Source organism: Sciurus vulgaris (assembly GCF_902686455.1).
Source record: "Sciurus vulgaris genome assembly, chromosome: 12".
NCBI lineage: Eukaryota > Metazoa > Chordata > Mammalia > Rodentia > Sciuridae > Sciurus > Sciurus vulgaris.
Window position 1 is genome coordinate 45,092,495 of NC_136473.1, and position 72,089 is coordinate 45,164,583.

The 72,089-nt window shown below is 37.9% G+C and overlaps 1 long non-coding RNA gene across 1 annotated transcript; it reads right to left on the reverse strand.

Annotated features, from left to right (window-relative positions):
- Window positions 1-6,888: 6,888 nt before the first annotated feature.
- Window positions 6,889-33,327, reverse strand: LOC306641601. The gene is made up of 3 exons (XR_013758209.1): window positions 32,894-33,327; window positions 21,389-21,518; window positions 6,889-7,451 (listed from the first exon to the last, which is right to left on the reverse strand). It is a non-coding gene; the product is annotated as an uncharacterized lncRNA (long non-coding RNA).
- Between the last annotated feature and the right edge of the window lie 38,762 nt (window positions 33,328-72,089).

The following is a 72,089-nucleotide window of genomic DNA, read 5'->3' on the forward strand; positions in this document are numbered from 1 at the left end:
ACAACAGTGAACTACCTTCCCAGTCCTTTTTTATTTTTTATTTTAAGACAAGACCTCATTAAATTTCCCAGGCTGGTCTCTAACCTGTGATCCTGCCCCAACCTCCCAAGTGACTGGAATTAGAGGTATGCCACCACTACACCCAGTTTATCAAGTAGTTTTAACAAAGGATAATTCCATAAAATTATCCAACATCAAAATATAGCATCTACTTTAGTTAAACCCATTCATATATGGGAGCTAGCTGAAATACAACCACTTCAAATCTTTTGTAAAATACATTTAGAATAAATAGTTGGACAGATCCAGTTTAAAAAGCTGCAGAAAGGGTCTAAGACATCTTCCATAAGAAATATAACAGAGTAAAAGAAGCTCTGGTCTTCACTAGTATGCTTGAGCAAGGTACATACATTTTTTTTTTTTTTTTTTTTTTGCTTTACTTCATTCTATAAAAGACACAAAGTTTCCTGCCTCACAAAGTTGTAAAACTGCAGTGAGATAATGCAAAAGACCTTCGAACAAGCACTTTACAAACCTGTTATTAATATATAGGTTTTATTTAATATGGACATGGTCCAGATTAATCCAAGTTATTTGTGATTATATATCAATAGAAGGAATGTATTTGTGAGGTTAAAGAATGCTATATGCTTGGGCTGGGGATACAGCTCAGTTGGTAGAGTGCTTGCCTTGCAAGCACAAGGCCCTGGGTTCGGTCCCCAGTACTGCAACAAAAAAAAAAAAATGTTATATGCTTTAGCACACAGACTTCTTAGTGATTTAAAACAACAAAGACTTATTCCTCTATCTCAACGTAATGCAGTGTGTCAAGAGGATATCCGTGGTGGCTCTTCTTCAATTCTGGGACCTGAGATGCCTACAACTTACAATTTTGTCATCGTAAAGTTCTTTGTGGAACTGGGGTTGTAGCTTAGTGGTAGAGCCCTTGCCTAGCACATGTGAGGCACTGGATTCAATCCTCAGCACCACATAAAGATAAATAAATAAAGGAAAGGTATTGTGTCCATCTACAACTATAAAACTTTTTTTTTAAAGTTCTTTATTTCAGCCCTGCAGATGGGAAAGAGAAAACAGAGGAACGTACATCTGCCCTCTACTATCTTTTACTGAGGGTATCATATATCCTTCCCCTCACCAGTCCTCTGGTCAGAACTACTTCAATAGTCCAACTCAATTACAGGGTAATAGAGGGTATTTGTGAACACTGCCTCTTACACCAGCCACTTAAATGGAAGTCACCTAATTTAAAGCAGGAGTTCTTAAGTTGAATTCCATGAAATTGCTTCGAGATATCTGGGACTCCCATATAATTTTATTCTAAAATTTGGACTTCTTTTGTGATGTTTATTTTTCTAGGGAGAAGGACTATAGCCTTCTTGATCCTCAAGGGGTGCTGAGAAAAAATAAAAGTTAAGAACTACTGATTTAAGGCAAGAGGAAAACTAAAACCTATAAGATTGGGTGTTATCCTTCCTCTTTTTAAAAAAAAGAATTTCTAGTTTCAGTTGGACACAATATCTTTATTTATTTAATGTGGTGCTAAGAATCGAACCCAGTGCCTCACACATGCCAGGCAAGCTCTCTACCACTGAGCCACGATCTCAGCCCCTGTTATCCTTCCTCTTATATTTAATATGGGCTACAGTTTACTGCCTATTCGATATCTATGACACATGGATAGTAGAAGTTCCACACAGAGTGGATGGCTTCGTCATTAGGTTAAGTGTTTTTTCCACATCTTATCTTTAATCTTCACATTGCCCTTGAAGGCAGATATTCTTATCCCCTTTGTGCAAATGGAATCTAAGAAGCATAAAGATCACATAAAGTGCCTCAGGTTATTCAACTAGTAGAGGGGAGGAATTACAATTTGAATCTAGGCCTTTGTAGCTTCAAAGTCTCCCTATTGCACTGGGTAGGTTAGGTGTTTATTATCCACAAATAATGTGATGTGAAAGACAATACAGCCTGAGCATATTCATGATTGTTTTTTCTCCTGCACACTGAACCAATCAAACAAAATGTTAGTGTTTAGCACATAGTATTGTAGAAATTTCTGTGGTTGAATTGACAGACCACAACATTGATTAAAATCTGTTGCATACAGAACTGGCTACAAATGGTAAAAGACCAAGTAGCAAAGAAGCAAGTGAAAAACCTTCTTCCTGATTCATGGTTTAGATAGAGAAAAGGATAGATAAATAGAAAATGTTGCTTATTCTGATTTTGAAATAATTTGTAAATAATTTTCACAATAGGTATGTTTATTCAGTGAACCCATTTTTGTTTTTATTTTCTAACTTTTTTCTGAATTTTCCAAAATTTTAATGAGATGTAAAAACTGATTCAAAATATTAAATATTTCCATAAATTACCAAGAGCAATTAATGATCCACACAGGCACTCAAGAGAACACTGTGCAGTTGTCATCACAGAGCATTCTTGGCAATATTACCAAGATATTGTTTTTTTTTTTATATTTGTTTTTGTAAGGGACTCAGAAGTAGGAATTTGTACATCAGCTAGGATTTTTGTTGTTGCAAACAACAAGAATCAGCTCTGATTGTATTAAACAAAATGGAATTTATTAAAATAGTTTAGAGAATTCCTAGAAAGTTAGAAAGACTAAGCTTGAACAAAGAACAAGACCCAAATTGTTCTCAAGGGTCAGGAGAGATGTTCTCAGTAAAATTCATAGGACACTAATAACCTTGTATCAATTTCTATGTGGTTTCATAACAGTGCTTCACTGATTCAAAATTTGAAAGTGTCTAACTGTTGAAGTCTAAATCACAGGCTCAATTCCCCATCCTTTCTACTTCCTCACCCCACACCCCAAATTCTCCTAAGAAAAGGCAGCCACTCCTCCAAAATTACAAACAATGAAGTGTTCTCCAGAAAAGAGATTAGGATGCCAAACAGGACAGCCAAACAACAGTAACTGTTTCCACTCTAATTGGCCTTCCATCATCTCACTGACAATACAGGCTCTTTGTGGATAATTAGGAAAGGAAATTAAAAACTCGAGTGTCTTAATCAAATATCTTAGTTCAGTTACATACACTAAATTCTAAATTAAATACATAAATAATATATTAACTTAGAAATACTTCTCGTCTCTTATGTACTCAATATTATCAAAAAAACAAAAACAGTAGACATATATTTACAAAGAATGATTGTTTATACTAAACTAAGTGCAATAAGGAAAGAAACAAAAGATTGTGAGTAGTTAATTAAAAGAGGTACACAGGAAAAAAAAAAAACAGATGAACAGACAATGTAGAAGAGAAGAAAGGAAGAAGGTGGTAAAAAACATGGATACAAGTCTTTGGCCATTTCTTCCTACTGCAGCCTGACTCCTTTTGCTAACATGTCTCTCTTTCCTTCCCTTCTCTTCACCATTGCTTGGATCAGTTCCCTTCCCTTCTCTCGAACCAGAAGGAAACGCTATTCCAAAACCCCTACAGGGACTGAAGGTTGATTCAGATCTCAGAAAACCAGAAGAACAAATTCCTGCCACATACGGGTTCCCTAATATAATCAAATCAGGAGTCCCAGAGGCTGTGATGCTGGCAGCAATAGCAAGGGTGGGCTTGGACAGAAGCCTGACAGACACAGGCAACAGTGACCCAAACTTCTCCCAAGGAAAAGGAAGCAACTCCTATAGCAGAACCCAGTAAACAAACCAGAGGTCCCCACCTCAATCACCCACCTGTGGCCCACCAGGAAGTTCAGCAAAGCTCATAGATTGAGAAGTACTGTGTGACCATCTATCACATTCTCCCTTTTCCTCTGCTGAAATAGGATCTTGGGTTTAGCTATTTCATTTTCAAATTTTTCTTGGATGAGCTTATGCAAAAAGAACTGCTCTTGACCAACAGCTTGCATTAACATAATCACTGGTTACTGAAGTCCGAACAGTCCATACAGCCAGAAATTATAGTCTACTTTGAAAATGAATAGCTGTATTAGACAAATATGCAAAGTCTAGCAGTAGCCTGTGCTTAAATATTTGCATACAACTCTAAGATTTTGATAAAGTTAAAAAGTAGAAAGAGGTAGATAGAAAAAAAAAGATTGTGATGAAATCTTCCCACTCCAGGTATTCTCAAAAAAATATTTTTCTTTAGGAGTCCCCCTTTTAATTCCCTTTCCCTGTTAAACAGTGTCTAAACCATGGTCAAGTTTTGCTTCATTTCATAAATCAAAAAGTTTTTTTTTTTTTTTTCTATCAGAAATAACAATCATGGAAACTTTAAAAAAAGGAATGACTATCGGGACAAAGACTTAAGGAAGACTAAAAATAGGTCAATTTGGGCTTCATTTTATAGCAGGTAGTTTTTTGAAAAACACAACAGCACCAAAGTAAATAGTTCTGTTTGGAGACATTTTTTGATAAAAAAAAATTTGCTATTTGTTAGAAATAACAAGACTTTAAAAAGGAGATCTGTAGGCTTTGCAAATTCTACTTGAAAATTAGTAATGGATTTGGGACTATATCCTGGTAATTGGGTATAGTAGGCTGATTGCAATGTTTGACACTGAAGACAATGGTTTCTAAGAAAACCACAACATGAGTTTTGTGATAGTGAGATGGGCTGTGAAAGTTGAGAAGAGGAATCAAAATCCTTTTTAACCTTTAGAGCAAGCATGCTTTCTTTCTTGCATGGATATAAGAGCTTTAAAGAAAGAACAGTGTAGAGGAGATAAGTCTGGCTCTAAATTTCTAAAAAAAAAAAAAAAAAGAAAGAAAGAAAAGAAAGGGAACTGGAGTTCAGGAAAATTTGAAAACAAAAATCAGTCTTAAAGTTGGTAGGGGTTTATTTGGCTATCAAGAATGCACTCTTTACTTGGACAGAAAGGTCAGACTTAGGGCCCAGATGGAAAGGAATGTACTTTATTAATACTCAAGGGAACTGAAAAGAAGAAATGTAGCAGCTGCTTTAGTTCTTCACAGTAGCAGGCAGGGTATATATCTAAGCTAACTAAATAAATAAATGGCTCTGGACTCGGCCTGGCAGTGGAATAAGTAAGCTAGAATGGAAACCAGAAACTATTTAAAAGACAATTCTGTGTGGGAACATGAGTTAAATGGCTTTAAGCGACATGTACATGTTTTCCTTCGTTTGTAATTTGTACCTAACGATTGTCATGAACTAGAGTAAACTTGTTTGCACACCCTAAAAGGTAACACTGAAATTTATCTAGAATGCAAGAACATAAAAGACATGATTCCAAGAACTCCCAGGAAGATTGTGAGTTCCACAGGTCACTTGGGCGTCAGTAAGTTTGATAATGAAAGAATGAACCTCACCTAACTTCAGAACTCGCTTGTTGCTCCTGCTCATTTTCCCCTATCTCTTTTTCATTTTGGCAGTTATTCCACTATCTTGTTGATAAAAAAGCCTATACATTCATGCTATCTGTAAGGGGACATTAGCAAATAAAATGTAAGCAGAGGCTTGATAAGCACGTGTGCACTGGGGCCTGTCCTCACTTGCTGCTGCACACTCAGCCACTTCTACTAGTTTCCAAGGAAATGAAAGATCCATCCCAGTCCTTCCAGCCCATACTTAGAGAGTGAGCTCAACTGACCCCATGTAGAACACAGACCACCCAAATTACTAACAGAATTAAGAGCAAATGATTGCTCATTACTTTAAGCAACTACATTTTGGGGATGATTCATTATATAGCAAAGTGAAACACCATTACTAAAGAATAGACACCTGTTACTATTGTTCAAACAAAATTTTGCTACAGAGCTTTAGCAACCCTACATGATATGGGAGGTTACTGTGGTTTACATCTGTCTCCCAAAGAACCATTAAGTTGAAAACTTTATCCCTAATGCAATAGTATTTGGAGGTATAACCTAATGGGGACTGTTTAGTTCATGAGACTCCACTTTTATAAATGGATTAATGCCTACTATGAAAAGGCTTGAGGCTGCAAATCTACTCTCCTGCTTTTTCTTATCCTTTCTTTGCCCTTCTATTAAGGAAAGATGAAGCCAGAAGACTCTGGTCAGAGCCTGGCCCCTTGATCTTGGACTTCCCAGCCTCTGGAATCATGAGCCAATAAATTCCTGTTCGTTATAAATTACCAGTCTGTGGTATTCTGTTATAAAGTACTAAATAGACCAATGCAAGGGTGATTTTTTTGAAGATTAAAATAAATGTAACATTACTTTTATGCTGATTTATTTTATATTTTAAAGGTAGAACAATTTAAAGCAAAAGTTAAAGTGTAACATCTAGAAACACTTAAGTAATTAACTGGAATTCAAATATTCGTAATACTTTAATCCAGGACACAGCAAAATACAGGGTCCTGACAGTGGCCACCTATTTTTGTTAAATAAAAATATTTTTTACTGGGACACAGTCATATTCACACATTTACCTATTGTCTACACATCAGAGTTGAGTAGTTGAGACAAAGACCATATGATTACAAAGTCTAAAATATTCACTATCTGGCTCTTAACAGAAAAAGGATATTAACTTCTGTTCTGATATTCAGTAAGTGTTAGCTATCATCATCTTCATACATTATCATCATTATAACTATTACTGTAGCCCAATGGATACAAATGAAAGTAATTTTCTTTTGATGAAAGAGCAGACACCTTAAACTATAAAATTATGATTCCTAATCTTTATATAACCATAATAGTCAATGTGTAAAGAGAAATATTCGTTGATTCTTAGTGTTAATAAAGAGGCTTTCCTTGTATTAAAACATATTTTCTACCATATAAGACCACGTACATAATTTTTATAAAATTTGGAAGATGTGATACTTTTGGAAAATGTTTTAGATCACCATTAATCAAAATCATTTTAAAGTAAAACAAAAAATGGACCAAAAAGCAAAAATTAGACTTGCTTTCTCGTGTGAAACTAATTGCTAGTTGTTCTAGGAAATGTACCAGCTGTTATGAAAAATCTTAAGTCTGTGTTTCTATAGATGAGTATGATATTCTGGGACCCTCAGAAAATTATGGTTTGAATATGAAGTGTCCCCCAAAAGCTCCTGTTAATGTAGGAATATTCAGAGGTGAAATGATTGGATCTTGAGAGCTGCAACCTAATCAGTTCACCTCTGTTTGCAGGGACCGATTGGGTGGTAACTATAGGCAGGTGGGGTATGACTGGAAGAGGTGGGTCACTGGGGGCATGCCTTAGAAGGGTGCATCTCCCCCCTTGCTCCTTTCCCACCTCCTGTTTCCTGACTCCACCATGAAGGGAGCAGTTTTCCTCTGCTTGGCCCTTCTGTCATGATGTACAACCTCACCTTGGGCCCAGAGCAATGGAGTTCACTGTCTATGGACTGAGATCTCTGAAACCATTAGCCTCAAATGAACTCTTCCTCTTCTAAGTTGTTCTTGTTGGGTGTTTTGGTCACAGTGACACAAAAGCTGCCTAAAACAGAAAGGAAGCATAATTCAGGAGCAGAAGGGGTATGTTTTTGTCTCCTTTTATTTTCTTTCTTCTCCTTGACTTTCTTAAAACTAATTATTTGAATTACTTTCTCATTCATCCACCGTGGGGTATTCTTTCAAGGTTTCTACTTTATGTGGGGTCTCTGATCTGACTTTTCACCTTACATGGGTCCATAAACTGTAGCTGATTTACCCTTCCAGTCTACAGAAATCAGCAAATGCTTTCAAAATAGCTAATGCTTTCTTTGGATTAGTGCTTACTTATCATTTTTTTTTTCTTGTTTTCTTCACCCTGCTCCTGAAGGATTTCCCTTACTTTCTTAACTATTGAGTTTTGCCCTGAATATTTGTACGAGGAAAGTTACCTAAGACACGAAACCCCTTGCATTTTGAGCTTTATGTGTTCAATAGTGGCTAGTGACTTTAAAGTCCATAACTACCACATCTTCTTTATCTTGCCCATTTGGAATGGTTAAACCAATGAGAAGAATGAATCTTTAAGGAATACATTCAAATTCCATTTGATCAAAATTTTTTGGAAATGAAGAAAAATACAGCTACATAATTATAATATCAAATACCAGGCTGCTCAGGTTTTAGTATGTAATTTTACATTTAAAGACTCTTCTTGCTCAGGGAGTTGAAAAGTTTAAAAGCAATTCCAACTTTTCAAGATGAGTGACTGAATACCAGTCTTGTTAAATTTTATTTTGCTTGGGGATATTTTCTCCTATTATTTATGTGGTTATTTTCTTTCTTCTTTTCCTCCCCTTTTCTCTGTCTCTCCTTTTCTTTCACCCCTATTCTTTCTTCCTGGAACTTTATTCTCTTGAATCACAATCCTATATGTCTCTTTAATTAATTGGTCATATTTTCTGTCTTTGAAATAGAAAAATCTGTTTGGAAGATTTCCTTGATTTTAGCTTTAAGGTTCCTTGTTTTTTTTTTTTTTTTTTTTTTTTTGCAGTGCTGGGGATTGAACCCAGGGCCTTGTGCTTGGGAGACAAGCACTTTATCAACTAAGCTATCTCCCCAGCCCAAGTTCTTTTATTTTTTAAATTTGGCAATCCCATTCTTATTTTCTAATAATTCTCTTATTTTATGATGTTTCTTTTCTTATTATCTTGTTCATGGTTTGGAGATTTAATATATACTAAAATCTATTCAAGGTTACTACTTAGAATATTTTTAAAAATATCCTGAATTAGATCTTCCCCCTGGAATTTTGTTAAGTGACATTGCTTCTTCTCACGTGACCTGTTAATTCTATACAAATATTTGTGATCCTTGGTTGTTAATTCAAATATATGTATGATTGGGTTGATTGAACTACCTTTCATGAATTTCCTTCACCATTATCTGTAAAGATTGACTTAATTTTGGGTGCCTGGAACTTTAGCAAATCTTTTGTTTTCTTTAGACAGCAAATTCATGTTTTTATTCTATGAATAATTAGTGTTTATATGTGGGGGGTATATATTAGTGGTTTCATTTGTCCCAGCTGTTTGCTGAGAGTCATTTTGTTAAATACTATGAAAACAGAACCACAATCCTCTGTGGTTTATTATCTGTTGATTCTATGCTTAGAGCTTGTCTCAGGCTCTACAAAACAGATTAGGTCTCACCTCCACTACTGTCTTCTCAGTTTTCAGATGCAACTTGATCTCTGATTTGCTTACCACTAGAAGCCTATCCAGCTTCCATCTACAAATATTTTGTTTAAGTGTCTGGTAGTCCACAAATATTTTGTTTAAGTGCACGGTAGTCCAAAAGTTCTTGCTTTTCTTTATACTGATCAGAATTGATTTCTTTATTATATCTTTAGGTCATTTCATAGGACTGGAGAAGAGGGAAAGTAAAAATGTATGTGGATTAGTCAGGATTTCCCCCAGAAAAACAGAAGCAATAGATGCATAGATATGAAGAAATTTATCATGGGAATTGACTGATGTGATTATAGGGCTGAGAAGTTCCACACACTTCTACCTCTAAGCTGAAGACACAAGAAAGACAGTGATATGATTCAGTGCAAGTCCAAACACCTGAGAAACAGAGGAGCCAATGCTGTAACTCCCTGTTTTAGTTCAAAGACCTGGGAGGGTCACGGTTGGAGGCTGCTGATGAAAGACCTAGAGTCCAAATGCCTAAGGATTTGGAGCTTTGGTATCTCAGTGTAGAGGAGGGTGGATGTCCTAGTTCAAGAAGAGAGAGTGAATTTCACCCTTCCTCTGCCTTTTTGTTCTGTTTGGGTCTTCAGAGGATTGAATTTAGATGATACCCAATAGCATTGGTGAGGGCAATTTTCTTGACCTGATCTACTGACTTACATATCCAGAAATAACTTTACAGACACACTCAGAAATAATGTTTTATCGGTTATCTGGGCACCCCTTAGAGCAGTTGACACATCAAATTAACTATCTCGGTATGCTTTGTCCAGAATTTGAACCCACAAGCCTCCAGATCTGATCTGTTATTTCTAATTCACAAATATGACCTAAATAAAAATAAATTATCTTCAAATATAACTGAATTAATTCATGCTTAATTTTTTTGTATTTATATTGCCATAGTTAAAATATACTAACAGAAATTAAGCCTTATTTATTAATAAACATTGTGTAACAATTTTCATAAATTTTATAGAAAGTTATTGCCTATCAGAAAAAAATGCTCTGAAGACGTTAGCTGATTTTGGCTACTCATTTCATAAATGACTCACATAAATAACAAAAGTAATTGATGGCAGAGTTAAATTAAGATCTATTAATTCTGAATTGGGTCTAAATGAATCTATAATGTTAAGTATTCTTATAAGTTTACTTCAAAATGAAAGTATCAACTTCTAACAAATATATTTTACTTGTCCTCATAGTACTATCAGTATCTTTTAGTACTCACTGTTGATAACCACTAACAAATAACTGCCTTACCAAGAAAGGATAACCATTAAATATTTATAGACAAAAATTTTAAACTGAATGATACCTAGTTCAATGTCTTCATTTTAATAATGAGAAAACTGAAGCACAAGAATTATTTGTCTAAGATAACACAGCTAGGAACAGGGTTTCTTGATCCTTATCTTATTAAAATACAGTTCACTATCTTAACCATTAGCATGATTTATAACTGGTGATAATAAAAGGTGGTCCTGGTAACAAGTCAGAATTATTAGAAAAGAAAATACTTGTGCACAGAGCTGCTTCTCAGTAAATCACATCAAAGTGATCTCCATGAACACTGTAGGGCCCAACCTATCATGGACACAAAGAGTTGAACTCAGAGAGTAGCAAACTAGGGAAAGAGACTTAAATTCTTACTATAAAGGAACTGCAAAGCCATCCCTTGCTTCTCTCTTACTCACTCACTTCTCCAAGCCTCTTTCCCTTCTCTACCTTGTTTTCCCATCAGTGTTCCCCTTGTTAGCTTATTTTAACCAGATTATACTCCCATTTTTTTTTTTTTTTTTTTTTTTTTTTTTGGTACCGGATATTGAGTGCAGGGGCGCTCAACCACTGAGTCACATCCCCATCCCTTTTTTGGATTTTATTTAGAGACAGGGTCTCGCTGAGTTGCTTAGGGCCCTGCTCGGTTGCTGAGGCTGGTTTGAACTTGTGATCCTCCTGCCTTAGCCTCCCAAACTGCTGGGATTACAGGAGTGCACCACTGTGCCTGGCAGCCATAATTAATTTTTTTTACACAGTAGAGAAAAGGGTAAAAAATAAGCAACAACATAAGCGGTGTAATTTACTCTAAATCCTGAATTTTCTAGACTTATTCTTAAATATAACTATTTAATAATTTTTCCTATATATTTAAGTATAATTTAAAAATATTCCTTTTAAAAAAAATCACAGGGCTTTTGCCAGGCAGGTGGCACCAGCCTGTAATACCGGAGACTTGAGAGGCTGAAGCAGGACAATTATGAGTTCAATTCAGAAATTCAGCAAGAACCTAAGTAATTTAGCAAGATCCTGTCTAAATAAATAAGTAAATAAAATAAAAAGGTCTGGGGATGTGGCTCAGTAGTTAAGCACTGCTGGGTTCAATCCTGAGTACAAAAAAAAAAAAAAAAATCATTGGGTTGCTGCATTATGCACCTAATTGGTCCAAGTTTTGGGAGAAAGATCTTGAAGAAAAATAAAGGGAGCAGGAAACATCATATATATGTATATATGTTACATACATATACATATATGTACATATATATGACTAGAAGTACCTTCTTCTATGAAACTTGCTACATAGAGGATTAAATACATTTAAATAAATAACACATTAAGCTCACCAGATGGAGGCTTAACTACCCGAAAAGAAATAAGAAAATAGCAGAATCATACTAATTCTACTTTTTTTTCCAACTATGCATTTTCTTATAAATACAATAGTCCCCTCTAATCTCTGGTTTCACTTTCTGTGGTTTCAGTTATAAGTGGTCAACTGCAGTATGAACATACTACACAGAAAATTCCAGAAATAAACAACTCATAAGTTTTAAATTGCACACCTTCTAAGCAGTGTGATGAAATTATGCACTGTCCTCTTTGCTACACCAAACATGGATCATCCCTTTTTGCAGTTTATCCATGCTGTATATATTACCCATCTATTCATCCTTGGTTATCAAATTGACTGTTGCTGTATCTCAGTGCTTTTGTTCAATGACCCCCTTATTGAATAAGTAACCCTTATTCAATGACCCCCATAGCACAAGATTAGGAATGTTGGTAATTTGGGACATGCCAAAGAGAAATCGTGAAATACTTCCTTTAAGTACAAAGGTGAAAGTTCTCAACTCACATGCTGAATTTGCTAGGATCTAAAATACAAAGAGAGAGAGCACACACATTTTTGTAACTTTTATTACAATATATTGTTGTAATTGTCCTATTTTATTATTAGTTCTTGTTAATCTCTTACTATGCCTCACTTAATAAATTAAATTTTATCATTGATATGTATAGAACAGAAGATATATAAGGTACTATCTGTGGTTTCAGACATCTACTGGTAATATATTCTCTATAGATAAAGGGGACTACTATATGTAACACCATACCTTGATATGGCATTAACTGAGTGATTGGATTTTGCATGGCAGTTACAGTCAATGCATCTATAATCTGAAAGAACAATTCACTCTCGTCATGTGTTCAAAGATAATGAAAACTGAGCATTTCTCAGTTGTATTAATGACAGGTAAGTACAGGCCAATTCATAGTTACTCCATGATCTTGTTTTAGTTCCTTGTGGATAATGGAGTCCCCAGTGTGTTATTGCTTCTATAAATATCCTTATATTTTTGAGTAAATTTATATTTGTTAGCTTTTTACTTCTATCATTTAATGTTTTCACAAAGATTAAAATATTAAAGTAGGAATACATATAATTATACTTGCAGCTTCTTGAGATTATGGGCTACCTATTACAATTTGGAACTAAAATGTTACCTAAAGGTCCACATATTAAATCTTGGTCCCCAGCCTTAGTGCTATTGGGAGGTGGTATAACTTTAGAAGAGTGGGGCCTACTTGGAAGTGGTTATGAAGGGGATAATGGAACCTTGGTCCCCCTCCTTTTCCTTTCTCTTTGCTTTCTGGCTGTTCATGAGGTGAGTCACATCTTCTGCCATGTGCTCCCACCATGTTTTACTAACTTTGACCCAGGCCTAAGAACAATGGGTCAACCAACCATGAACTTCAAAATCTTCAAAACTGAGAGCAAAATAAACCTTTCCTCTTTCTAAACTAATTATCACAGGTATTTTTTAAATTAAAGGAAAGTTGACTGACACCCTAATTCTGATTCCTAGGAGTTTGCATCTAGGTTTAGTAATATAGCTGTATCTTATATCTAGAAAGCTTATATCTGGAAAGTAGGATAGTACCAGCACAGATTCTGGGATGATTCAGAACCTCTGCAATGGTAGATAAGATCATTAACTGAACATTTAGTCAGACTCACTATTGATAGGATCTAATTCTTGTACCCCAGTATTTCCAGAAACTAATTCCTCATTTAGACATCTGTGCCTTACTTAGTCCTTGCCTTCTACTTAAGTAGATCAGAAACATAATAGTTACTTTTCTTTTTGTACCTCTCTGCCCTCATCTCTTGTGAATCAGTTTCTCCTCTATTTTACCAACTCCATCTACCCTGGTGAGTGAGTTGCTCCTCTGAATGCCACATTCTGTGATTATATATCTAGGAGCTCCTCTCAAACCTCTCTGACATTATCTCCATCTCTTTCTGGAACTTTTATAAAGGCCTGGTATTGGATGCCTACCAGTCACCTGCCTTTGCTGACAGCAATGTGGCAAAGCTAGGATTTAAGCCCAGATTTCATCACCTCCAGAGTCTGGGCTTATCTGCACTAGATCCTATTCCTATCTATTTTGACATTTTTAAAGGTTCCCTGAATAAGAGTCTTATTATAGGGGACTAAAAAAAAAAAAAAAAAATAGCCTTCTTGAGAACACTGACTTCCTAAACAGTTACCATATAGGGACAAAAGCCAACTCTCTTAGTCTAGTTAATGTCAGTGTTTCTGAAGGGCTATTGCTCAAGATGAGATATTCTCCCCTAGTATGGAAGAATGGCCCACCATAAGGTTACTTTCTTATTTGGCAGCACAGAGAAACTTGAAGATCTTTTTTCTCCATAAATCAGTCTGTAAAAAGAAATAAAATCTTAAACTAACAGCTACTAGATTTGTGGAATCAAATATTCATCCAATGCTCGGCATCTTGAGTCAGTGTATTTCAGAGGCAAAGGAAGATAATGTACCTGTTGTATTTTAAAATGAGGGCCGAAGTTATTTTGCTGCAGAGCTAAACCTTAACATTTTCGGCAAAATATGTTTCCCTTTTTTCAATCTTCGTTTAGGTTGTTCTGACTACTACTCCTTGCTCAAAGTTTAGTAGAATTGAGAATAGAGTCCAAAAGGATGATCGAAAGCTAAACCCCAAACTTACCTTGGACATATCATCATTTTGGATAAATTCAGAGGGCAGCAAAGACTAAATTATGCAAACATTATCTGTAGCAGTCATGGTATCTGCCTCTCAAATCTCCTGCCACAGGAAGTGTTATTGATCTCCAGTCCTAGCTTCTGGTGTGTCAGCACTGAGACCACGCTTGCTTCCCATAGGCTGCTTCCAGCTAATGGTAGCATGGCAGAAATATCAAGGAGGGTCATTCCTGGAAGACAGGGTTTCCTCTAGTGGGTAACTTAGTTTCAGAGACTCCCTTTAAACCTTGCCAAAACTTTCTTAGAACTACACTGGAGTCTATGACCTCCGTTAATTCCCTCCTTCCTTTCCTCTCGCCCTCTTTTCCTTCTTTCCTTTCCATGTCCTTCCTTCACAGGGGCCAGGCCTGCATCATAGTCTAATGGCTCTTCCATCATCCTCCTGCTTCCTCCATATTATCCCTCATAGATAATTTCCCCAATAAATCTCTTATACAGGGACTGGGGTTGTGGCACTGTTATAGTGCTTGCCTAGCACCTGCGAGGCACTGGGTTGAATCCTCAGCACAACATTAAAAAATAAATAAAATAAAGTTATTTTTAAAAGATCTCTTATACATATACACCCTTCTTAGCAGCTGCTTCTCAGAGAACCTGAATTAAATCATTTAAATACTTTGCATGTGTGATTTAGGACCAAATAACATTATTTCTGAATTTAGGGGAGAATGTCATTCATGAGGAGGGTGAGGAACTAATAATGAAATTATATATATATATATATATATATAATATATACAATAACATATATATTCTATTGAGCAATTAATTCTGTCAATCTACACATGTAGGAAAGTATTCCAATTCTGAATAACTTAACATCTCTAGAGCAAGGACCTATACTTTGGAATAGTTATTGGAAGAACCAAAAAGAAAGAGGTGGAATGAACTAATTCTCATGCTAGGTGGAGTGGAATGAGTTTACAGAGCAGGATGTGCAATCTAGAAACCACAACCCTGCCTCAAGGCTTGGCTGGAGGTGATTAGGCTCTGAGAGATATGTTGTCCTTTGTTATCTATCCACTCATCCACACAATGAAGACCAGTGAGTACCTACTCCTTTAGGCCCTGCCTGGACATAACAGAGGTTAGACAAAAGGCTTGCCCTAAGGAACTCAACTCTATGGGGAAGTAGGCTTGGAAACGACTGGTGATGTAAGTCCTAAGATTGAGATGAATGACTGGGGAGCCTGAGAGGGACATAAGCCATTCTGCTTGGCAGGTACAGAAGCATTTAAAGGGGGAACTGAAGGACACAAAGGTCGATCAGACAGTGAAAACGAGTGGTGCGAAGGAACTCCATTCAGAGAGAGGAAAATGGAGATATAGCCAAAACCTTTCAAGGGGTCCCTGAGGCCCTGCAAGATGCTTCTGCCTACCTGCTGGCACCACACTGCACCCCTCTAACTTTGTTGGCCTTGCTGCAGGCATTTGGCCTTCTCTTCTTCCTCCAGAATGCCAAGTTCCTGCCTACTCATATTGTTCATCTAACAACTAACTCCTCACCTAGCTCTTACTGTGGACCACGTGCTGAGGATAAAGTGAGCAAGGTGGATATCTGTTCTCCTACTTCTTATATTCTGGTGGGAGAGACGGAAGATCAGTAACAATAAAAAAAATATTTTCCCATAATGTATATGGAGAGGAGACTAAAACAATAATATCCTGGAGAGGATTAGGCAGCTGCTTGAGATTTGCTCACAGATCTTCCAGTGTAAAGGCTCCCTGACCTCTGATTTCAATGGTCCCAATAAGGTTCAAATAACTCTAGACCAAAAGTTCCTTAAGGGACAGTACTGAGTTGAGTGTTCCAAAAGGACATGGCTAGAAGTTCAGCGTGCTTAGAATGAGGAATGTAATGTAATCCTGACCTTTGAATCATCCTCAGGAGCTTAAAGTCTAAGTAGGAAGGTGTAGTAGTTTCCTAGAGCTGCAGAATACTATGATGAACTGACTTAAAACAATAGAAATGTATTGTTTATTATTTATAGAGGTTAGAGGTCTGAAATCAAGGTGTCTTCAGGACCATGCTGTCTCTGAAGGTGTTGCAGAAGTATTATTTCTTGCATCTTTTAGCTTCTGATGATGACCAATGTTATGGTTTAGATATGAGGTGTCCCCCAAAAGCTTATGTGTGAGACAATGTAAGAATTTTCAGAGGTAAAATGATTAGATTATTAGAGGTATAGCCTAATAAGTGGATTAATACATTGATAAGGATTAATTGGGCAGTAACTATAGGAAGGTAGAGTGTGGCTAGAGGGGGTAAGACTTTGGGGTTTATAATTTTGTCCCTGTGAGTTGACCTCTTTTTCTGCTTTGTGGTTGCCATGTCCTGAGCTGCTTTCCTTTGCCACACCCTTCTGCCATGACATTCTGCATTGCCTTGGGACCAGAGCTATGGTAGTTGACTGACTATGGATTAAACCTCTGGAAGAGTGAGCCAAGATAAATTTTTCCTCCTCTAAATTGTTCTTGTTGCAATTTAACCAAGCTGACAAACAGCTAGCAATCCTTGGCATCCCTAGGCTAGTGGGCACACCATTCCAGTCTCTGCCTCCATTACTACATAACATTCTCCCTGTGTGTCTTTCTGTGTCCAATTTCCTTTTTTTCTACACAGATCAATTTCAAAATTTATATAAACTTTAATGTAGTAGGAATATTTTCCCTTTTCTTATAAGGATACCAGTCATTGAATTAGGACCAATGCTAATTCAGTATGATCTCATCTTAACGTAATTACATCTGCAAAGAATGCGTTTTCAAATAAGATCACATTCTGAGGTTATGGGAGGACATGAGTTTGGTGGAGAAAATACTATTTGATCCAGAGCAGGAAGGGATCATCATATGCCGCTCTATGGGATAACATAGCTACAAAATTTATACCACACAAGGTAGGAAATGGAGAATGTGGGAGACCTGGTGGGGTCTGGAAGAAGTAGACCTTTCCAAGCCATCACTTTGCATTTTCCTTTTAGTTAGAAGCTCAGGTGTCCATCACTGTTCAGAATTCCTGTGTTTTCAGACTGTGTCTAGGAACCGACTTGACCTTCATCTGTTATTAAAGTTACTTTGTAAAAAAAGTGCATGGATTTATAGTTTCCTTTGTATTTTTCCATTTATTTAAAATCTGTGCTATTAAGTAAAAAAATAGTTCATGTGTTAATTTTTTCCTTTATGTGGAAATAATTTCAAATTTATTTGAAAAACAAGAATAATATTAAGAACACTCAGATCATTTAAAATTTTGTCCTACTTACTTTATCATTTGCTCTGTATATATATTTATTTCTAATATTTTCACTTGAACTATTTGAAGATAAGTTTTGTATGTTAAGGCTCTTTGTCCCTATGTACAGCAATGTGCATTTGCTAACCACGGTACAGTTTTTAACTGGCAAATCTAACAGTATACAGTGCTTTTGTATAACCTAATCTATCATTGGTATCTGTATTCTAGGTTTGTCTATTACTTAAATAATGTCCTTTTAATAGAATTTTTACCTCCAATTGAGGATTGTGTCTAGGGAATGACATTTCATTGTCACGTCTCTTTAGTCTCCTTTAATCTAGAAAATCTACAATTTTTTTCAACATTTTTAAAAAATATAGTTTCCCACAATTTTTTTTTTTAAACTCAAGTATCCTCACTTTGGTTTGGTGAATGTTTCCTGGTGATTAGATGTAGGTGTGCATTTGTGGTCAGACTGCTACATAGGTGATGTTCCCTTCTCAGGGCTTCACTCTGGAGGTGCATGATATTCATATGTTCTTCAGCAGGAATGTGAACTTGGATCACCTAAGTCAAGATGTTGTCTTGACTGTATACTTACTATTTTCTTTCCTGTTGCAGGTAGAAGGCAGCCTTGGGGGTCACACTTTAAGTCCAAGCTCCTCACCAAATACCTCGTTAGGCTGAGCATTCATTGATTCTTGCCTGACACATGCTTTCTTTGAAGTATCCAACTCCAGTATCCTTCCACATTGACCAGCAAGTCCTGCATAAGGATCCTCTCCTCTTTCCACTCATTTATTTACCTGTTTATTATTGGTGATAACCTGTTGTTATCAGTATCGATTATTCTCAATGGTTTATAATGTATTGGCATAGTTATTTTGCTGTTCAAATTGTCCTAGATCTGGCTTATCAGAGCCCCATCAAGCTGACTCTGGTGTCTTCGTGACATGCCATGGGCATTATTATTGTTGTTTTAAATGACTTTGAATTTCTAATACTAAATTTTACCATTACAGGGGAAAGAGAAGAAAAAAAAAAAAAAAAAAAAAGCAGCAGATTTTTGGTGCTAGGGATTGAACCCAGAGGCTTATTCATGTTAAATACACCCTGGACCACTGAGCTACATCCCCAGCCCAAGCAGATGTTTTTAAAATGCATGTTTTATCTAAAGGAACCTCAGAATGTGGCCCCTTGTTGTTGTTCAAATAGTATTGAACAGAATCACTTTTGTTATAAAGGTTTTTAATTTTTTTAAATATGTAAGCATTTATTGAGCATTATTTATATAAAATTCTGTTAAGGCACAAAGGAAGAGTAACAGAATCTTAAGACATGGGCCCCTTACATTAAGGAATTTATAATACAGTTGTAGACAGAAAATCTCTTAGGGTTCTTTTAATGTTTGAATACACATGAAGGCAAAGCACAAGTAAAGATAATCAGAAATTTAATAAAACCCTGTGGCTCTGCCTTTATGAGCTCCCCAGAGGCTGCTGAAAGCCTGAACCCCTACTTTCCAGACTCTCCCATGCACAGGGAGGCTTCTGAGAATTGAGGGGTGGATGAAGACGAGGAGAAGCAGTTATTTCCCAGAAGTACGTGGACATCAGCAGATATAGAGAGCTGACATCAATGTTTGCCAGGGGGGTTTTGGTTATCCTCTGAGAATCACCCATTTCAGAGCTGAAGGACTGGTGGTGGTTGCTCTGTAACCACTACCCTCCAGCGTTCATGTCTTCCTTATCTTCAGAGGCTGCACAAGTCCTTAGTTCCCACTAATAAACTTCCTACTCAAATTACTTAAGTGACTCCTGTTTCCCTGACCTATAGCATGTGACACATGTTTCTTATTTGTCACACATTTATATAGCATTTACTATGTATGTGCCTTGAGACATGCTTTACAAATATTAACAAATTAACCCCCACGAAATAGGTATGATTACTTTTAATAGGCACAGAGAGATTAAGTTAGCTTGCCTAAAGCCACAGAGCTAGCACGTAGTAGTACTCTGGTTGGCTACAGAGTCTATGTTTTTATTACAATTTTTATAAAAAAATGCCTATGTGACTGTATTAGTCTGCTATAACAAAACATATAGGTCAGGTGTATTAAACCACAAATTTGATTTCTGTTGGTTCTAAAGGCTTGAAGATCAAGATCAAGATTCCAATTGATTCATTTACAAGTGGAAGCTCTCTTCCTGACTTACAGATGGCCTTTTCTCAGGGTAAGTATGCAAACAGAGATGGAGAGTGAGAGAGAAGAAGAAAAAGGAGGAGGAGAAGGAAAGAAAAAAGAAAAGAAAATTATCTAATGCCTTTTCTTTTAAGAACATTAATTCTTTTGGAACAGGACTCCATCATTTTAACCTCATTTAACCTTAATCACTTCCATAAAGGTTTTATGTTCAAATATAGTCACATTGGGAATTAGGAATTCAACATACAAGTTTTGAGATCATACGAATATTCAGTCCGTAAGAGAGAACAGCAAACATCAGCTACCATTGTTGTGTGGTCCTAAGAATTCGGTATCTTTTTTTCCTGAGCTCTGTATGAAATGTCTGGTTTGAATCTTCTTTTTACCTCTTTCTTTTGTGGGGCCTTGCCTGAGTTATTTAATCTGACTGAGCCTTAGTCTCCCCACCTGAAAACTATAATATCTATTTTGCGACATTGTATTAAAACAACAATACAAAATGCACAATCTATTACCAGTCACTTAGTAGGTACTTGTTAGCTCCCTGGCTTAAATTCTCTTCAAAGTGTGGTCATCAATACATTGGATCTATCTATCCTAGTTATTCTTTTGCAATAGCATCCTCATCTGTGCATATTTGTTGGCTATGGGTCATGTTGGAGGAGACATTGTAGTGCGGTTCACTCTGTTCCATTCCATGTGTTGAGTAGGCCTAACTCTATATGTCTCAGAGATTAGCAAGATGGAGACCATATCCATAAATCATGTACAGCTTGTAATATGTGCAATACACAATCTTTCTGTTGCTTCCTGGAGACGTTTGATTTTCCTGAGGCAGGGGTAGTAGCGAGTCAGGGTGAAGGCTGGCTTCGCTAACGTGGACCATAGCTGAAAGCAGTGCAGTCCCAGAGCTCAAAGCAGGGCAGCAGCTTCCAAAGTCTCTTGCTTCTTTATGGTAACTGAAGAGGTGGCAACTTTGAGGGGCTAGTTCCTTGTTCTGGAGTTTATTCTGACAGCTCAACCAGGGTCTGCTTCTCCAGCACTGGCAATGACTTTGCATGTCCACATTCCTGTAAAAATTCCTTTCTGCTTCCATGTGCTTAAGTCCTTGCTGTCTGAAGCTGAAACTGATTCAGAAAAATACTCAGAAACTGGAGAAAAAGTTATATTGTACATTTGGATATAAGCTCCATGGAAGTGGAACTTTTTTCCCCCTTTTATTCACTGTGGTACTCTCAATGCCTAGAACAGTACCTGGCATGATTCAATAAATATTAAATAATTAGTAAATTTCTGTTCACTGAACGATATTTTTTGCATTACAAATTACCCCAAATTTAACAACTTAAAACAACAAACATTTATTATTTAATAGTTTCCATGGCTCAGGAATCTGGGAACAGCTTAGCTAGGTAATTCCGGGTTGGGCATGCTCACAAGGCTGTTGAGAATTCCTTCTCAGTTCTTACTTATATGGATCTTTCCCCAGACTACTTGAGTGTCCTCACAGCATGGCAGCTGGCTTCCCTCTCCTCAGGGCAGTGACTTTCCCCAGAGAGCAGGTGACCTTCTCCAGAGTGAATGATGATGATAATGATGATGGGGGGGGGAGACAGAGAGAAAGAGAGAGAGAGAGAGAGAGAGAGAGACAGAGACAGAGAGACAGAGAGAGAGAGAGAGAGAAACTGAATGAATGAATATGACACACATCCCAGACAGGAGAAACAAGTCTTTTCATTTCAGAAGTGGTATCTCATTTCACATCCCTTAGAATGACCACTACCCAAAAAAAAAAAAGTAAAGAAAAGAAAAGTAACAGATATTAGAAGGAATGTGGAGCAATTGGAACCCTTATGAACTGCTGTGGGAATATAAAATGACACAGCTTCTATGGAAAATGGTTTTGCAGCTCCTCAAAAGAGTAAAAATAGTACTGCCATGTGATCCAGCAGTTCCAATGTAGGGAAATACCAAAACAAATTAAAAACAAGGTCTCAAAGAACTATCTCTCTACCCATGTTCAAAACAGTATTAATCCTAATATCCAAAAGGGGAAGCAACCAAATGTCTATCTGTGACAGATGAACAGATTGATGAACAAAATATGGTATATACCTACAAAGGACTATTATTCAGCTTTAAAAATTAGGAAGGAAATTCTGACATACACTACTAGATGAGTGAACCATTATTATGGTTTGGATGTGAGGTGTCCCCCAAAAACTCACGTGAGATAATGTGATAATGTTCAGAGGGGAAATGATTAGGTTGGGAGAGCCTTAAAGTAATCAGTGAATTAATCCCTGATGGGATTCACTGAGTGGTAACTGCAGGCAGGTGGGGTGTGGCTGGAGGAGGTGGGAATTGGGGTGTGGCTTTGGGGTGTATATTTGTATCGGGCAAGTGAAGCCCTCGTGCTCTCTGCTTCTTGATCATCATGTGTGTTGCTTCCCTCTGCCACACTTTTCCACCATGATGTTCTTCTGCCTCACCTTGAGCCCCAGGAATGGAGTCTGCTGTCTATGGAATAAGGCCTCTGAAACCGTGAGCCCTCAAATAAACTTTTTCTCTTCTACAATTGTTCTGGTTGGATCTTTTAGTCACAGGAGCAAAAAAACTCACTAAAAGAAACATGAAGACCTTTTTTCTTTCCCAAATTTTTATTGGTGCATTATAATTATACATAATAATGGGATTCCTTCTGCCCTATTTGTACATGCACATAATTTGATCAATCTCACTCCCTATTACCTTCCCTTTCCCTCCTCTCCTCCTTTTCCCTGATCTGTTTGCTCCGCTCTACTGATCTTCCTTCTGTTATTATTATTTTAGGTAGTACATCATAATCATATATAAAGGTGGGATGCATTGTGGCATATTCATATGTAGACAGAGCATAATTTAGTAGATTTCATTTCCCAGTACTTCCCCAGGCCCTCCCTCCCTTCATTCCCGCCCTCTACTCTATTGGTCTCCCTTCTGTTTCCATGTGACCATAAAGACATTGTACTAAGCAAAATGAGCCAGGCACAAAAAAGGACAGATGCTGTATGAATCCACTCATACAAGTGACCTAGAGTAGTCGAACTCAAGAGACAGAAAGCAGAATGTTGGCTGTGAGGGGCTGAAGGGAGAGGGTGGCAGGGGAGATTTTGCTGAATGGGTACAGAATTTTACTTCGATGGGATAAAAGTCATGGGGGTGGATGGTGGTAATGGTTGCACAGCAATGTGAATGCACATGATCCTACTTGAAAGTTTTTCTTTTCTTTTCTTTTTTTTTTTTTTTTTTTTTTTTGGTGCTGGGGTTGAACCCAGGGCCTCATGCATATAGGCAAGTGCTATACCACCAAGTCATGCTCTCAGTCCCAAAATGGCTTTAATGGTTTTCTGTTATGAAAATAAATAACAGGAAAGAAGTGACATCTCTTAATTTCTGCCATTTTTCTATTGGCTTAGAAGTGAGTATTAGATTTGACAGACCCTCAAGGAGAGAGATTTGAACTTCCCCTGATAAGAGATTCATGGCTATATCTTTAAGACTACCATGCCCTTTAAATGCTTTCATTCCAAAATAGGCATCATTGGTGTAAAAATAAAATAATACACAAACAACTTGCTGAAGGTGCTTGTCACAGACCTTTTAAGTGGTGGACTGTTTACAAAGACTGACCCATAAAGCAAAGAGACAATTTATCCTAAAGTTGTTACATAGTACTTAGTGTTTATCTACTTACACATGTGGGACATGAAATCGGAATGGGTTTAGTAGAGAGTAAAATGCTAGTAAAAGATTTGTATATATGTGAAATATTTCATTCAAACTCAGTAAGTTCTGATTCTTTCAGAAAGAAGATTCCATCTTTAATGATTTCACATCAAAAGTAAATCCCTAAAAGACTGCATTTGAAGTTATAGCCACACAATATACACAATTTGTAAAAAAAAAAAAAAAAAAAAACTTGTAATCTGCATGTTAGCTGGACTGCTAAGGGATATAGAGTGACCATATTTTAGAGGTTTCTTCATGGATTTTGCTGGTACACTAACACCATGGACCTCTCATCACAGACCATGGACCTCTCATCACAGAATGAATTGGGGTGGTCACAGACTTTGGTACTGATAAGAATCACTGCCAGTGGCCATGTTTACCTCTTGTTCTACTAATGCCCTCAAAATTCTGTGCAAGATCATAATCAGACAGCAAATATTTAAAGGAACATTTTCCATTCCATCTCAAAATAATATGTGTACATACACATATTCTGTATGCATAATATGTATATAATATGTATGTAAAATAAGTAGCTTATTTTACCTGTCTATAGAAATATTTTTTTTTTCTTTTAGACATTTCCCCCCATCTGATGAAAGACTAAACCATCAAACCATTTCCAATTTAAAGTAACACCACAGAGGCTATTTTTTTTTTTTTTTTTTTTTTTTGGTGGTGGTGGTGGGGTAATACAAATTGTGTTTGCTTTCCTTCCTCTTCTTTTTTTTTCTCCAGATAATGTAACAGTAGAGATGTAGTTATTTCTCAAGTTTAAGCAGTTGCTTTCTGGGGAAGTCAATTGTCAGGAGAGTGAACAAAGGAAAAAAAAAAAAGAAAAAAGAAAGGAACAGAAAAAAATCAAATAAAAGGAGATCGGCACCTTTTCTCTTTCTTTTTATAACTTTACATGTTATTCAACATGCTTATAATGACACCTCCCATAGGAGTCAATAGAGCTTTATCAAAAGAGGTGCATAAATTACCACCAATATTCACCAAAGCTGAGATTTCTGTGTATCAAGGGCTTCCTATTTTTACATGCTTTTCTTGGATCATTTATTTCTCTTTCAAATTCCCTTCCCCCCGCCTGCACTTTTCACCTCATTCCCCCCTTTCCTCTTTCTATCAGGGCTTAGGAAAGTGACATTCATAGTTCCATTTATGGCACTACTACCACCACCCAGGGTGCCTCCAGGGCAGAGTAACTGCATGGTTTTCCCCTCTTCCCCTTCCATTCCTGTGCAAGCACAAGCACCTGTAGGTTAGGAGGTTTCCTCTTTTGTCTTTGTTGAAGGGATGGGAGCGGCTGCAAGGTGTTTTATTTGAGGGAAGTTTGCTAATGTGTATTTTCTCACTCTCCTGCTAGTAGAGGAGGAGATCAGGGTTAAACTAAGGAAGAACTGAAGATCTGACTACTGGCAGTGAGGTTGGAAGTGTAGCTCAGTGGTAGAGTGCATGCTTAGCATGCATGGGACCCTGGTCTCCATCCCCAGCATCAAACAGACAAACAAAAGGTGAAATCTGCCAGGCATGGTGGTAGTTCCAGCCACTGGAAAGGCAGGAGGATCACTTGAATTAAGCCTAGGAGTTCAAGGCCAGCCTGGACAGCTTAACACTGGTAATGAATTTGGCCTCAATTGTGTTGTTCCCCAACATCACATTTTTGCTTGGCACATGAGAGACCTTGAATGGTATAACTGACATAACCTCAGACTACAAGTTCACTTCCTATATTTTTAAAATTTCAATTGTTAAAAGTTGTTTAATGATCACCAGTTTAATCATTTATTTTATAACCTTAGCTCAATACTCACAGTCAATGCCCAGAAGAATATCAAGAACTCGTTCCATATCTAAGACCGTTTTCCCTCCCCATCCAAGCTCCCTCCCTTCCTTCCTTCCTTCCTTCCTTCCTACCTTTCTTTCTTCCTTCTTTTCTTCCTGGTACTGGGGATTGAACCCAGGGGCCCTATACTACTGAACTACATCTTCAGCCCTTTTTATTTATTATTTTGAGGCAAAGTTGTGTAACTTACAATCCTAAATTGCTAGGATTACAGGTGTTTACCACCATGCCTGGCCACTAAGATAGTTTCTACATAGAATTCTGAAAACATGCAATTATTTTCAAAAAGGCAAAACAAATGCTAATGTTAAGCCCTCCCAACCCCTGCCTGGCCGCCCAGAGCAGACTCTGAGATGGACACTCATGCATGGAATGTTTATTTAGGAGCCCTCCTGGATGTTTACCTCTGAAGAGAGAGCACGGACTCAGCAAAAGGGGAAGTTGGGCATTGATGGAATTCTGAGAAAAGGCCTGGTCAGCCCCACAGAGAACTCTGAGCCCCAGATGGCCCTTCAGAACTGTCCCAGATGAGTGGGCCACTTGGGAAGGTGAAGGACCTTGGGCGAAGAACTTCTTTTTGCCTAAGATGTTTCCTAAAATGGCCAACAGCTGGGAGCTGTCCCTTGACATCACCCTCATTCCTGAGGGATCTATGTCTTCGAGTACAATGTTCACTACAGTCCGAATGCCCTTTTACAAGGAGAACACACCAAATTGTGAGAGGGGAAAACTCACCTAAAACTAGGGCTAGGTTATCTCCATGATATAGGCAGAAGCCTCTGCACCCAGGACTGGTCCACCAGTGTGCTCTGACCACAGCAGTCAGAAAAGAGGAGTAGAGAAGGAGGGTTATGGCCACCTTCCCTCCTCTGGGTCTCCTTCGCTGTTCTGACTTCTCTGGATGGCAACTCAAATGACCTCATCCCAGGGCAGGGGAAGGGTTGGCTTTCCAGCTGGGATTGCACAGACTTGATGTCATGCCTGCATTATACCTTGCCTAGTCTTACATCTGCCCTCAGGTTTCAACCAAATTCTTTCTCTGTCCCATACATGAGTCCTACTAACTGTTTGTTTGTTTGTGAGCACCTGAAAATACAGCCCCTGCCTCCCTTTTTCCTTTCTCCCTTCTATTCAGTTTATCCTGAGCTCCACGCTGAGTGGCGTAAGGCTCTCAAGAATCCCCCCAGGCTCTCCCAGTGCCATTTTGGAGGGTAGATAGCAAGAGCAGCTACCACTTTCTGACATCCTGGAATAATTAGTGTCAAACTCACAAAGATAAATGGAAGAATTAAGGCAGAACTGTTTCAAAACCATGGTAAATTCCTCCTTTTGGGCTACGATAGGTAATGTTTTCTTATTTCCCTTCAAAGCTTTCTTTTGGAGTTGAGCTTTGTAAAGATGCTTGTCAGACCATAAGGAAAGTTCTGCAACTTGTATATATTTATAGAAGACATTTAAATTTACATCTAATTCGAAATCTTTGGATTTTGTATAATGAAAAACAATAAATCACTGTCGGGTATTTTAGCCTGAATGGAATCAAATAGGGTTTTATTTGTATACAATGGAAAAATAACTGGCATGAGCATGTAAGGAGTTGAACCTGAGTTCAGATTCTTTCCTTTCTTGTTAGATAAGAAATTTAGAGGAGCTGATAGACCTTTGGTGAGACACAGGACACCATATTGAAGTCAGAAGGTTTTCTTCTATTTTAAAAGGAACATATGTTTCTTTTTTTGTGGTACTGTGGTTTGAACTCAGGGGCACTTTACCACTGATCTATATCCCCAACCCTTTTTATGTTTTATTTTGAGACAGGGTCTTACTAAATTGCTGAGGTTGGCCTCAAACTTGAGGTCCTACTATCTCAGCTGCCAGAGTCACTGGGATTACAGGTGTGCACCACCATGCCTGACTTATCTTAAAAAGAATTTTAAAGTTATAAAAGAGAAGAAAGCACAGAGAACAAGCATTGCATGATATGAAAAAGAAATAAAAAGAATGGTAATTAATAATCTATGTGAAGGGATCTCAAAGAAAAAGGAGAAGAAGAAATAATCCTTTGGAGGCATCAGATTAATACCTTAATTCTAATTCGTAAGGCTTATGATTTGAATTTGTCTTGCTTATGAGAGAAAATGCTAATTTTTAAAATTTATTTTTGTCTCAGAGTTTCCATTCAGTTTAATGCTGGTGATAAGAAGTGCTAAAAGCCCATTTATTCTGAAAAGAGTGCTTGACACAGCCACATACTAATCTTAAGATACTTACTCTGCATTTTACCTTGACTGTAAAAGGAAAAAAAAAGTGGACTGATGAAGTAAGAGACCCTCAAGAGATCCCACCTGTTCTCCATTATCACTCAGCCACTAGGCAGTAAAGCCACTATCTAATCCAGGCATGGGTTATCCCAAAGTTCATGTTCTTTCCACCAACCCAGCCTGACTCCTAAAAAGATTTCTCTGTAAACATGAAGAACCTGATACTAAAAAGGTTAAATTGAAAAGATGAAAGAAACTTCCAGAATCAGACTTTTATGGGGTAACTGGAGTTCAGAGGAATACATTAGGGGAAGGGAATTAAAGCTTTTTAGTTGAGGACAGAATTTCTACCTCTTAGAGATTATTTGAGTTCCTAAAGACAGCATATGAACAATTTTCCAAGGAGAAGAGTTGATAGATTGTACCAGATTCTGAAAGATGTCTGTAACAACCAGAAATGTTTAATTTTTATGCTAAATGATTAGACATAGAAGGCAAAGACAAAGTAGAAAACAGAGGAAAAGAAGTAAGGATGGAAAATGAAATAAAAAATAAAGGGGCAAAGGAAGAAGGAGGAATAGGCAGAGTAAAGCAGTTCTTGCCACTTCTTTTTTAAAATATATTCCTTATAGGTATGACTTGTTCTAATTAGGATTCCATTTGTTATGGTTTGAATGTGAGGTGTCCCCCAAAAGCTCACGTTTGAGACAATGCAAAAAGGTTTGGAGAAGTGATTGGGCTACATCCTTAATCTAATCAGTGAATTAATCCCTAAGGGGATGAACTGAGTGGTAACTGGAGTTGAGTTGGGTGTGACTGGAGGGAGTGGTTCATTGAGAGTGGTGGTTATGGGGTATATATTTGTATCTGGCCAATGGAGACCTCTCCCTCTGCTTCCTGATCTCCATGTGAGCTGCTTCCCTCTGCCACACTCTTCCACTATGATGTTATGCTTCACCTCAAGCACAGACAAATGGAGCAGGCCTTCTATGAACTAAGATCTCTGAAACTGTGAGCCCTCAAATAAACTTTTCCTCCTTTAAAATAGTTCTGTGTCAGATCTTTTAGTCACAGCAGTGAAAAAGCTGATTAAAATATCATTCTTTTGGTTGAACATGATGTGGAGTTACATTGGTGGTGATTTGTATATGAACACAGGAAAGTTATGATTGATTCATTCTACTGTGTTTCCTATCTCATCCCTCCTCTCTTCTCTTCATTTCCCTTTGTCTAATCTGATCAACTGTTGTTCTTCCCTCCTCCTCCCTTAATGTGTGTTAGCATCCTCATATCAGAGAGAATATTTGGCCTTTGACTTTGGGGGACTGGCTTATTTCACTTAGCATGATAGTATCCATTTCCATCCATTAGCATCCTCATATCAGAGAGAATATTTGGCCTTTGACTTTGGGGGACTGGTTTATTTCACTTAACATGATAGTCTCCATTTCCATCCATTTACCTGTAAATGCCATAATTTCATTCTTCTTTACGGCTGAGTAATATTCCACTGTGTACATATACCACATTTTCTTCATCCATTCATCTGATGAAGGGCACCTAGGTTGGTTCCACAGCTTAGCTATTGTGAATTGAGCTGCTATAAACATTGATTGTGGCTGCATCACTTTAGTATGCTGATTTTAAGTCCTTTGGGTATATGTCAAGGAGTAGAATAACTGGGTCACATGGTGGTTCCGTTCCAAGTTATCTGAGGAATCTCCATATTGTTTTCCAGACTGTTTGCACCAATTTGCAGTCCCACCAACAACGGACGAGTGTACATTTTCGCCCACATCCTTGCCAACAAATATTGTTACTAGTATTCTTTTTTGCTAGGGGAAAGAATACCAGGGATTGAACTCAGGGGTGCTTGACCACTAAGCCACATCCCCAGCCCTATTTTGTATTTTATTTAAGAGATAGGGTCTCACTGAATTGCTTAATACCTCACTTTTGCTGAGTCTGGCTTTGAACTCGTGATCCTCCTTCCTCAGCCTCCCGAGCCACTGGGATTACAGGTGTGGGCTACCATGCCTGGTTGGTACTTGCATTCTTGATAATTGCCATTCTAACCAAAGTGAGATGGAATCTCAGTGTAGTTTTAATTTGTATTTCTCTAATTGCTAGTGATGTTGAACGTTTTTTCATATATTTGTTGACCATTCTATTTCTTCTTCTGTGAAGTGCCTGTTCAGTTCCTTTGCCCATTTATTGATTGGGTTATTTGGGTTTTTTGTTTTTTGTTTTTTGTTTTTTGTTTTTTTTTTTTTGGTGGTTTTTGAGTATTTTATTTATCCTGGAGATAATGCTCTATCTGAGGTGCAGGTTGCCACCTCTTTTTAAAAAATCTATTCTCCACCCTTTCTTTCCCTCAAAAGTTTTGTTAAGCACAGAGGAAAAAAGACTCAAATAACTAATGTCAAAGGTGCAGAAGGGAAGTGTGTTCTTCTTTCCTCTGTTTTATAGACTTGAGGGTAGGGTTGGGAGGATAAGAAAGGCTCTTCTACCCTCAGAGAGTGGAAGATTTGGCACAATTTTAAAGATCAGCATGGAGTTAAAATATCAATCTATATGGCAGCTCTAAGCCACACCGAAGTTGAGTAAGATTATCCCATCTGACTCAACAATAAATGATGCAGCAAGCTTACATAAAATACATATGTATTTTGGAAATTTGAGGTTTCATGACAGGTATATGAATAAAGAAAAACCTTATTTTTGTGAAAACAAGTGACAGATTGTTTCCTCAGGTCAACTAATAATTCATTTTTACTTCATTAACTTTTTAAAAATCATTAAGTTTCCTAATATCTTTCCTTCAAACACAGAAAGTATTGTCTCTCATTTACACAAACTCAAATATGACAAAAATAGGTTAAAAAGATAGAAGTTCATTTTTAGGAGCCCAATATTTCAATAAAGCTCAATGATATAGAACTGAATCCCTCTTATTCTTACTTTAAATTAACCTAGGACATACGGGGTCACTGATGATTGAACAAGAAATAGGGGTTTCAGTTGATTAGTCAGAATAAAACTGAGTTCTGCTGCATTGACAAATAACCTTAAAAATCTCAAGGAATTGTGGTTGAAACTGTCATTGAAAGTTGGCAGGGGTTTTGCTTCATAGATCCTAAGAGACTTTAACCAACATTGGCTCCACTACCACCTTATCAAGTGGCTCCAAGGACATCCACAGCCTACACAAAGTGCAGAGGACTCAAAAACTAAATCCTACTCTGGTCCTAACCTATCAGCAAGGAGCTACAAAGGAGAGGCATACTAGAGGTGGTGATGCTCATAGTCTCACTCACATCATGTTATTTGGAAATAATAGCATGCTGTGTGTACATTGTGTTGGTACTGCTATCAATTTAGAAACATTCTAAACAGACTTTTTATTGAAAAAGCATGATGGGAGGGAAACTGCAATGCCAGCGTATGCAGTTAAGTTTTTACTTAAAAACTCTTGTAAGCTATAGAAGTTATTGCATTTAAAAGAGTACCAGAATCATTAAGGAGCTCAGTAATGCACAGATTTCCTGGTTCCTACCCTCCAAGATTTTAAAGCAGTAACTAGTTTGAGGCACAGTCTAGGAATTTGAATTTGAACAAGCTGCTGAGGGTTGTCATACAGGTGGTCTTCAGGGTCTGATAAACACGTTACTGGTTTCTGTCTCCTGACAGTAATACTTCAGGTTTTCAGCAAGTGTGTGCATGGGGGGTGGATTTTATTTTGATGAGTAGGGTGCTAAGAAGTAAATGGCTATTACTTCCATTACGTTGATCATCACAAGATGAAAGCCCTGGTAGAAATGGATCCCCAAAGAGCAGAGGTGTGTGGATGAAAGCAACAGGTAATGAAAGAGAGTAAATAGAAGGTAGAATACAAGAAACTGTGGAGGACCCAAGGATCACAAGAGATCCAGAGGAAGAACAGAAATGAAGGTCATGAACATCCCTGGTAGGCCGATCATTTTTGCTGAAGAGATGAGTTTATCTGGATCAACATATGGTATGGTGGAAAAAAGAAGATGCTGAAAGTGTTCCACGATACGGCCAAGGATTTTTATGATGATTTATTTAATACCTCTTAACCGAGAAACTAAGACAGGGCTGAGAAGGGGTAAAATATCATTGAACTCCTTATCATCACTGAAAATAGGTTAACTTGCTAAAGAAATGATCAGGGGTGTGCATAAATATCTATGTATAAAGGTTTTACAGCATTTTTATAATAAGGAAAAATTGCAAGTCATCTAGAAGTATGCTAATTGGGAATTGTTTACACATATCAGGTTTCATCCATGAGATGGGATGCTGTGTAACCACCAAAAGAAAAAGTAGCAATGTATTAGCAGTTTAACAAAATTTTCTTCCAAAGCTGACTGGAACGAATAAAATAAGATACACCAAAGAAAACATCATCTAACGATGAATCTAGGAACTTTTCCCAACCTCATACCACAGACATCAAGAAATCAAACTCCAAATACAAAACATCCAGTATATTCAAATACAAAACAATTAAGCCTAAATTGAAATAAAATTCTGGGAACCCATCCATGACTCCCTTTTTGGAGCTCCCCAGTGTAGTGACAAGAGCTGAATTTCTGAAAAATCCCACTAATACATCTCAATTTGGAGGGACAGGAAATACAGGCCTGAGTTGGCAAGAGAAAAGATCTGGAATGTTCCACATGAGGCCCTATTACCCCACAGTAAAGCCAAACATCAGTCCAAGGCCACAGTGGTGGGAAAGAGCCAGAAATAAGCTTCTTGCAGCGATTGTCCCTGAGGGCCAGGCAGCTGCAAGCTGGGTGGAGGAAAGCGCACGTGGCCACAACAGACAAAGCATTCACACGCTGCTGGGCTGGGCTCTAACTCCACATCCGACCAGCCAGGGAGGGGAGGCAAGCCCAAGTCTCCAAACCCACCACACATTCATGGAAAAGCTCTGCTTTTCTAGTCATTGGATCAGGCTTCTGGTCAAGAGTTTCCACAAAATCAGAAATAAAACGAAGGTAAACAGAGTCTCCAGGTTTGACTACTCACTCATCTCAGACAGCTTTGAGAGGGGCGATTACAAATGATGCTGATTCAAGCCGTAGTCCACATTCCATAGGGAAGCTGCAAATCACGCTCAAGCACATTGGGAGATAAGAAAAAGAGACAGACAAATGCTATTTTGGGGCTAGTAGCCGACCCATGTAGAACTGCCACTCTTTCAAAATGACTAAGCAAGAAGAAATGCTGTGTGCCTTCTATGCAATAATTCTGCTCCCATTTCCCCAAAAAGGAAGGAAGAGAAGAAAAGGAGCTTAAAACATATAAGACAAAGAAAGTTCACCTTAGAATAAAGTTTTAGAAAATTCCTTCTACTCTCAAGCAAGTTAAAAAAGTGACATGGGATCAAAATAATGGAATGGAGAAGACTGCACATCTGAGGCCCAGGACTGTACACAGTAGTTGGAAGAGACATCTCATTGTCTCCTTTTAGGAAGGGGCCACGAATATTTTATGAAGCTGTGAATATTTTTTAAAAACTGATTTGTGGGAAAAGTTATGGGCCTGATGGATAGTCCTAGAGGGGTACGGAAGCAAATGCTGTTGATTTTTACCTCGTCACTCACCTTCCCTCTTTCCCAGCAGAACTCCTACTGTGTTTAGGAGTCCACCCTTCCTCCACACATGTGCTTCAGACCAAGCTGACTCCTTCCCCCAGGCTCTCCGTACTTCTCATTCCCAGTGCATCAGTGAATAGTATTGTCCTGGTGACTGTTATTGGTCAGAGAGGGCAAGTGACATAAATGGATGCAATCAGACTAAAAGAACAGGGTCTGTTCCCTTGTAGAGGGACATAAGGACCCTGAGCATCGATAACCACAGGAAGTCACCTCCTGACCATGAAGAGAATGCCCCACCAAAGATGGAGAAGGAGACAGAGAGAAAGAACCGGGGACCTTGATGGGGTAATTGAGTCCATTCATACCTGCGGACTTGCCATTTAGTTGCTTTTACCAGCTGAAATCATGTTTCCCTAAATACTCTGTTTTTTTTTTTTCCTTTCCTCTTTACACATTTCCATAAATTTAATTTTATCTTTTTTATTTTTGGTGAATGGGATTAAAATGTTTGAGACTTTCTGATTTTTCTTTTCTTTTTGAGAGACAGGGTTTCATTATGTTGTCCAGGCTGACCCTAAACTCCTGGGCTCAGATAATCCTCCTGCCTCAGCCTCCAGAGTAATTGGGACTATAGGTGTGCACCGTTGTGCCTGGCTCTTATTTTAATTTTACAAAGTATATTTAAATGCTATCTATGCCTGGGGGTGGGGGCAGTGGGCAGAAACCTGAAGGAACATATACCAAAATAATTGCTATTTAGGATTAACAGGGTTTCTTTTTGTCAGGATTGTCCTTTTATAATGAACATGGAATGAAATGTACAAAGATTTAAAAGACAAATGCAATTTTTAAAAAATTAAGCACTTTGATTTGGTCAACAAACACTTTCAGTTTCTTTCCTCTCAGATTTGAGTTTATAATATTTTGCAACTATAAAATAAGAGAGAGAGAGGGAGAGAGAGAACTAAAGTCACTTCCCTTCTCCCCAGTTCCATCATTAAGTGCAAACAGGCTCCACATTGTTAGATCCAGGCATAGTCGGCCTCACCACAACCCCTTGACTCTTCCAACTGGAACATTGAACACTTTTCCTCTTTCTTCTCATGGGGATAAAGCTTCCCAACACTAGTAGTTTTAGGAATTTAACTGATACGTTTCCCTTAAAGGGTTTTACTTCAGATATATAGCAAACCCAGCACCAGTTCATATTGTGATATTATATGTTAAACATCAATAATAAAAACAAAAGATGCCCTGAAAATAAATGCTCCATCCAAAACTGCAAAGGAAATTTTGTCTTTAGCATCTCCCTCTCCCCATCTTTTTTCCTAATATTTATTCTTATCACATACTATGTGGTAGGTTTGTATTAAAACTATTTTACAGATAATTCTTGGAACAGGGTTTCTCAGCCTTGACACTAGTGACATTTGCCACTGGATAATTCTTTGTTACAGTCCTGTGCTTTGTAGGGTAGGGAATAGTGTCCCTGGCCTCTTTCCTCTAGGGGTCAGTAGCACCTCATTCTCCCCAAGTCCTGTTGGGACTACCTAAAAGGTCTCCAGGCATTGCCAAATATTCCCCAGGGGTGGGCAAAAATCACCCCCGGTTGAGAAGAACAACTGTTTTGAAGATTAAGTAACCTACCCTAGTATTATTGTAGAGGAGTCAGATTTTGAATCCAGGTCTGAATCAAAGCTTAAGCTCATAACCATTATGTGTTGCCTGTCTTTCCCACCTTCACTTCCTGAATCCCTCCTCCCTGTACACCATACTCACCCTGTACGGTTTCCTGCCACGGTTCCTGCCCTAACTTTAGCCTGGAGCTTTCATCCTTTCCCGATCTGGCTTGGGCAATTCTGACCCTTATTCAATAGACAGAGTTGTTCACTGAAGCAGCCCCACCTCCAAATCTTGAATTTCATGATGTCAAGCTCTGCTCACAGCCTCTGTGTCCTCCACTGGGTTTCTTTTGCCCAGGGATCTGTAAGACTAAAATTACCCGCAGTTTATGGGCTGTGGTTTGCCTAGGATATAGAAGAGACTTCATAATTGTTAAATCTAAGCTGAAACCCACTGCACTTCCTTCTCTGTCTCATTAGGATACCTTGTCACTCAACACTGTTTCCCTCAGTTATATAACGCATGGTTATTAACCAAATACTTGCCATGTGCCACATTGTCCCCCCTCTCAGAAAGCAAGTCTGGGGTACAAGTTGGAGATGATTTCTATTCCTGTATGAACACATCCATGAAGAGGGGTCTCTCCTCCTTCTTCCCTTTCCCACTTTCCTTTTCCTTCTTTCCCTATCTCTCTCTCTTCCCTTGTTATCTTCCTCTCACTTGATGTAAATTTCTTGTTCATAACCGTTGCCCATTTTTTTTTCCTGTTTGTATTTGGCAAAGAACACATCCTCTCTACTACTGATGGGGATTCCACATGAGTAAGTGTGAACATCCTGGATTCTGTCCCTTCATTGACTATACCAGGAGAGGTCACTTGACCTGCTGATGGATAAAATGACCCCTGGTCATGCTCAGTCAGAGCATCTTCTCCCTTTTTCTTGCAGGGGTAATCCTGCCCTCCTCAGTGAGCTCTGCCCTATTGCAGTGCCACCATGACAGTTACATGCATTGTATAATTCTCTTATTTGGTATTAGGAAGACTCTGGCCTCTCACCCTAAACTGCCTCTTCTGTCCTAGCCACAATTCCACAGTGAGGGTGATATTTTGGCTTCCATCTATCTTCCTTTACTCTGTGTCACTCATCTCAGTTTGTTCAGAATTCATGTTGGAAAGGATTGGATAACACCCATTTAAACATCCCCAAATTTAATGAACTTGTCCTTTTATCAGTTTGGGTAACCTTTGTATATCAAAAGCTATCATTCCACCTCATGTGACTCATTATATAGTATTTGTCTTATGGTTTTATTTATAGTTTTTCTCCTTCTATATAAGTGTCTAATATTTATGTAGTCAAATATGTTGGTCTTTTATTGTATCTTCAATCAAGAGTTATACAAATAGATATTGTTTTAATTTTTCGCTAAGCTTTTTAATGCTTATGTTTTAGTCATTAATATGTCTGAAACCTTTACATATACTTTAAAAGGGGGAGTCCAACTTTATATTTTACTAAATGGATATTTAATTATGCTAGCATTGTTTATTACAAAAATCAGCCGTTTCCTAGGGACCATGTAAGAGTTGAGACACACCCCAATCTCAACTGGTTAACCTTGTTTTCTTTTCTGTACTCTTTAATGAAAGGTGGTTTCTCCTCAGTGCTTGCCTCTTCTATTTCCAGACATCACTTAAATACTTACACTTTCTCAAATGAGCATAGTGTTTTAAAACTTCTATCAATAATTATTATAGATAAATTAGAAAAATGCAAATAAGCAAAAGCAAGAAATTTTATGCTTTATCCCAACACTCACAGGTGTTGCATATGTTGCATATTTCCCCCTTTCCTTTCACTATTTTCAAAGGAGAGTGGCTGTACGTGCATTATTGTTACCAAGCCAAGCCCATTTTCCCAGCACACAGTACGCCAATCACCAAGATGACCAGTTCTGTTTTTTTTTTTTTTTTATTTTTGTTTTAAAGAGTTTATTCATGAGGTGCTATCAAGTCTCCTATCTCCAATCAGTGTCTCCAAGGACAGGGTTTGAGGATATTTATGGACTGAGATACAGGAATTTAGGATGTAATCAGTGGTCTGTCCATGCGTAATCAACCTCATCAGCTGTTAGAAGGCACACGTTTGAGGGTTAGCTTTACCTCTAAAATCGGTCGTTTTTGAAGTTAATTCAAAGCAAGTAACTTTAGAGCAGGCAAAATGGGTTTAGTCAGGTTTTCCGTCAATTTCATTATCTTCCTTTTGTCCACCCAGATCCGCCCTCTACACTTTCTATTCTGTTCTCTTCCCCAGGAAGCCCACCAGTCTGGACAAAGTGGACAAGTTCCCTCACTCTCTGGCTTCCCTTTGACTATGGTCAACAGGGAGCTCCAGGAGGTTGATTGTAGGGAAGGAGAAGGAGGGAAGGACATTTGTTTCCCACTTCTCTTGTTATTCCCTAACTCCTCAGACTGGCTGCATCTGAAGCCCAAGTGCCATGGTGACCCTTCAAGAAACCTGATTATGTGTTTCTGGGTTCCTGCACCTGCCCTCCCCCTCATCACTTTGAAACAACACTCCACTGTTACTCACTCTGGAGTCCATCATTCTCCTAAGGTTCTCCTGAATCCTACCCATAACCTATCCTGTCATTAATTTATACCATCTGTTTCCTGTGGCACTGTGGTCATATCAAGGGGGAAACTAAAAATGAACTATACTGTTAATACATGAATATATTCTTGCTGTAAAAAAAATTTGAGCAATATCTACAAAATGACAAAAATCTACCTTGACCTTGAACCTCCCCACTGCAGTCCCTGCCTCAAAAGTAGCTACTGTTTTCAATGTGAACATCTTCCCAGATCTTTATTTCTTACATTTTCTTTTTAAAGGTTTATATAGACAAATACGTTTTTTTATGTGTGCATATGTGTTTATATAAGTGGCATCATAACATATGTATTGTTTTATACCTTGCTTTCTACATTTATGTCTGGAGCCCCTTTTTTTTCCACTGCAGAACAAGATAGACTTAACATATCTTTATAAACTTTCTGCCTCCTACTCTGTACTGTGGAGGTACAACTTTTTAAACACTGCTCCATTGGCGGGCAGGGTATTTACAATTTTTCAGTAACATAATTTATATACTTCTGAAAACCCTTGTACTTTCCTTTTAATTTGCGTGAGAAATTATTTCTCTAATTCAGGTGCTGGGAAATAAAATACTGGGCTGAAGGTAAGTATGTGTTTATTTTTGGTGTTGATGAGTGCACCCAAGGTCTTACACATGCTGAGCACATACTTTACTGAGATACACCCCAATTTACATTTTTGGTTTTTTGTTTTCATATATACTGTCAAAATGCCTCTCCCAAAGTCCAGAAATTCTTCTATGTGCAGCTACAATTATGTATGTGATGGCAAGTCCTGGAGGACTAGACACTAAGGCAGTATTTTTAAAGGAATGACTTTTATTTAAAAGTAACAAGAAGATTTCTGCCTCTAGAACTTGAAACTCTCACTTTGAAGTCTTCTGTTTCATTGTAAGGTGGATGTGACTCTCCAGTCACCAACTCAGAGGTATGACACATATCATTGTATTCATAATGCTGGTTTGGGGAGCCTCTCTGCACCACCTAGGACTGTTTGCTTGTTTGTGGTGGAAATCAGAGAGATGCTGGTTGGGAGTGGAGTGAGGGTGTGTCTAGTTCTCTCTCACTGATATTTACGGTCATAAGCCCCTGCAAGGCACACATGCTCCCATATGGCCCTTGTTGGACTGTGCACATCTCTGATGCCTGGCCTTGCCAGGCCTGGCTCTTTCTGGTCTACTGCTGACCGCTTGGAGGCAGAGAAAGCATTTGGCCACGCTTCCTCGACAGGTTGGTGTGTAGAGAGTGGTATCAGGCTGCTTCCACCCCTATAGAGCTGCCATGCTTGGTAGCTACACTGCTGCGCCCAAGCAAGTTGGGAGAACTGAGACCTCTTTCTCCCAGCTCAAAGTATGAAGGGGCAGGAGCTGTCCTTTCAGATTCCCTAAGCATATCAGTGATTCCCAAAACCTGCACCTCCACTTGGTCCTGGGCCAGGTGTGGGGAGTGAACATATGTTAGTGCCAGTCTACCTGGGGCCATCCTGATTCATGCCTATGGCCCCAACACAGTTATTTATAGTGCTGCTTTTCACTTTCACAGTGTCCCAGTTTAAACTCTAAGATCACCCTACCCACACAGAATCTAGTTTACCGATTTCCTTTCTAACTCTCCCCTCTTCCTGTGTCTCATTTTAGCTTGGAAAACATGGCTTTTACCATCACCTCCTATTCTGCCTAATCTAGTGTTTATTGCACAAAAATAAATGCTGTGACTCTTTCAAGGTCAGGTGTTTGATATTAAAAACACCCAGCTGTTGAAAACACCAAAACCCCTTTCCTCTGCTTTTGGAGATCCCTTTCCTGGGATATATAATTGATATCTCACAGTCAGCCGACTGGTAAAAGGTTCAATCCCTGGCACCTAAATAAATAAACAAATAAATACTTATCCTAACCCCCATTTTCCCTCCTTCCCTTACCAAAAAAGTTTAGTCCTCATAGAGATGTTCTCAGCTACCTTGCTCCCCAGGAAGTGGAACTGAGTCTCAGCCAGAAGCAAGGTGCTCTAGAGAGTCAATTCTAAGTAAAAGATATGGGTGGGTTGCTGACCTAGGACCATGTGGGATGACCTTGGTCAACAGCTGGCCTGATGCATATCCTGATCATCAGTACTGCCAAACTACCAGGAGATCAACACAACGCACATGGAAGTCAAGATTCTGTGCTGAGTGAGATTACCCAGCATTCACTGAAGTAAAAGTTTTGGCCACCTGGTGGAATGTGTCCACAAAATAGAAAGTAAATGGAGTTGTGGAAAAATAAAGTAAGTTACACTGTTTGCATGTCTAAGTTGTGGCCTCACACTTACCCTGCTACATGTAGGGACTCATGTGGGTCTTACAATGATGATGACAGTGATAACAGCAATGACAAGGGCTAATGCTTACTCACTGTTTACTATCTGTGAGGCTCTGTCCTAAGGGTTTTACATGTTGTTATATTGTAAATACTATTATTTGTTCTATTTTATAAGAGCAAACAAAGTCACAGAGCAATGAAAGGATTGTCTAAGGTCAAAGTACACATTAGCCTACAGACCGATGACAAACCCTAGAGTGAAATTTGTGGCAGGTCACTCCAGGACATGAGAAAACTGGTGTATGGTGATGAGCCAATCATCTCAGAAATCCTTGTTGATTCCGAAGTATTAGTGGGCCGTGGTGACTGCGTTTGAAAAAAATACGAGTTTCTGTGTATATGTAGGATAGCCAGCAAAAGGAAAGTATTTAGGAGAAGGAAAGAATTTAAAAGCTCTTCTGTGACTTCCTAAGTGAAATGAACTTTGTCTTAGAAAGGGAAAGCCTATGTAATTTGCAGTTTCACTTCAGGGACCCCAGCACTGACCATCCAGGTAGAGGAACCCCAGGTCTTACCTGTCATGAATTTCTTTTGCTATTTCAGGGTGGCTGTGCTCTGGAGGAGGATTCCACTTTTTGTAGCCAGAGGGGAAAAGCCCTCCCCATCCCAAAGAGGATGAGGATTTTGTTTTATTTTATTTTGCTCTTGAGACACCTCTAAGAGTTTCTAGAAGAGCAAAGGCCTCTATGCACTTACCAATTTTGTCAGTGGATAGCACATGGAAGCTAAGTGAGTGCAGGAAACTTCTACAAGTTGGACAGGACTTTGCAAACTGCAAGGACATAGGCTCATCCTGCCCTGCATTTCTCTGTCTTGCCAGACAACCGAAGTCCAGAGAGAAATGAAGAAGGGAAGAAGGTAGGGGTGGGCACCAGACTGAGGAATCAATCTGCATCACATGCGCTCTTCAAGAACTTGCTCCATATCCTACGTTCGCTAATTATAACCTCCAGGCAGGTGAGGAGTATGAGGGTGCAGATGTGGAGGAATGAAGAAAATGCTAATTCCTAGGGAAAAGAGTTTTTATTAGTATCTTGACTGTTGTTGGCAGCGATAATCAAAGGGAAAATGGAAATATCTGCCTTTGAGAATGACTGAAAGACTCCAAGGAAGTGGAGTGCCATTGTGGACCCAGGTTACAACGTGAGGGTGGATCCCAGCACCTCTCTGGCACTATGGGGGTATTATATTAAAGGGCTACTGGCAAAGACACTGGTGACCTAAGTTCAGGGTAACAGCCAGCCTCCTTCAAAAAGCCTTGTGAACAATAGATATTAAAGAAGAGTGAGGAGCCCAGAAAGAAGAACATGGCAGCAGGAAGACTGAGCCATGGAAATCATGGAAGCTACCACTTGAAGGACTTCTGGATATAAATGGAAGATGCCGAGACTTGGAAACGTAGATTATACATGATAGATGTGAAAAGCTCCATAATAATCACATGCAAATAAATCACATTATTTTTCTCAGTAAAATTAAATCTAGTATAATGGTCATTGCCCTTGTTAACAGAATATCCAGGCAGTCAGTTTTGGAACTCTGTTTCCAGGGAAAAGCATTTCTCCTCTGCGTGTCCAAATTTCCCAAACAGAATCTGAGTGCAAAGGAAGTGAATGACTTTAGGTTGGTGGACGATTTTGATAAGTCCCCCCATCTGCTACCACTTTACCCCTTGGATTCTGGGTCCAGCATATCTTGGCTAGGAAAAAAGAGCAGCCCTGGTCAGAGAAGATACTGTATCACTGCAAGGTGTCTCTCCAGCTGGCCCAGGAAATGGCTGCCAATAGACCATTCTTCTCTTCTCCTGAGCCACCTGCTTCTGATGACAGGATACTGTGATAAGATCAGGGAATCCCACAGGCCTTAGCTCATTGGTTAACTTTTTCTCAGTAAAATGTGTTTCTTGGTCAGAAGAAATATTGTGTGGAAGACCATGATTAAAATACAAGGCATTTAGCAAGTCCATAGAGAGAGTACTAGCAGCAGCATGGGGACAGCCAAGGAAACCTAATCCAAATCTGGAATAAATGCCTGTTCCAAAGGGAACAAATTGTTGCCCCCTCCCTGATGGAAGTTGTCCAATGTAATCAACCTGCCACCTGGTAGCTGGCTCCTCCCCCGGTTTCCTCATTCCACTAAATGACACGCTCAGTCATTCACTCGATCAGGCCAACATCCTAAGAGTCCACTGTTGTTTTTCCTTTTCCCTCACACTCAATATCAAACGTCAGTGAGTCTGATCTTTACTCAGATACCTGTACCTCCACCACCACACTCATCCACGCTACTGTCGTCTCACCTGGAGCATCGTATCAGCCTCCTACCTCTGGCCAGCCTGCTTCTATTCTTTCTAGTGTACATGCTTCTCCACACAATAGCCAGAGTGATATTTTTTCAGTGTTAAAATTTTTAAAAAATTTGATAAAATACATACTGCATAAAGTTATGTTTTAACAGTCTTAACCATTTTTAAATATGCAGTTCAGAGATTCTAAGCTCATTCACACTGTGTACAATTGCTAGAACACTTTTATCTTGTATAACCAAAACTCTAAACTCATGAAACAACTCTCTATTTCTTCCTTCCCCAGTCCCTGAAAAATCTACCTTCTATGAATTTGACTAGTTACCTTACATAAGTAGAATCATACAATCTTTGCTTTTTTGTGATTTTCTCATTTCAATTAGCATAACGTCCTCAAGTCTGATCCATGTAGCATGTGTTATAATTTCCTTCCTTTTTAAGACTGAGTAATATTACATTGTATGGATATGCCACATTGTTTATTCAGAGTGATTTTTTTTTTTTTTTGGTATTGGAAATTGTAATCAGGAGAACTCCACCACTGAGTCATATCCCCAGTCCAATTTTAGAGACAGGATCTCACTGAGTTGCTTAGCACTTCGCTTTTCTTGAGGCTAGCTTTTTGAACTTGCGATCCTCCTGTCTGAGCCTCCAGAGTGAATTTTAAAAACAAATATTAGGTTCAGTTTGTTCAACAAATCAATAACAAGGGAAAGTGGAAAATCAACCAACTGTGATGGTGGATGTTGCTTGCATACTGATTTGAACAAACCAACTCTAAAGAGATGTTTGAGATCATGAGGAAATTTGAGCCAGAAGTGAGAATGCATTCAGGAAAGATTTTAAGAAATCATTGTTGTTTTTGTGATCAGGGTAGTGTGACTGGGTTTTAAGATTTTTCTTATCTTCCAGAGATATTTCCTGAAGTACTGATGAATAAGATGCTCATTCTGCCTGGAGTTTGATTTAAGTACTCTAGGAAAAGATGTATAGGTGAAAGGGAAAAAATAGGTGAAATGTAATAACAAATTGGTGATCATTGCTGAAGCTGGGTGATGTACAAATGGGCAATGATCATATTTTTTCTCTACTTACAAATATACTTGAAAACACTCATTAAAAGTTCTTAATGAACTCAGTTTCATTACTCTTCTACACTTCCCAACACTCATAGAATGAAATGCAATGGGACAATATTCTCGTAGTATTGTACCATAATAGCATAATGCTTCCTCATAGAATTACTGTGAAGAGGTTTTTTTTTTTTTTTTTTGTGGTGCTGGGGATCAAACCAGGGCCTTGTTCTTGCAAGGCAAGCACTCTACCGACTGAGCTATCTCCCCAGCCCTTACTGTGAAGATTTAATGAATCAACATATACAAGGCATTTGGGGGAGTGTTCTGCCCATCTTAAGTGATATATCACTGTTTACTTCTTTATTTTGTTATTTCTCTCCCCCCAACCCCCACACCCCCCTACTGCTAGGGATCAAGTCGAAGGCCTTGCACATGCTAGGCAAGTACTCTACCACGGAGCTTTCCAGGCCTGGAGAAAATCTTAAGGATTGAATGATAAACAAAGACCACCAAAAGCCTGATTCTATAAAAGGAAAAATTAATAAAACTTTGTCAAAATTTTAAAATTTTTGCTTTCTTCCTCTAAGAGGAAGAAAAAGCAAGCTATATTCTGAGAGCAAATATTCCAAACTATGTGTCCAGCATAGAACTAATATTTAGAATATAAAACTCTTACAACTTAACAGTAAAAAAGTCAACAATTCAATTAGAATATAGGTAAGAGATAGTTCATATATATACATGAACCTGGGGGTATAGCTTAGTATGTGTGATACTCTGTGCCAAATGCACACACACATGTATGTATATACAAACCTATATACATGAATACAGATGGCAATTATGTACATGAAAAAGTGTTCCACATTGTTAGGCCTTAAGGAAATGCAAATTAAAACCACAAAGAGATTTTGACATCAACAAAATATTGGAATAGGAAGTCCCAGACCCTCCTTATCCCTTGACACAGATTCAAGAATGATTTGTGGACCAGTTCTTTTATGAGAAATTCAAAAACCAATTAAGAGGCCCCTGTACACCATGTGAACACGAAGCCAGCTTCCTGCAAACTGAATGGAAAGTTTCGCACTGATTTTCCAGTCTCTCCCCCTGGCTTAGCATGGTGTGCTCAGGAGAAAACTCCCAGCTCCCAGCAACTCCCTGGGGAGGGAAAGAGAAGAACTAAAACATATGTCCAATGTTCAGGCTATCCAGGGGATGGTCTAAGGGACTGGTTTCTGTTGTCCCTGAATCTAAGCCATGACAGAAAAGGGTGCCAGGTTGAGAGACACTGAGAACAATGGTTTGGACAGCATGCACTCACTGCCAAAATGCTGTGTAATCAGGAGGAAAAAAAAAAAAAAACAACAAAAAACAGCTTCTATGTTGGTGGGGAAAGAGAAGAATGGAATTTAAGTCCCATGTCCTAGTTTTTCAGAGAGCTGCCCGAGAGACTGGTTTCTGTCTTGTCTGTATTGGAGTGCTTATAGGACTCTAGATACCTGTGGGTCATTGAGAACAAAAGTGAGCCAGGTGGCTTGCTGATGCTCCAGACCTGTAGTATCAGAAGAGGCTAGCACTAAGAACAGAAAGTAAATCACCTCAACAAAATAAAGGCCATCCACGACCAGCTCACAGTGAATAACTGAAAGTTTTTCCTCTAAGATCAGGAACAAGTATTCCCATTCTCACCACTTTTATTCAATGTAGTACTAGACCTCCTAAATTAACATTAGACAAAAAGAAAGATAAAATACTTTAAAAATAGAGGTAAAATAATCTATGTACAGATGACATTATCTTATAAGTATAAAACCCTAAAGATTCCACAAAGAAACCTGATAGGATAAATGAAATCAGTAAACTTATAGGATACGAATATACAAAAATCAATTGTGTTTCTATATACAAAAAGCAACCAACCTGAAAAGGAAAATGAGAAGAAATATCCCACTTAGAATAGCATAAAAATAATACTGAGGAAAAAAATCTGAGGTGAACAACTTGTACACCGATAACTATAAAACATTGTTGAAACAAATTAAAGATAACACAAATAAATGGAAAGATATTTCATGTTCATTAATGGAAGACTTCATACTGACAATATGACCTATGGATTCACTACAATTCCTATCAAAATCTGAATGACAGCTTTGAGGAAATGGGAAAAAAAAGACATCCTAAAATTCATATGGAATTACCAGAGCTCTGAATACAATTGAGATCTTTTTCAAACAAAAGACCTCAATTCTTGAAATAATCTTGAAAAGGAACAAAGCTGGAGTCTTCAAAAGTTCTGACTTCAAAACATATTACAGAGCTACCATAATCAAAACAGTATGGCACTAGCATAAAGACAGATACACCAATTCAAGAAAGAGAATAGAGTCCAGAAATAAGTCCACACATGCAGGGTCAAATGATCTTTGGCCAAAAGTGCCAGGACTACACAATGGAGAAAGATACATCTCTTCAACAAATGGGTGCTGGGAAAAACAAATATTTACAGTAAAAGAATGAAATAGGACTCTTATCTTACATCATACTCAAAACTCATCTCAAAATGGGTTAAAGACATATGAAGATCTGAAACTACAGAGAACATAGGAGGAACACTCCACAACATCTACATCTTTTTTTTTTTTTTAATAATTTCTGGGACATGACACCAAAAAGCACAGGTAACAAAAAAGAAAAAAGTAAACAAGTGGGACTTTATCAAATTAGAAAGTTTCTATGCCTCAAAAGAAATAATCAATAAAATGAAAAAGCAACCTACAGAATGGGAGAAAATATCTGCAAACCATAAATCTTATAAGTGGTTAATATTCAAAATTTGTAAAAATCTACAATTAAATAGTAACAAAAATATCCTGGTTTAAAAATGGGCAAAAATTTTGAATGGGCATTTTTTTAAAGAAGACTTAAATGGGTATATTAAAAGATGCTCAATATCATTAATAATTAGAGAAATGCAAATCAACACTGTAATGACCTATCATCTCAAACCCTGTTTTGTTATAGAAAACAAAACAATGATTTTTTTATTTAATTTTTTTTCTAGAGCATGTATATAGGGTAATAATGTCTGTCTCAATCTACTGTCCTTCCCATACCTACTGGCCCCGCCCCTCCCCTCACTCCTCTCTGTACAATTCCAAATTTCCTTCATTCTTCCCTACCCACCTCCCACCACAGATCAGCATCTGCTTATCAGAGAAAACATTTGGCCTAAAAACAACAATCATAACAATGAAACTCCCAGAAAATAAACATGCATCAGTGAGGAAGTAGAGAAACCTCAACCCTTTGTACCACTTGTGGGAATGTAAAATGTGGAGCTGTTTGGGAAACAGTGTGGAGATTCCTGTGTATATCTCCAAAGAACTGATATCCAAAAAAATTGAAAACAGAATCTTGAGAAAATATCTACACTCGCATCTCATGATAGCTTTATTCATAATAGCCATTCTTACTACCCCCTTCAATGGATGCCTAGAGAAGCAAAACATGCATACTGACAAAATGTCCACATAAAGTTTATGTACGCACAAGGGAATATTATTCAGCCTTTAAAAGGAAGGAAATCTTGCCATATCCTACTATGAAGCTTGTGGACATTAGATTAAATCAAGCAAACCTGTCACAGAAGGGCAGATACTACATAATTCCATTTATATGAGGGCTCTAAAATGTTCAATCTCATAGAAGCAGAATGGAAAATTGTGGTTGCTAGGGGTTGTGGGAAGAGGGAAATGAAAAATCATTGTTCAATGGATCTAAAGTTTCAGTCATGCAAGGTGAAAAGTTTCTAGAAATCTGTAGTACTTTATGAACTTATAGGTAACAACACTGTACTGGCTGCTTAAAAGTTCAAGAGAGTCAATCTCATCTCATGTGTTTATTACCACATTAAAAAACAAACACCTATTTAACCAATCTAGTGGAAAGAAAAAGAAAGAAAAACATAAGCAAATATCACTATACATCTATCAGAATGACAAAAATAAAAAATAGAGACAATATCAAGTGTTGGTGAGGATGCAGAGCCACTGAGCCATTTGCAGAATGTAAGACCCATATACGGAAGTCATATTTAAGCAGCACCATTCACAGTAGCCGAACTATGAAGCCAGCCTAAGTGTCCATTAACAGGTGAATGGATAAAGAAAATGTGGTGAATATACACAATGGAGTTTTATTCAGCCATAAAGAAAAATGAAATTATGTCATTTTCAGGAAAAATGGATGGAACTAGAGACTATTATGTTAAGTGAAATAAGTCCAACTCAGAAGGTTAAGTGTCCTATGTTTTCTCTCATATGTGGAAGCTAGAGAGGAAATAGGAAAAGAAAGATGAAGGCGATCTCATAAAAATCAAAGGGAGATGAGTACAGGAAACCCAGGGGAGAATGCTGGGGAATGATATTAGCCAAATATGTTGTTATATTTTGTATTGTGTGCCTGTGTAAACATGTAGCGACAAATCTCATTGAATGCACAATTATAATGCACCAAGAAAAAATGTGGGAAGAAAAAAAGAGGAAGGTAAAAAATTCATATTTATCCCTATGTACTAACAATAAATGCATGTAAACTGAAATAAAAAATAGAATATCATTCTGGTACAACATATGTGATGGCAAAACCAGACCTGGTTGTGAAATGAAATTACAAAAATGTTGTGGGAAGAGTCCAGTGCCTGGGGAGGGGTCAGTTCCCCTTCCCTCTCAGCCTTTCTCCAGGAAGCCTAATCAACCATGGGTCCCTACCTTTTGCATTGTCAATAACTGCCCTGAGAGTCTGACTACTCCCTCCTGAAATGTAAAAAGAGCCTGTGAAAAGAGCTGTTTCTCCTTATCTGTTCTGTGAGCATGCTTTATGTTAGAGACCCTGCACAAGGCCTTCAGCCTCATAGATTAGGAATTTTTTTTAAAAAAGAGGAAAAAGCCCAATGATGGGATGGGTCTAAGATGACGTTAAATAACCTATAAATATTGTGAGAAACTGTGGATCAGGGCTCAAAATTGTGGAGTGCTAATCTCCTCTGGGCCTGCTGGTGTAAAACAGTTTGGTTTCTCCTACTTTCCAAGTGCCTTCTTGTTGTTTCCACAACACATGTACAAGAAATATAGCTTAAAACTATAAAATGCTGCAGAGAGAAACAGAAGATCTAAATTAAACAAGAAGACGTATATTGTGTTCATGGATTGGAAGATTCTACACAGTGAAAATGTCAGTTCTCCAAATTAACATACAGGTTTAGTACAATTCTTATCAAAAGATTTATTGTGGATAAAAATAAGACCACTCTAAAATTCATATGCAAAGTGAAAGGAACTAGAGCAATAAAAACAGTTTTATGAAAAGGAGTAATCATGATAAAACAAAACACAGTTTATGCTTTCCATCAAAGCTCAGAGTTTTTACATCTTTTAACTTCTTACCATTTTTTCCTAGTTACCTTTGTTGTAAACTATTGCCAGTTTATTTTTTAGTGTACTTAGTGTTATTTTGTGTTTGTTTTATATTAAACATAGAAAGCAAAGTTGTAAAAGAAATTTTTTAAAATATTTGGAGTATACATAACTCTTGAGATAGTTCATTTTCTTATCATTGAGACATAAATATTACATAATCAGTCTCAAAAGAGATATTTGAACTGATTATAGAAAATATTTGAAGATAGTGTCCACTTTCTCAACTAAGAGTACTTCTTACTTTTGAAGTCAGAAGTCCAATTCTCTTATACTGACAGGGCAAGGTGTGTAGTATTGAACCTTAATCTTGAAAACAGGCATATGATACATTTTTTTGATAATTTTGACATAGACTAAAGATATTTCTGCTCACTACTGAAAAATCATCTTCATGTGAAATCTGCATGTTTTTACAAAGCAGAGTGCTCTGCTGAATTACTCCATATCTACATATTTCTGCTAGAATGAAGCTGATTCATTCCATATTGTCAAATGGAGTTGAATGCAATCATTTTTAAAATGTTCATTTCCAAGCCCTAGGTTCTTTGTTTTTATAAATAAGCCTTCAACATTTCTTTGATTTAGAAATGGCTTATAGTCCTTGGTTTTCTGAAGCTTACAAATACAGGACTCCACACAGTGTGGAACTCTCTTCCCTGGCTGGACTTGAGAAAGCTGATCAAGAGCCAGTGTGCGCCTTCTGGCCATTTCCATCACTCTATTCCCTGGAGAGTGAAATCATTTTCAGATTAGATTGTGCAAACACATATTTTTGTGCTTCCTTCCATGTTTTAATTCACTCTGTGATTATATTTTGTTTTGATGATAATAGAAGAGAGATTTTTCTTGCTTATTTATGTGAAAATTTGCATTACATCAAATAATTTTAAACTTTTAACTTACTACCCTGTTTTGCTGAGGGTGAAGATAATTATGTCAAATCAGTCTCTACCTTATAGATGCATACTGTTTAAAACAGATACCCAAGCAAAGGTATATTGATAGTATAATAAAAATATTAAAGCAATATACTATGTTTGGCTTTCTAATTGAGAATTTTCATTGTTGTTTTGTTTTTGTGTCGCTGGGGATTGAACCCAGGGCTTTGCATGTGCTGAGCACAAGCTATACTACTGAACTTCCCACCATCCCTGGGATAGTTTTTCAGAGACAAAATGACTCCATGTATCAAGTTGATCTGAGTCTATTTACAGCACCCTGGTCATACTGAAAGCAGGTAGAAGAGAGGCTATTCTAACAAAAAGATCTGAAATGAAAAGAAAGTGAGAATTTTGAACTTGAACCTAAAACACTATGTGTCCACTGTAGAGCACGTACCAAGGACAGTGTGGGGCAAATGAAAAATCACCCATTGATAAAGTAGATAATTCTTGTTCATTCCCCAGCTCTGCTATTTCCTAGCTGTGTGATTTTGGGAAAGTGATTTAACTTCTTTGAGTATGTTTCTACATTTAGAAAAGTAGAAAAATATTGCCCACAGGTTAGGATTGTTGAAATATTCAATGTAAACACCCGTGCAGTTGGGATTTTCGGGGGTTCTTTGAGAGCAGAGTCCGTGTTGAAATTGAACAGCTGGCCTGTGGTTTGGGGGTTTGCATCAAAGGGTAATGCATGTGTGCCCGTTGTAAGCCTATCAGAAGGTAAAGTAGGGCGGAAGGCAGCAAGGCCGGTGGGTGGAATTGCTCCTCCCAGCTTTGTATCTCCTTTCCTCTTCCTCTTCATTGATTTCTTTTTTAAATGGCTAATGATTTTTTTATAAGTTAATTTTATTACAAAATGCATGCTCATTGTATAAGAAATCTGAAAACAATATAGATTAGAAAGTCAAAAGAAGAAAAAAGAGAATCACTACCTGCTGAGGACACATCTTTATTTTCATAAAATTGAGTATTGGAGAGAGTATTATTAGGTCAACAGGTTTTACAATTTTTACTGTCCCTGGGCCCACTTATAAATGCTTCTAGGATGTTTGCAGAAATTTTTGCTCCCACTAGTATGGGCTGGGAGCACTTGTGTCCAGTGACATTTCTAGGCCTTCAGAAGCCCAGACACTTCTATACCTGCATTTTTTTTTTTTTTTTTTTTTTTTTTTTTTGGTACTGGGGATTGAACCAAGGGCACTTTACCACTGAGTTACAACCCAGCCCTTTTTGTTTTTTATTTTAAGACAGGGCCTCACTAAGTTGCTTAGGGCCTCGCCAAGTTGCTGAGGCTGGCCTTGTTTCAGCCTCCAAGCCACTGGGATTATAGGCATGCACACCACACCCAACTTGTTTTTGTTTTAACTTCATTGATTATTGGACAATCGCACATACCTGAGAATTGTTGCAAAACAAGACAATCTATAAAAACTGTTTTTCAGATAATAAGATTATTCTGAATACTACAATAACAACTAAGAAAGTTGGGTGATTGTGGTTGTTGACATTAAAGCATTTATTAATTTTATTTTTAAAGTTTTATTGCCAAATTTTGGAGCTAATAAACACTTTTCAGGTCCCTAACATATTTGCAGTCTCTGAAAAATCCCATCAACCCTGGACCCCAAACTAGAGTTGCTAACAGAAAAAAAAAAAAAAAAAAAAAAAAAAAAATGGCACTACCTATGTCATCTTTTCTAATTGATAAGGAAATATGACATCATTTTGTTTTAGTTTATATTTTGAACTCTATACTCTATTTCCAGACATCTGTTGGGTATTTCCTATAGACAGTCCTGTACTCAGGAAATCGAGTCTAACAGGAGAGGAAACAGAACAAGGATAATGACTGGAAGAAAGCGTGTGCTGATTACCCTAAGCAGGTTTAAAGAATTCCACTGCGGGAGATTAAGAGAATTCATACAGCAGCCATGGGAATTCGGAGAATAAAGAGATTATTTTCAGCTCTAGTAGTCAGAGACATCTGGATGAGCCTTTATTGTTTGAGTCAGGCAAGGGTAGAATTTTAACAGGGAGAGGGATGGAGAGGGGTTAACCCATAATATACAAGTTATTACAAAAATGTACACATTTTCTTATCTTGTAAAAATCTTCTGGACAACAGCCAGGCCCCGTAGGACCCCTGACCAGACTGACTGAGCCCCGTCTCCAGGATCCCTCAGCCAGACTGATCACTCCCTGCCTCTGGGGCCCTCACATCAGCTGACTGCTCCCTGCCGCCAGGACCCCCAGACCAACTGACTGCACCCTATCACTGGGAACCCAGACCGACTGATTGCACCCAGCCTACAGGATCCCACAACTACACCAAACACACCGGACCTCCAGGACCCCTGCCAGACCAACCACATCCTGTCTCCAGGACCTCCAGCTGACCACGTCCACCCCTGAACTGCAGCTCCCCATTTGCCAACACATTTTGAAGCCAGAGCAGCCATCTTGGATAATCCTGGAAGCCGTAGCTCTGATCTTAGGGTGGGGCAAATCCCATCCTGCGAGCCTGCTGGAGGCTTGAAGCTCATTGTCAGGTACCTCTCATGCATTAGGCTACTGAACACTGGGAGGTTTCATTAGTATATGACTGTTATACAGTAGATTTTCTTTTTTCTCCTTTTTAAAAAAAATTAGGTTTTTATTTCTTTACTTTTCTTGCTTTCTTTTCCTTTTGTTTACCTGTTCCCTCAGAGTCTCTTTCTCCCTTTTTTGCATGCTAACATCCAATTTCTTTTGATTACACTCTCACCCTTTCTATTTTCTAGAACTTCTGTATATTCTTTTCTTATCCCATTAACAGTCACATTCTTCATCCCTCTGCATCCTCTTTGTCCTCCATTAGAAACTGTAGACCTTACTGCAAACCTGTTTGTTTTACCGAACAAATGTTTATAACATTTGAACTCATTTTGTTTATTATGACAATTTTGTTATTGTCCCCATAGGGGCGATTTGGTCTAGGATTGCATAGTGTCTGATTTGGGCACTGCTAATATTGATCTCCCCTTAAAGAAAGGGTTTTGGAAACCTATAGGGGCACTATAAGCCTATAGGGGGAAATCTGCAATACCCCAGATCTGCACTGCTAGAGGGGAAGATACATGAACAACATGAAAAAACAAGGGAAGAAAATGATGCAAACAAATCTACATTCTATAGTAATAGAATCCAATGACAGTATGTTAGAAGAAATGTCAGAAAAGGACTTCAGATTATACATGATTAAGATGATTTGTGAAGCAAAGGATGAGATAAGAGAGCAAATGCAGGCAATGAATGATAATATCAATAAACTGAAAGAGCACCTGCAGGAAGCAAAAGATCATTTCAACAAAGAGATAGAGATTCTCAAAAAAAAAAAAAAAAAACAAACGAAAATCCTTGAAATGAAGGAGACAGTAAACCAAATAAAAAACTCAATGGAAAGCATCACCAACAGACTAGACCACTTGGAAGACAGAACCTCAGATAATGAAGACAAAGTATTTAATCTTGAAAATAAAGTCGCCCAAACAGAGAAGATGGTAAGAAATCATGAACAGAATCTCCAAGAACTATGGGACATCATGAAAAGACCAAATTTAAGAATTATTGGGATTGAGGAAGGCACAGAGATACAAACCAAAGGAATGAATAACCTATTCAATGAAATAATATCAGAAAATTTCCCAAACCTGAAGAATGAAATGGAAAATCAAATACAAGAGGCTTACAGAACACCAAATGCACAGAATCACAACAGATCCACACCAAGGCACATTATAATGAAAATGCCTAATATTCAAAATAAAGATAGGATTTTGAAGGCCATGAGAGAAAAACATCAGATTATATATAGGGGGAGACCAATATGGATAGCAGCCGACTTCTCAACCCAGACTCTAAAAGCTAGAAGGGCCTGGAACAACATATTTCAAGCTCTGAAAGAACATGGCTGCCAACCAAGAATCCTATACCCACCAAAACTAACCTTCAGATTTGAAGATGAAATAAAATCCTTCCATGATAAACAAAAGTTAAAAGAATTTACAAATAGAAAGCCTGCACTACAGAATGTTCTCAACAAAATATTCCATGAGGAGGAAATGAAAAACAACAATGTAGATTAGCAAAGGGAGGAACTACCTTAGAGAAAAACCACTCAAAGGAGAAACCAAGCAACTTAAAAACCAAAAATAAGCCAAATGACTGGGAATACAAATCATTTCTCAATAATAACCCTGAACGTTAATGGCCTAAACTCATCAATCAAAAGACATAGACTGGCAGAATGGATTAAAAAGAAAGACCCAACAATATGCTGCCTGCAAGAGACTCATCTCATAGAAAAAGACATCCACAGACTAAAGGTGAAAGAATGGGAAAAAACCTACCACGCATATGGACTCAGTAAAGAAGCAGGGGTTTCCATCCTTATATCAGATAAAGTGGACTTCAAGCCAAAGTTAGTCAGAAGGGATAAATAAGGACATTTCATACTGCTTAAGGGAACCATAAATCAGGAAGACATAACGATAGTAAATATTTATGCCCCAAACAATGGTGCATCCCTGTACATCAAACAAATCCTTCTCAATTTCAAGAATCACATAGACCACAACACAATAATTCTGGGTGACTTTAATGCACCGCTGTCACCACTAGATAGATCTTCCAAACAAAATCCAACCAAAGAAACCATAGAACTCAATAACACAATCAATAACCTAGACTTAATAGACATATATAGAATATTCCATCCATCAACGAGCGGATACACTTTCTTCTCAGCAGCAAATGGAACCTTCTCGAAAATAGACCATGTGTTATGCCACAAAGAAGCCCTTAGGAAATGCAAAAAAAATAGAGATACTGCCTTGTGCTCTATCAGATCATAATGGACTGAGAGTAGAAATCAATGACAAAATAAAAAAGGGAAATTACTCCAACACTTGGAGACTAAATAATATGCTATTGAATGAAACATGGATAACAAAAAACATCAGGGAGGAGATTAAAAAATTCTTAGAGGTCAATGAGAATGATGATACAACATATCAAAATCTCTGGGACACTATGAAAGTGGTACTAAGAGGAAAATTCATTGCATGGAGTGCATTCCAGAAAAGAATGAAAAGTGACCTAACATTACAGCTCAAAGCCCTAGAAAAAGAGGAACAGAATAACAGCAAAAGTAGTAGAAGACAGGAAATAATTAAAATCAGAGCTGAAATCAATGAAATTGAAACAAAAGAAACTATTCAAAAAATTGACGAAACAAAAAGTTGGTTCTTTGAGAATGTAAACAAAGTAGATAAACCCTTAGCCACGCAAACAAACAGAAGGAGAGAGAAGACTCAAATTACTAAAATTCATGATGAAATAGGAAATATCATGACAGACATCACTGAGATACAGAACATAATGAGAAGCTACTTTGAAAATCTGTATTCCAACAAAATAGAAAGTACCAAAGACATTGACAAATTTCTAGAGACATATGCTCCTCCCAAACTGAACCAGGAGGACATACACAATTTAAACAGATCAATATCAAGCAATGAAATAGAAGAAGCCATTAAAAACCCACCATCCAAGAAAAGCCCAGGACCAGACAGATTCTCAGCCGAGTTCTAAATTCCTTCAAAGAAGAACTCATTCCAATACCTTTCAAAGTATTCCAGGAAATAGAAACAGAGGGTACCCTATCGAACTCATTCTATGAAGCTAATATCACCCTCATACCCAAACCAGGCAAAGACATATCAAGGAAAGAAAATTTTAGACCAATATCCTTGATGAACATAGATGCAAAGATCCTTAACAAAATGTTGGCAAACTGTATCCAAAAACATATTAAGAAAATTGTGCACCACGATCAAGTGGGGTTCATTCCTGGAATGCAAGGATGGTTCAACATTCGTAAATCAATAAACATAATCCATCATGTCAATAGACTTAAGGATAAGAATCATATGGTTATTTCAATTGATGCAGAAAAAGCATTTGACAAAATACAACACCCCTTCATGCTCAAAACACTAGAAAAAATAGGGATAGGAGGAATATACCTGAACATTGTAAAGGTTATTTATGCTAAGCCCATGGCCAACATCATTCTTAACGGAGAAAAACTGAAACCATTCCCTTTAAAAACAGGAACAAGACAGGGATGTCCTCTTTCACCACTTCTATTCAACATTGTCCTTGAAACTCTAGCCAGAGCAATTAGGCAGACTAAAGAAATTAAAGGGATACGAATAGGAAAGGAGGAACTTAAGCTGTCACTATTTGCTGATGACATGATTCTATACTTAGAGGATCCAAAAACCTCCTCCAGAAAACTTCTAGACCTCATCAATGAATTCAGCAAAATAGCAGGCTATAAAATCAACACACATAAATCTAAAGCATTTTTATACACAAGCGACAAAACAGCTGAAAGGGAAATGAGGAAAAGAACTCCATTTGCAATAACCTCAAAAAAAATAAAATACTTGGGCATCAATCTAACCAAAGAGGTAAAAGATCTCTACAATGAAAACTACAAAACATTGAAGAAAGAAATTAGGGAAGACCTTAGAAGATGAAAGATCTCCCATGTTCTTGGATAGGCAGAATTAATACTGTCAAAATGGCCATACAACCAAAAGTGCTATACAGATTCAATGCAATTCCAATTAAAATCCCAATGACGTACCTCACAGAAATAGAGCAAGCAATCATGAAATTCATCTGGAAGAATAAGAAACCCAGAATAACTAAAGCAATCCTTAGCAGGAAGAATGAAACAGGGAGTATTGCAATACCAGAACTTCAACTATACTACAAAGCAATAGTAACAAAAACAGCATGGTATTGACACCAAAATAGAAAGGTAGATCAATGGTACAGAATAGAGGACATGGACACAAACCCAAATAAATACAATTTTCTCATATTAGACAAAGGTGCCAAAAATATGCAATGGAGAAAAGATAGCCTCTTCAACAAATGGTGCTGGGAAAACTGGAAATCCATATGCAACAGAATGAAACTCAATCCCTATCTCTCACCCTGCACAAAACTCTACTCACAATGGATCAAGGACCTTGAAATCAGACCAGAGACCCTGCATCTTATAGAAGAAAAAGTAGGTCCAAATCTTCACCTTGTTGGCTTAGGATCCTACTTCCTTAACAGGACTCCCATAGCACAAGAAATAAAGGCAAGAATCAATAACTGGGACAGATTCAAACTAAATAGCTTTCTCTCAGCAAAGGAAACTATCAGCAATGTGAAGAGAGAGCCTACAGAGTGGGAGAATATCTTTGCCATTCATACTTCAGATAGAGCACTAATCTCCAGAATCTATAAAGAACTCAAAAAACTCTGCACGAAGAATACAAATAACCCAATCAACAAATGGGCTAAGGATATGAACAGACACTTCACAGAAGAAGATGTACAAGCAATCAACAGATATATGAAAAAATGTTCAACATCTTTAGTAATAAGAGAAATGCAAATCAAAACTACCCTAAGATTCCATCTCACCCCAATTAGAATGGGGATTATCAAGAATACAAGCAATAATAGGTGTTGGTGAGGATGTGAGGAAAAAGGTACACTCATCCATTGCTGGTGGGGCTGCAAATTAGTGCAGCCACTCTGGAAAGCAGTGTGGAGATACCTTAGAAAACTTGGAATGGACCCACCATTTGACCCAGCTATCCCACTCCTCGCCCTATACCCAAAGGACTTAAAATCAGCATACTACAGAGATACAGCCACATCAATGTTCACAGCGGTTCAATTCACAATAGGCAGACTATGGAACCAATCTAGATGTCCTTCAATTGATGAATGGATAAAGAAACTGTGGTATATATATATATACAATGGAATATTACTCAGCTATAAAGAATAATAAAATTATGGCATTTGCAGGCAAATGGATGAAATTGGAGAATATCATGCTACTGAGATAAGCCAATCTCAAATATCCAAAAGAGGAATGATCTCACTGATTAGCGGATGATGACACATAATGGAGGGTGGGAGGGGGGCAAGAATGGAGGAAGGAGGGACTGTATAGAGGGAAAAGAGAGTTGGAGGGGTGGGGGGGCGGAAAAAAATAACGGAATGAATCAAACATCATTACTCTATGTAAATATATGAATATGCAAATGGTATACTGTTACTCCATGTACAAACAGAAACAACATGTATCCCATTTGTTTACAATAAAAATAAATTTAAAACAATCTTCTAAGAAAAATACACGTATATGAACCATTTGGGGGTCTTATTACCATGCAGATTCTGATTTTCTAGGTTTGGGGTGTTCCCTCTTCAACAAGCTCCTATGGAATGCAGGTGCTGCTGGCTCTTGGAGCCAGGGGTTAGGTGTTCAGGCTGGGTGAAGTAGCACAAGTGACGGCACAAGGGTGGGAAGTGTATCGGGAGCTGTAGTTAACGGCAGTGTGGCTAATCAAGTGTAGTCTCTCTGTGCTGTGGGAAGTGAAGGTATAATGGCAGATCAGATCCAAATTGTAGGAAATATGCTGAATATTAAGTTTCAGCATGTGAACAAGCAATAGGGGAACAGAAAACCATTGAGTAGGGGAACAACAGGATCAGAATGAATATCAGTAAAATTAATCTGACCACGATAGTTGAGAGTCAAGGAGACCAGGTAGGAAGAAAACTGTAAGAGTTCAAGGAAGAGGGATTAAGAGCAAATCTTTGCAGCAGAATTGGGAAGGAGAAATATTTTATGTAGCAAATGGATGCTCAAAAACTGTAAACCAGATAAATAAGTGAATCCATCAATAAAGCAAAATGCTGACCAAAGGAAGCATACACAGAATGTGGAGGTTGACATATGACCTCAGTTTGATATATGAGATAGTGATGACACCATTAACCAAAAATGGAATAAGAGGCTCTTGTTTTATGACAAAGTTTGATAATAGCAGTGCTTGCTATGTACCATTTATAGTTTTGAGGGCTTTTCTTACTTGATCTCATTTAATCTTTACCACAGTCCTGTGAAAAGCTACCAAGCTACCATTTACATGTCCTATCTTAAGGATAAGGAAACTGAGACACAATGAGTGACTTGGTCAAGGTCACATAGTTAGTAAGGGAGGAATCAGCTTTGCAACCAGGCAGTATGGGTCAAGAATACAATTTTCTTAATGCAAATCAAAACTACACTGAGATTCCATCTCATGCCAGTCTGAATGGCAATTATCAAGAGTATAAGCAACAATAAATGATGGTGAGGATGTGGGGGAAAAGGTACACTCATACATTGCTGGTGGGACTGCAAACTGGTGCAGTCATTCTGGAAAGCAGTGTGGACATTCCTCAGAATACCTGAAATGGAATCACCATTTGATCCAATTATCCCACTCCTAAGTTTATATTCAAAAGACTTAAAATCAGCATACTATAGTGATGCAGCAACATCAATGTTTATAGCAGCTCAACTCACAATAGCTAACCTATGGAATCAACCTAGGGACCCTTCAACAGATGAATGGATAAAGAAACTGTGGTATATATACACAATGGAATGCTATTCAGCCTTAAAGAAGAATGAAATTATGACATTTGCAGGTAAATGGATGGAACTGGAGAATATTATGCTAAGGGAAATAAGCCAATCCCAGAGATCCAAAGGCCAAATATTTTCTCTGACATGCAAATGCTAATTTACAATAAGAGGTGGGGATAATAGAAGTACTTTAAAGGATTAGACAGAGGGGAGTGGAAGGAGGAGAGTGGGTATGGGGATAGGAATGACAGTAGAATGAATCAGACATTATTGCCCTATGTGCATATATGATTACACAACCAGTGTAATGCTACATCATGTTCAACCAGAAGAATGAGAAGTTATACTCCATATTTTATGTATGATGTGTCAAAATGCATTCTACTGTCATGTGTAACTAATTAGAACAAATTAAAAAATTAAACCAAAAACAAAAAAGACATTTGACTAAGATACAAATAAACTACAAATTGTTTAAAAAATACAATTCTCTTAATTGCTGCCTTAAATCTCATAGTGTATTAGATATATTTGGGATGGCTCCATCATCCACTCTTCCTTTGGGGCAGGGACCTTTTGGATCCTACCCACCCTGGCTGTAGCTAAATGTCTAAGGGAAGAGACCTGACAGATGACCTCACTGGCTCACCTGAGACCTAATACCTGGTGGTCTTGTGGGAAAAGGGAATTAGACTGATCTATTTACTTTCCTGGGAATTTGCAATGGGGAACACAAGAAAAACCATGGTCTCTGGTCTCTGCCTGCCTTGAAACTTTTTCTCTCCTCCTGTGAACTTCCTGTGTGTGTGACTTTCCATTAAGTTACTCTTTTCCCAAGATAACCCAGGCTTTGTTTTCTGTACAGGATGATCTTGACTTCAGTTCAATAATTTACTTCCCTGTAAGAATTTATTCAGACTCATTGGTAAATGAATAAAATACTTAGACAATGCTAGGTAAGTGTTAACCCACCAGTTTTCCTTCTGTCAGCTTGGAGGTATGTGGAAACATGTGGAGTAATGTACATTTGCAGCATTCCAAAGTGAAAGTTTAGAAGTGAAACCCCAGCCTACACCAGCAAAAGTGGATGGTTTTGGGGGAAAAAACCATGTTTTTAGAAAAAAAAAAAAGATTGATTGTTTTGCAGGGTCCTTTTTCTTTTAAAAGAACTGGTTAGTTTCCACAAGATTGACCCCTGACTCTGTCTTCTTGATTCACCACATGACTTCTTCTGTGTTCACATTGTTTCCCTTCTGTTTTTCTTGCCTGATGCCTTGCAGCCATGGGGGCCTTAGCAAGAGAATGAACAGATGGGGCTGGCAGCTCTACAAAATTGTGAACTAATTGAACCTCTTTTCTTTAAAAACTGCCTAGCCTAGGTATTTTGTTCTAGTAACAGAAAACAGACTGATAATGCTCACCAAGACCCATGTTTTCTTCTTCTTAGAGTCAGCTCTTATTTCTAGCCTGCCCGGCAGTGAGTTACGGCCATATACTTGCCTTCAGTCATTGGGTGGTGATGGAAGCCCAAGAGGATCTCCCTGTGTGCTCCTTCGTGCATTTTCCTTGTCTGCAGGTGGATGCCCAGACCTTATGATTAAAAATAGACGTGCACCACAATCAAGTGGGGTTCATCCCTGGAATGCAAGGATGGTTTAACATCCGTAAATCAATAAACGTAATCCATCATGTCAATAGACTTAAGGATAAGAACCATATGGTTATTTCAATTGACGCAGAAAAAGCGTTCAACAAAATACAACACCCCTTCATGATCAAAACACTGGAAAAAATAGGGATAGGAGGAACATAACTGAACATTGTAAAGGTTATTTATGCTAAGCCCATGGCCAACATCATTCTTAACGGAGAAAAACTGAAACCATTCCCTTTAAAAACAGGAACAAGACAGGGATGTCCTCTTTCACCACTTCTATTCAACATTGTCCTTGAAACTCTAGCCAGAGCAATTAGGCAGACTAAAGAAATTAAAGGGATACGAATAGGAAAAGAGGAACTTAAGCTGTCACTATTTGCTGATGACATGATTCTATATTTAGAGGATCCAAAAACCTCCTCCAGAAAACTTCTAGACCTCATCAATGAATTCAGCAAAATAGCAGGCTATAAAATCAACACACATAAATCTAAAGCATTTTTATACACAAGCGACAAAACAGCTGAAAGGGAAATGAGGAAAAGAACTCCATTTGCAATAACCTAAAAAAATAAAATAAAATACTTGGGCATCAATCTAACCAAAGAGGTAAAAGATCTCTACAATGAAAACTACAAAACATTGAAGAAAGAAATTAGGGAAGACCTTAGAAGATGAAAGATCTCCCATGTTCTTGGATAGGCAGAATTAATACTGTCAAAATGGCCATACAACCAAAAGTGCTATACAGATTCAATGCAATTCCAATTAAAATCCCAATGACGTACCTCACAGAAATAGAGCAAGCAATCATGAAATTCATCTGGAAGAATAAGAAACCCAGAATAACTAAAGCAATCCTTAGCAGGAAGAATGAAACAGGGGGTATTATAATACCAGAACTTCAACTATACTACAAAGCAATAGTAACAAAAACAGCATGTATTGGCACCAAAATAGACAGGTAGATCAATGGTACAGAATAGAGGACATGGACACAAACCCAAATAAATACAATTTTCTCATACTAGACAAAGGTGCCAAAAATATGCAATGGAGAAAAGATAGCCTCTTCAACAAATGGTGCTGGGAAAACTGGAAATCCATATGCAACAGAATGAAACTAAACCCCTATCTTTCACCCTGCACAAAACTCTACTCACAATGGATCAAGGACCTTGAAATCAGACCAGAGAGCTTGCATCTTATAGAAGAAAAAGTAGGTCCAAATCTTCACCTTGTTGGCTTAGGATCCTACTTCCTTAACAGGACTCCCATAGCACAAGAAATAAAGGCAAGAATCAATAACTGGGATAGATTCAAACTAAATAGCTTTCTCTCAGCAAAGGAAACTATCAGCAATGTGAAGAGAGAGCCTACAGAGTGGGAGAATATCTTTGCCATTCATACTTCAGATAGAGCACTAATCTCCAGAATCTATAAAGAACTCAAAAAACTCTGCACGAAGAATACAAATAACCCAATCAACAAATGGGCTAAGGATATGAACAGACACTTCACAGAAGATCTACAAGCAATCAACAAACATATGAAAAAATGTTCAACATCTTTAGTAATAAGAGAAATGCAAATCAAAACTACACTAAGATTCCATCTCATCCCAAGTAGAATGGCGATTATCAATAATACAAGCAACAATAGGTGTTGGTGAGGATGTGAGGAAAAAGGTACACTCATCCATTGCTGGTGGGGTTGCAAATTAGTGCAGCCACTCTGGAAAGCAGTGTGGAGATTCCTCAGAAAGCTTGGAATGGACCCACCATTTGACCCAGCTATCCCACTCCTCGCCCTATACCCAAAGGACTTAAAATCAGCATACTACAGAGATACAGCCACATCAATGTTCATAGCTGCTTAATTCACAATAGGCAGACTGTGGAACCAATCTAGATGTCCTTCAATTGATGAATGGATAAAGAAACTGTGGTATATATATACAATGGAATATTACTCAGCTATAAAGAATAATAAAATTATGGCATTTGCAGGCAAATGGATGAAATTGGAGAACATCATGCTAAGTGAGATAAGCCAATTTCAAAAATCCAAAAGGTGAATGATCTTACTGATAAGCAGATGATGACACATAATGGAGGGTGGGAGGGGGGCAAGAATGGAGGAAGGAGGGACTGTATAGAGGGAAAAGAGAGTTGGAGGGGTGGGGGGGATGGAAAAATATAATGGAATGAATCAAACATCATTACCCTATGTAAATGTATGATTATGCAAATGGTATGCTGTTACTCCATGTACAAACAGAAACAACATGTATCCCATTTGTTTACAATAAAAATAAATAAAAAAAAAATAGATCTGTCCCTACAACCTAACACTGTCCCACAAGGCACACACATTGGAACTCTTGAAAAAGTGAGAAATAACCTTGTGTTATTTTAATCCACTAAGATTTAAGAGCATTTTCTGCATTTTCACTTGGGGCAGTGGTAGGCAGCGCTAATCTCTTGCCTAATTATAATGAAAGAGAAGATCTTAAGGAAAAAAAAAAAAAAAAAAACCAACTTCTTCAACTAGGATGGAGTATTGGAGAAATTTTATTTGATATTGAAAGATACTTGACTTAGGCTTATACATGAGACTGGGGAAATGGGACACAACTCAATTAATTTGAATCTTATGGTCAAGAGTAAACACTTTGTTTTAATTCTGCATTCTCCCATTGATTAATTATTTTTATATTAGAGAACTGTGTGTAATACCATAAGAAAAATTTTAAAGCAAACTGCTGGGCAAAAAAGGCTACTATTAAAATAGCACTTTTAGCATAATCCCAATTTAAAGAAGAAAGCTAGTAGTCTATAAATATGTGTGCATACACACTGACCTATAAAGATGGCACCAAAAAACTCAGTGGTCATTAATGTGCAGTCATATTAAATGTAATATTTTGTGTTTATTTGATGTTTTTCTAACTCTTCAATGAACATTTTTCACTTAGAGATTAACAACAGGAGTAAAAGCAATAAGAAGTTATTTTTAAGGGAAAGGTAGAGAAAAAAAAATGGTGTCTTCGAACAAAAATAAATCCAGTCTCTTCACTCATCATCACTGTGTGTTCTTGGTCAAGTTCACATTCCAAGAAAAGACTTGGGTTCCATCAGAATGTTATTATCCTCAAGCTGTGAACAACAGATTTTTGTTAGTGTTAAGTGAGTGCTTAATCTAGAACTTGGAGAGTAGAAAGATTTCACTGGCAGGTTTGCATTTTAAAGAGCTACTCATTGTTTTCCAATAAGCGCGTTTATACACATTTCTAAGATCTGGGAAATATATTATTTCAGTTTTTGGGGCCTTCAGTTCTGCAGGCTACACTCAGACAAACCTAGCCAGGTGAGTATTGTGGTGTTGCTAGCATCAGAACACTGTTTTTCTTCTGCTCTTATTATTATATTCTGACTAAGAATATTGATGGGTCTTCCTTTCTTGAGATGAACAAAGTTCCACCAGTATGTTAAAAATCCTTCATATTCTAAGGCAATAGCAGTTTGACTTAAACCAGGGTTTCAGGAACTTTAGGTAGCATGCAGGGAACTGAAATTTCAACACCCCTTCCTGCCTCTACTTTGGTTAGCAGTGCTATCTCCAGTCTCTCTTTAATGCCCATGCTTTAGTATCAAGCCTGTAACATAAATGTTATTTGAACCTGTGGATTATGTAATAGGAAAGTCCTCACATTTGGGACACTTCCCATCTTTCTGTTCAGAACCTAAACATAAGTCAGGGGAAAGGCGGGGGGATTAGATTACTATATTTATACTGGACTTCATCACTCTCAGTGATGATAAGCATTTACATAAAAGAGGATTTAGATAGAAAGTGTTATAAATATGGGAAATAGAAACACATTTTTTTTTTGAGAAAGTATGGCATATTGGGAAAGATATAGATTTTGAAGCCCAACATACACAAGGTCAAATCCCAGCTATCACTTAAATTTCCAATAGGAAAATGAAGGCCTATCTTACAGTATTTTAGGAGCATTAAATGAAAAATGGGACTGGGGAGACAGCTCAGTGGGTAGAGTGCTTACCTTATAAGCACAAGGCCCTGGGTTCAATCCCCAGCAGTACCAAAAAAAGAAAAAAAAAAAAAAGTATGACAAGCACTTCACATAGAACCTGGAACACAGTAGACACCCAGTAATGCTGGCCATTAATGCTGACTCTCTTTCTTCTGTCTTTATGGGTGGTTGTTGGATTAGATTTGGGAAGAAGCTCAGATAAAACAAAGCCAGACTGGAGGAAAATGAGTGAAAATGGGGATGTGGTGTAAAAGAGATGCACTTATAGAATGTGAAAGAGAAACAGTTTTACTTTAGGGCCTATCACATGAGTACAAGGAAGAGTTATGGAGAAAGCTACCCAGCAAAAACGTAGAGCACGCTTTCCGCCTGCCAGAGCTATCCCATGCTGACAATGACTTGGGCCAAGCGTGGGCCAGGACTGGTCAGCCGATGAAAGCCACCACCTTTCATGCTGTAGAAAGGAGAGCTTTTCAAAATGCTAATATTCACCATCACAATGCCACCCCCCTTAATGGGGGGGAAAAAAAAAAAAGAAGAAGGAGGAAGAAAAGAAGAGGAGGAGGAGGAAAAAGGGGAAGGGGGAGTGGGAGGAGGAGGAGAGGACAAACGACTGTTCACGTATGTATTTCTTTTTACATCTATAGTCATTAAGGAATTCCAGTTGATTTCTATCACTAAAGGAATCAAGTTCTATGGGTAGCATAATCTACTCAATCAGTATGTGATTATACTTTTTTGCATTTTTCAGTAGCTATATTGATACATACCAATATCTGGTTTAGGGCCAGCATTTGAAATTTGCTCATTCAAGGGATTATTAGAGCTATAAGTAATTCTGTATTCCTACTTCAAATCTAGGTCTGAAGCCAGTAAAAAATTTTAGGCGCTCAAAGTACAATTCATGGAAAACTAGTTTTTGCCTCTTTTGATCTTCCAGATCTATAATTTTAAGTGACTTTACATCTCTCCAGGGGGAGCTTTAAGTTAGACATCACTGTGTAGAAGAGCTATAAAACTAAGTTTTACTTTTGCTATTGAAAACATCTTTACATAAAGGTCGGAATGGTGGTGCACGCCTGTAATTCCAGTGGCTCGAGAAGCTGAGGCAAATTCAAAGCCAACTTTAGCAATTTAGCAAGGTCCTAAGCAACTTTGTGACACCCTCTCAAAATAAAAAATAAAAAAGGATGGGGATGTGGCTCAGTGGTTCAATCCTTAATGCCAAAAAAACAAAACAAAACAAACAAAACTTTTATTAAGGAATTATGCTTATAACAAAATATACACATGTAGTTGCTACAGTGAACTGGTTCTTTCCCTTCCTCCATCAATCTCTCTCCCCAAGGGAAGCCACTTCTAACAGTAGGTTAGATTATATATTGACTATAGACTGTACGGGACTGTACTGTCTGTACATATATTATGAAGAATTTCTATTGAAACCTCAACATTACATTATGTATATCTTTTTACATAGTAAATACAAATGGTTAATTTTACAACAGCACAGTAAGAGAAGCAGTAGAGCATGAGGACCAAGAGATGGACCACTTGAGTTTGAAACTCCTGTGGGCCGCTTTGGTTCTGTGTGAACTTGGACAAATTCACCTCCCTGTGTCTTAGTTTCTCCATCTGTAAAATATGTCACAACGAAATGCTTGTTGTGAGGAATTAATGCAGATAAAGCACCTAGAATGGCACTTGGGCACATGGCAAATTTCATGGTAATCACAATCTAATCTTTTTATGTCTTTTTTTTTTCTTTTTTTTTTTTTTTTGCAGTACTGGAGATTGAACCCTGGGCCTCACTCATGCTAGGCAAGTGATCTACCACCAAGCTATCCCTTAGATCCCTGTCTTCTGTAAATTTTAACAATTATAAACAATGCTCTGATGAACATTCTTGTACACATATTTTTGACTCATATTGGTGTTCTTTTTTTAGTTTTTTTTGTTTGTTTGTTTGTTTTTTGTACTAGGGATTGAACCCAGGGGCACTTAACTACTGAGCTACATCCCCAGTCCTTTTTTGTATTTTTATTTAGAGACAGGGTCTCACTGAGTTGCTTAGGGCCTTGCTAAGTTGCTTAAGGCTGGGTCTGAACCGGGATCGTCCTCCCTCAGCCTCCGGAGTTGCTGGGTTTCTTGTCCGGCCATACTAGCATATTTATAGGACACAGGGCTCATGTAGGATGTTCACAGACCTGGGATGGATATCACCTAATTTCTTTCTAAGAGTTACACCAACTTACCCTCTAGCCATCCGTCTTCACAAGGGTTCATTTATCCAGAATTTTTCCCAAAATGAATTTTATAACTGATTTTTGACCCATTTATAGTACAAAAGCCCCAAAGGCCCATGAGACAACCAAACTGGACATTTTATAATTTTAATAGAAAGTTCTTCCCTTTATTTTACATCAGGATTTATGAAGTTCTTATCTTCTTTCTGTACAATGCTTCTTTGTGCTTTTATTTTGAACAGATGGTGTATGAAAAATAAATCTTACTTCCCTTCATTCCTTCCTTTTATGTTCTTCAGACTTTGTGAATATTTAAGCAGTCAAGGGAAGTTACATGCTAGTTGGTACAAGCATGCAGACCCTGTCATTAGATTGAGAAATACATGGTCATTCTCTCCTCTTCACATTTTCTGAGCAACAATCTTTCTAATACTGGTCTCTAGCACATGAATGGGCCAGGTTATAAGGATTTAGTCTCTATCACAGACTAAACTCCTATGGAAACAACTTGGAAATGCCAGGTTGAGGTCCAATTAGCGCTCAAGGCCATGTTTATTCACTTCTGTGTTCTTGAGTTAGGCTGCTGCTGTTCGGAAGGGAGAATCACTTCCCAAGTCCCTCTGGTCAGCTTTGTGGGTTCCACTTGTTGGATTTGCCATCTTGTCCGCCCTCTGCTGGTTTTTCAAAAGAAGAACATGAATGACAAGAGCAACTTTCTCTGCCCCTCTGAGATTTTTCTCGTTTATTTTTCTTTTGGGAAATTGAAATTCCAGTCAGATGCCTTCATTATAAAAAGGCCAAATGAATACACGGGCATTTTGATGAATGAGATTTATTTGAATTGCTGGGTACGTTCAGAGGTGGGGTATGTGGACAGAAGAAAACCCCAGCTTTATTTCTTTCTGTATAGGTCTTATTGTTGCATTTTCCAGCAGGTTTTTCTCAGGTACATAAAGGCAGTTACATTAACCTCATGGTGTGGAATGCACAGGAACGTGCATATTCTGGAATCCTGTCAATCTGGGGAGCTCAGAGCTGGAAGCATCCGAAGACTGAAAAAGAACACAGAGGAAGAACTTTCTATTTATAGCCAGACTTTGGAAATTCAACAAAATGTTAACAGTGTTTTCAGAATCTTGGAAGATTCTACTTGATTTTCAAGTTCTGTATAATACCTATTCTAGGAAGGCCTCAAAGCTTGCTGGCATTTGGATCATAGCAACTCATTTAAGAGCCAGTTACTTCAGGTGTTCTGGTCTGTATGGGACAGGTACCCAGAACTGCAAGGGAGCTGGTTCCCCTGTCACTGGACTCCACTCTTTACAGATGGTGTTTTTCTTTGTCTGACATTCTTTACTTCTCCAAGGTTAAAATGATTGACAAAAGACCCAAACCTGGCTATTTCTTTGTGAATTTATGTTAATGCTGGGAGAGAGAAATTATTTCTTTCCTCTAGGGTCACAAATCTGGGATTATGAAAGCCTGATTTGGTCCATGACACTCTTCTCTCTCACCTGCTTCACATTGGGCTCCTAGGATAGCGGACGTGGAAATAGGTGGGTGGATTTTTTTTTTGGGGGGTGCTGGGGATCGAACCCAGGGCCTTGTGCTTACAAGGCAAGCACTCTACTGACTGAGCTATCTCCCCAGCCCCAGTGGATGGATTTTAATTGCATTTGGATTTAGAGTCTGCTGGGAGGTTAAATCAGAAACAAGAGATGAGCAAAAGGGAACATTGAGAATAACTTCTAGAGTTCTGAATCAAAAGGCATTCTGCTGTCATGCATAACTAAATAGAATAATCGATTTAAAAAAGGATATGGTGTAAGGAATATCCCACAAATTCTCAATGTCATCTATGCTGCTGGTGACCACCATTCCTTTTCAACCTTCTGCAAATGAGTTATTGCGGGGAGAACCAGGAGTGGGTTGGAGGTTAATCCAGGACGTTGAGGTGACAATCAGGAGTTTCAATTTGGATATGTGAATTTGGAGGTATCTGTGAGATAGTCAGTGAAGATATCAAGTGTGCAGTTGGATATGTGACTTTGGAGCAAGGGGAGAAATTCAGAACAAAGATATTAATTTATAATTTGTGACATAATTGTTGAGATTTTGGAGTGGATGAGACTATATTTAGATAACATTCAAGAGAAGAGAGCCTAGAATCAGGTTTTGAGGAAGATCAAGTTTCATGAAGGAGAATTTAGCAAAGAAGACTTAAAAGAAGAAGCTAGTAAGATAGGAGAAAAAGCAAAATAAGAATAGGGCATTGAGGAATTGGAGATAATAGGGGTCCAGAAAGTGGGCTGTGGTCAGCTGAGTTAAAACCTGCTAAGAATTAGAGCAATTTGAGGTCAGAGAACTAATCACTGGGTGTGGCAATACAGAGGGTATTGTGAAGTTGACAAGAGTATTTTTGGTAAAGTAAAGGGCATGAAAACGAGTTTGCAGAAGGTTAAAAAGGAATGGTGGTAACCAGCAGCATAGATGACATTGTGAGTTCGTGGGATATTCCTTACACCATATCCTTTTTTTTAATTGATTATTCTATTTAGTTATACATGACAGCAGAATGCATTTTGATTCATTGTACACAAATGTAGTACAACTTTTCATTTCTCTGGTTGTAACAATGTAGAGTCACACCATTTGTGTAATCATACATGTACATAGGATAATGATGTTTGTCTCATTCCACCATCTTTCCTTCCCTCCATTCCCTCCCCTCATTTCCCTCTACACAATCCAATGTTTCTCCATTCTTCCCTTACTCCCCCACATCCCCGTTATATATCAGCAGAGCACTTATCAGAGAGAACATTCGGCCTTTGATTTTTTTGGGATTGGCTTATTTCATTTAGCATGATAGTCTCCAACTCCATCCATTTACCTGCAAATGTCATGATTTTATTCTTCTTTATGGCTGAGTAATATTCCATTGTGTATATATACCACAGTTTCTCTACCCATTCATCTATTGAAGGGCATCTAAGTTGGTTCCACAATCTAGCTACTGTGAATTGAGCTTCTATAAACATTGATGTGGCTATGTCACTGTAGTATGCTGATTTTAGGTCCTCCGGGTATAAACTGAGGAGTGAGATGGCTGGGTCAAATGGTGGGTCCATTCCAAGCTCTCTGAGGAATCTCCATACTGCTTTCCAAAGTGGCTGCACTAATTTGCAATCCCGCCAGCAATGTATGAGTGTACCTTTTCCCCCACACCTTGCCAACATCTATTGTTGCTTGTATTCTTGATAATAGCCATTCTAATTGGAATGAGATGAAATCTTAGGGTAGTTTTGATTTACATTTCTCTAATTACTAGAGATGTTGAACATTTTTTCATATATTTGTTGATAGATTGTGTATCTTCTTCTGTGAAGTGTCTGCTCAGTTTCTTAGCCCATTTATTGATTGGGTTATTTGTATCCTTGGTGTAAAGTTTTTTAAGTTCTTTATAAATTTTGGAGCTCTATCTGAAGTGAGTGTGTGGAAAAGATTTTCTCCTACTCTGTAGGCTCTCTTTTCACATTATTGATTGTTTCCTTTGCTGAGAAAAAGCTTTTTAGTTTAAATCCATCCTATTTATTGATTCTTGATTTAACTTCTTGCACTTTAGGGGTCTTGTTAAGGAAGTCTGGTCCTAAGTGAAGGTGATGAAGATTTGGGCCTACTTTTTCTTCTATTTGTCTTACACCACATCCTTAAACACAGACACACACACAAATGCATGCACACACACATGCATACTTACAGTACAAATAAATACCAGTAACTGAAAGAGAACTGTATTTAAAAATATTTGAGCGACTATCACTGTATTCCATGATAGAAAAATTCATGCCTTAGACATTTTGCTCCTAAACCATCAGAGTCCAGAATCATGAAGATTGTAACAAAAATACTATGTACTCATTGTTCACCAAAGTTACAGTCTATGAATTTGCTGCTAACACTGAAATAGCAAATAATAAACCATTGTTCCAAGTTGGAATACTGGTTTTAGGTTCCTGTGAGCCTCTGGTCATAACATTTTTGTTGCCTGAAACATCACTCTCATTATATAGGTTGGTTTTTCCAACATCCTTGTCAACCAAGCCAGTTTTATCAGCTTTGCAAACCTACTTTTCTACACAACCCTTTTCTGTTTAACATTAACAGATATTTAAGAATTCTTCAGCAATCTCCTGATCTGCAGAATCTGCCTCACCTGCAAGCTTAGCATTTTCATGCTCTATTACCTTTTGAAATATGTGAGCCAGCCAGTACAAACCTAAAAGAGTTAAAAATTTTCCTCACCCCAAGTAAGATGATTAATTTTATATGTCAACTTGACTGTGCTACAGAATGTCCAGAATTTTATTAAACACTTTTTCTGGGTGTGTCTATGAGGGTGCTTCTGGATGAAATTCATATTGAGTCAGTAGACTGAGTAAGAAATCATTCTCTCTCCCCTCCCTTTCTCTCTCTCCCTCCCTCCCTCCATCTTCATCTTAGTGTCTTCAAGCTGGTCTTCTCTTGTCCTTAGAACTGTACTGCAATTTATACCATTGTCTCTCCTGGGGCTTAGACTAGAGTTATACCATCTACTCTCCTGGGTCTGAACTTCCTAGCCTTCATAATTACATGAACCAATCCTTAGAATTTCTCTTTTGATAGATGATGAATGG